Below are 72,089 nucleotides of genomic sequence, written 5' to 3' on the forward strand. Positions count from 1 at the left end.
GTAAACTTCCATTACTGCTGACAGTGTCTATATCCCTGGACAAACAATTACATTATTATTGTTTATTATGTTGTATTCACTTGAAAATTTCTGCTGATGTTTGCAGGTTTTTGATGGCTGATTACGTAATTGGTTCCAGCACGAAGGGGCCCCACCGCACTTTGCCGTTAATGTCAGAGAATATGTAGACCATGTTCCCCAAAATGTGTGATTGGGATGGTTGGGGCAGAACGTGGTAACCACATTCTCCCGACGGCACTCCTATGGATTTCTTTCTGTGGCGGGAGATGAATTGTTTGGTGTCCCGGAAACGATGGACGTTCCAGAAGAGCTGGTGCCCATTTGGTTGAAGAAGCAGACATTATTAGTGAAACGACTGGTTGCTTCGAGCGAGTTAGAGAATCATTAGCTGCAGATACCAGCTGTGCATTAATGTCAACTGACGGCAGTTTCAACATCTATAAACCAATACTGATCACATGGCAGTTGGAACACTGTCTCTGACATCACTAACGTCAAAAACTTAACGGACCCTAGCCCAGAAACGGTGCAACTATGACGCTTTTGTCACATAAAAAATGTTGCTGGAAATTAAATTGTATTGACTGTCATCGGCGAGTTCGGTGGAACCTGCCATCAAGGTGTAGTGGGGCTTACATGTTAAGAGGGTAGCGCCTGAGATCTGTCGGAGCTTCCTGTTGCCCGCAATGTGTGTTTACTTCGGATGGTGGGACAGCTCTGTTACGGTAACTGGAGATCAGAAACGGAGCGAGTACGAGGCTTTTGTTGCGGGCTGCGTACTTCAAAAGTCAAGGCGCCACTGCTATGTCAGTGCTAAAGCCGTCGGCACACGGACCGTGCATCCGAACGTTGAGCGTCGAGCGTGCCGAGTTTCTGACGTCACAGCATGGAATAGCACGCTCGGGAGTCTTTCCGAACGTGCAGAGCAATATCTGGCATGTCAGATATTCTGAGCGTGCGTCTGAGCGTTGACCAATGAGAGGGTACAACGCCACCTACGTCACAAGCACGCCCTCTGCCTTCAGTACAGAGCTGTGAGGCGCCATATTGGCATTCATTTCAAGCCTATAAGTATATATGCCGTTCCGAGCAGCAGCAAAATGAGAATCATTGCAAAACCGGTTGTTAACTGTGTGATTCGTTCCAATAAAATAATGAGAAACATCATATTCGTGGCAAAAGAATTATTGTTGTTGTTGTTGTTGTGGTCTTCAGTCCTGAGACTGGTTTGATGCAGCTCTCCATGCTAATCTACCCTGTGCAAGCTCTTTCATCTCCCAGTACTTACTGCAACCTACATTCTTCTGAATATGCTTAGTGTATTCATCTCTTGGTCTCCCTCTACGATTTTTACCCTCCACACTGCCCTCCAATGCTAAATTTGTGATCCCTTGATGCCTCAGGACATGTTCTACCAACCGATCCCTTCTTCTAGTCAAGTTGTGCCACAAACTTCTCTTCTCCCCAATCCTATTCAATACCTCCTCATTAGTTACGTGATCTACCCACCTATTCTTCAACATTCTTCTGAAGCAACACATTTCAAAAGCTTCTATTCTCTTCTTGTCCAAACTATTTATTGTCCATGTTTCACATCCATACATGGCTACACTCCACACAAATACTTTCAGAAACGGCTTCCTAACACTTAAATCTATACTCGATGTTAACAAATTTCTCTTCTTCAGAAACGCTTTCCTTGCCATTGCCAGTCTACATTTTATATCCTCTCTACTTCTACCATCATCAGTTATTTTGCTCCCCAAACAGCAAAACTCCTTTACTACTTTAAGTGTCTCATTTCCTAATCTAATTCCCTCAGCATCATCCGACTTAACTGGACTACATTCCATTATCCTCGTTTTGCTTTTGTTGATGTTCATCTTGTATCCTCCTTTCAAGACACTGTCCATTCCGTTTAACTGCTCTTCCAAGTCCTTTGCTGTCTCTGATAGAATTACAATGCCATCGCCGAACCTCAAAGTTTTTATTTCTTCTCCCTGGATTTTAATACCTACTCCGAATTTTTCTCTTGTTTCCTTTACTGCTTGCTCGATATACAGATTGAATAACATCGGGGAGAGGCTACAACCCTGTCTCACTCCCTTCCCAACGACTGCTTCCCTTTCATGCCCCTCGACTCTTATAACTGCCTTTCGCTCCCTGTACTTTACCCCTGCCACCATTAGAATTTGAAAGAAAGTATTCCAGTCAACATTGTCAAAAGCTTTCTCTAAGTCTACAAATGCTAGAAACGCAGGTTTGCCTTTCCTTAATCTTCCTTCTAAGGTAAGTCCTAAGGTAAGTATTGCCTCACGTGTTCCAACAATTCTACGAAATCCAAACTGATCTTCCCCGAGGTCGGCTTCTACCAGTTTTTCCATTCGTCTGTAAATAATTGGCGTTAGTATTTTGCAGCTGTGACTTATTAAACTGATAGTTCGGTAATTTTCACATCTGTCAACACCTGCTTTCTTCGGGATTGGAATTATTATATTCTTCTTGAAGTCTGAGGGTATTTCTCCTGTCTAGTACATCTTGCTCAACAGATGGTAGAGTTTTGTCAGGACTGGCTCTCCCAAGGCCATCAGTAGTTCTAATGGAATGTTGCCTACTCCTGGGGCCTTGTTTCGACTCAGGTCTTTCAGTGCTCTGTCAAACTCTTCACGCAGTATCGTATCTCCCATTTCATCTTCATCTACATCCTCTTCCATTTCCATCATATTGTCCTCAAGAACATCGCCCTTGTATAGACCCTCTATATACTCCTTCCACCTTTCTGCTTTCCCCTCTTTGCTTAGAACTGGGTTTCCATCTGAGCTCTTGATATTCATACAAGTGGCTCTCTTTTCTCCAAAGGTCTCTTTAATTTTCCTGTAGGCTGTATCTATCTTACCCCTAGTGAGATAAGCCTCTACATCCTTACATTTGTCCTCTAGCCAACCCCGCTTAGCCATTTTGCACTTCCTGTCGATCTCATTTTTGAGACGTTTGTACTCCTTTTTGCCTGCTTCATTTACTGCATTTTTATATTTTCTCCTTTCAACAATTATATTCAATATTTTTTCTGTTACCCAAGGATTTCTACTAGCCCGCATCTTTATACCTATTTGATCCTCTGCTGCCTTCACTACTTCATCCCTCAGAGCTACCCATTCGTCTTCTACTGAATTTCTTTCCCCCATTCCTGTCAATTGCTCCCTTACGCTCTCCTTGAAACTCTGTACAACCTCTGGTTCTTTCAGTTTATCCAGGTCCCATCTCCTTAAATTCCCACCTTTATGCAGTTTCTTCAGTTTTAATCTACAGTTCATAACCAATAGATTGTGGTCAGAGTCCACATCCGCCCCTGGAAATGTCCTACAATTTAATACCTGGTTCCTAAATCTCTGTCTTACCATTATATAATCTATCTGATACCTTTTAGTGTCCGGAACCGTGCGACTGCTACGGTCGCAGGTTCGAATCCTACCTCCGGCATGGATGTGTGTGATGTCCTTAGGTTAGTTAGGTTTAAGTAGTTCTACGTTCTAGGGGACTGATGACCACAGCAGTTGAGTCCCATAGTGCTCAGAGCCATTTGAACCATTTTGAACCTTTTAGTATCTCCAGGATTCTTCCATGTATACAACCTTCTTTTGTGATTCTTGAACCAAGTGTTAGCTATGATTAAGTTATGCTCTGCGCAAAATTCTACCAGACGGCTTCCTCTTTCATTTCTTAGCCCCAATTCATATTCGCCTACTATGTTCCCTTCTCTCCCTTTTCCTACTGTCGAATTCCAGTCACCCATGACTATTAAATTTTCGTCTGCGTTCACTACCTGAATATTTTCTTCTATCTCGTCATACATTTCTTCAATTTCTTCGTCATCTGCAGAGCCAGTTGGCATATAAACTTGTACTATTGTAGTACGCGTGGGCTTCGTGTCTATCTTGGCCACAATAATGCGTTCACTATGCTGTTTGTAGTAGCTTACCCGCACTCTTATTTTTTTATTCATTATTAAACCTACTCCTGCATTACCCCTATTGGATTTTATATTTATAACCCTGTATTCACCTGACCAAAAGTCTTGTTCTTCCTGCCACCGAACTTCACTAATTCCCACTATATCTAACTTTAACCTATCCATTTCCCTTTTTAAATTTTCTAATCTACTTGCCCGATTAAGGGATCTGACATTCCACGCTCCGATCAGTAGAATGCCAGTTTTCTTTCTCCTGATAACGACGTCCTCCTGAGTAGTCCCCGCCCGGAGATCCTAATGGGGGACTGTTTTACCTCCGGAATATTTTACCTAAGAGAACGCCATCATCATTTAACCATACAGTAAAGCTGCATGCCCTCGGGAAAAATTACGGCTGTAGTTTCCCCTTGCTCTCAGCCGTTCGCAGTACCAACACAGCAAGGCCGTTTTGGTTATTGTTACAGGGCCAGATCAGTCAATCATCCAGACTATTGCCCTTGCAACTACTGAAAAGGCTGCTGCGCCTCTTCAGGAACCACACGTTTGTCTGGCCTCTCAACAGATACCCCTCCGTTGTGGTTGCACCTACGGTACGGCTATCTGTATCGTTGAGGCACGCAAGCCTCCCCACCAACGGCATGGTCCATGGTTCATTGGGGGGGGGGGGGGGGAAGAATTATTGTAACTTGCGTATAATGAGAGTAGGCTATTTGAAGGCAGCTACACACTGAAGATCCACCCAAAACGCGTTGTTCTTGGTACAATTTCTTATAATTAAATTTCAGTTAGCAACATATCTACGTTTAAGGTTTTTAGCAAGGGGTAACATACTATGATTAGATACGGAAGGTGTCATGTTAGTTTAGCGTAATGAAAATCATCCCTGTCCTTTATCGAGTTTTTTTGTTGGGGCGGTGGTTCGCGTCCTGACACAACCAATTTTTTTCCCCTAACATTCGCGTTTTTATTAGGTTCTGATACTTTATTATTAGTTTAATATAAGTATAGACTATAATATTTGATGTTATGTAAACACAATTTCACCTTTTTGTGAGGAGTGACTTTGTTCGATTGGCTTAATCTAGAGGACAGCTTGCGCTGCTTGTATAAAGATATTTTGCTCCTTCTTCTCTTACGCTTGGTAATTCACATGTTGCAAAGATTCTGCTACTGGGTAGGAACAGTGATCAAGTAAGACTGACCTTGCGGTTTTACTAAAATGTGGGAATGATGAAATAATGTTTATCTTATGCGGAGAAGTATTCCAAATTTGTAACGCACTGTTTGTAATGGAACTTTTATAAGCCTGTGTCCTTATCGATTGGACATGGTACTTTCCTTTTCGTGGACGATGGAAGAAATGTGCCTTTTAATAGAGCTAACGTGGGAATTTTACGCGCGCCCGTTCAGTAAACAGTGTGATTTACGAACTAGAAACATCCCTCAACTGTCGCTGGAGTGCGTTGCGATTGCGTATACCACGTCGGGGCCCACGTACCGTATGCACAAGTCGCATCGTTCCTGAGAGTTCAACAGCACGTAGAACTTGGCACGCTCAACGTTAACGTTCGACAGCACGGTCCGTGTGTCGACGGCTTAACGGGCTTCCTTCGTTAACGCTGTAGTTCCGCGAGTATGACAAGTCTGGCAGCTGTGGCGCTGCGGTTGCTTCGTACTCACAGACCCGTTTTCTTTTACTGAAGCATGCAGGAATGTAAGGCTACTCGTGGCTTCTTGTTACTACGGAAGGTCAGTACACGATTTTGCTGCTGTAAAATAGCACTGACACGGTGCAATGACCGATTTTCGGGATCGGGTCGCCTTTAATGAAGCTGCGTTTTGTGGGACTGGCAAGGGTGTAAGACAAAAATTAGCTGATGCAGAGTACACAATTTCAAATGTGTTCCATTGGAAGAAAAGAGATATTTGCAATACGTTTCACGTTATAGTCCATGCTTCAGACAGAAAACATATAAAATTCGCCCAATGGAAAAAAATGGCTGTTATCCTGTTTATTCCACTATCTTCATAGGAAAACATTTGTGCTGCGTCAAAAGAAGACTGGGCACTGTTACATATCTGCGGCAAAAAAGCGCACTATTTCTGTTGATTTGGTCATGGCAACTTGTGTTTATAGGCTAACAGCGAGCTGTGTAGCTTACCATTGATTACTGTAATTTATTTCAATTATTAATCACCATTTAGAGATCGCAGTTCATTCTCATGCCATTTTTCTAGTAGCTTCGTTACAGATTCGGTAATGCCTCAGAAGTGTGTCTCTGTGAATGTAATTGACATTCTCTGAGTAGACATCAAATATTAAAATAGATCTATAGCAGTCTTCGAAAAAGCTGTATCTGTTTATTTGTATGTATAAAGAGAACAGCAGTCCTTGAAAAAGTTTCATTTATATATATGTATGTATAAACAGAACAATATTCACTGCTAACTGTCATTTAGGCAGATCGAGCGCTTTGTGATATTTCAACTTGCACTTGAGAATCGTTATAAAGCCGAAATTATGAAATAAATGAGCAGTGATTTGCAGTTTAATGGCAGAAATTTCTCTCAAGATAACTGCATATGTAGCGGAAATGCTGCGAGTCCGCGGTTCTACTTAGGAACTCGTGTGCTAGCTCTCCTTTCTGAGCGAGTCGATGGCGGTGGTGATTTTGTTTTGTGGGGCGCTCAACGGCATGATTATCAGCGCCCGTACAAGTTCCCAATCTTTTCGCTTTCCTGTTTCGCCGTTTTCCTGAATGATGATGTAATGATGAGGATAACACAAACACCCAGTCCCCAGGCGCGGAGAACATCCCCGACCCTGCAGGGAATCGAACCCGGGATCCTTTGATCCAGGGGCAGCAACGCTAAGCACCTTTTTTTTATCTCATTTTGCTTGTCGCATTTGTTCGTAGCGGACGTCCCATGACACCCGTTCAAGTTTATCGTTGATCCATTCACTAGTTTTTTTTATTATTATTACAGAGGGCAGCTAACCCTCTGACCGAACACGCAGAGTTACCGTGGCGGCCACCACTAGACCAGGCATATAAATACCTGCAAATGAACGAGCTATCCTGGGTAAGAATGCATATGGAGGGTGTGGTGTCACCGCCAGACATCACACTTGCTAGGTGGTAGCTTTAAATCGGCCGCGGTCCATTAGTACATCTCGGACCCGCGTGTCGCCACTGTCAGGGATCGCAGACCGAGCGCCACCTCAAGGCAGGTCTCGAGAGACTGACGAGCACTTGCCCCAGTTGTACGGACGACTTTGCTAGCGACTACATGGACGAAGCATTGCTCACTAGCCGAGCCAATAGTTAGAATAGCCTTCAGCTAAGTCAATGGCTACGACCTAGCAAGGCGCCATTAGCCTTACATAGCTTGTATCTAAAGAGTCTCATTTGTATCGTCAAGAGCGATGTATACAACAAGGATGGATTAAAGTTAAGTAATCCAGAAGCTACGTACTTTTCTTTATAGCATTCATTACGTATCCTGTTACAGACCTATCTCTTGCCTGCGTGAACTATACGCGTGCCTTTCGGCTACTTCCGTGGCGTGGCTGTCTTGCTACGTCACAACAGAGGGAATCAGTAACATCTTATTTTACAACAGTCCATCTCCACCACCTTCTTCCGAGAAAAGAGTGGTTGGAACGAAATAACAATGATGCATTTGGAATCAAGCACTAGGGAAGGGCGATTTTTAACTGAACGAACACCACCATGGATTCACCAATCAATGAAAGATCACAATTACGTGTCTTCACGGAGTAAGGTTTCAGTGCCGAGATACTCTATGGGTGTGAACTTAAAAATGTTTGACTGCCTTCGTCATCATGGACAAAGAATGTCTACTTGTATGGAGCTGCCTCCGTCGTTGGGGTATTTGAGAGTGAGGTCGTGGTGCGACTGGAGTAGACCGAATATTGTTCAATCCTCGAAGGCCAAGAGTAAGCGAAGAATGACGCCGAGAGAGTGTTACAGTGAGAGTGTCGTCATCTCCTGGCCCTTCAGGACCTACAGATCACAGTGAATGAGGAACGGAGCCACCGTTGCCGAAAAAACGTTTGCTCTGCATTTTGGAAAAATGTCAAAAGAAATGAAGATCGTATAACTCATTCCGCTCATGATATAGTCTTTACCAGTGGGGTCTTGTAATTGTACGATATTGTTCAGAGTATTTTTTTCCTCGTTCGCGAACATGGCGAGATCTCTGTGTCGAATCACATAAATAAATTCATTATATCTTCTGCCTTTCCTTTTGACGTCACAACACTCGAATTAACAGAAACTACAACATCATATACGACCTCTGCTTCTCTTCTGTGTTTGTAAAATTGTAAAGACGAATGCAAGGTTCAAATTACAACTAAATTTGTTGCTGCTGGGTCTTCAACCGATATAAAATTTTGAAAAGAAGTCATTATTGCACATTGGCTGACAGAGAAATGTTTTTACTTATTCTTAATTGTGTCTTATGGTTTTGGCATTTACGTTATTTTCAGACACGTGTGCAATACCAGAGTTGATGCAAAAACGAGAACAAATGCCATGTCATCATTACCTCTTCTCTGCACTGTAGCACATACCAAAATTCACGAAACAAGCCTAATGCGACATTCTTCTGTCTTCTGTACAGATGATGTATTCCTGACCATCTGTAAAAAAGACAGAATAATTCGTCTTGTTACGTTAATTTCACGTCCAGAACGATTCCGTGACGATGTTACAAACTTTCAATGATGATGGAATGTGTTAATTTGAGATAAGGGCCGGAAACGACCGAGTCGAAAGCTATAAGCGAAAATTGTGCTGATACTTCTGTCAGGGAAATACATGTACCAGTGCTGTTGCTGTTGTTTCCCGAGCACGGGGTCCCGGGTTCGATTCCCGGCGGGGTCAGGGATTTTCACCTGCCTCGAGATGACTGGGTGTTTGTGTTTGTCCTCATCATTCATCATCATTCATGAAAGTGACGAGAGTGGACTGGGCAAAGGTTGGGACTTTGTACTGATAACCGCGTAGTTGAGCGCCCCACAAACCAAACATCATCATCATCATCATCGGTGCTGTTGTTGCGAGGATTGTATGGTAGACAACTTTCAGTGATCGTAGTACGGACCAAAACAGGAAAATAGTGTCTAATATACGTGGGCTCTAAAATGCAGGCCTTAAAAGTTACAAGCACTTGTTCGTCTTCGATACTGTGAAACAGATCTTTTCTACTGCAAGCTCCTCGCTCTCCATGTTCTGGGACAAGGTAGCATGGACCAAAGCATGACAAAGACGTTCAGTAAACAAGGGCTCTAAAGTGCATACCTTAACAGCTAGGTGGCAACGGCCTTGCCGCAGTGGATACACCGGTTCCCGTCAGATCACCGAAGTTAAGCGCTGTCGGGATTGGTCAGCACTTGGATGGGTGACCATCCAGGCCGCCATGCGCTGTTGCCATTTTTCGGGGTCCACTCAGCCTCGTGATGCCAATTGAGGAGCTACTCGACCGAAATACGCCGGCACGGTAGCTCAGCGTGTTCGGTCAGAGGGTTTAGCTACCCTCTCCAATAAAAAACCTGAGTGAACGATCAACGAACAGCCTGAACGAGTGTCTTCGGACGTCCCCCACGAACAAAGTCAACGAACCATATAGAACAAAATGAGATTAAAAAAAAACTAGTAGCGGCTCCGGTCAACGAAAACCCTGGTAACGACCGGGAGAGCGGTGTGCTGACCACACGCCCCTCCTATCCACATCCTCAGTTGAGGATGACACGGCGGTTTGATGGTCCCGATGGGCCACTTGTGGCCTGAAGACGGAGTGCTTTTTTAAGAGCTAGGAGGACTTGCCCAGTAGAAGAAGCCATTAAGTGATGCACTTTACAGCTCATGTTCACTGGACTTTTTTTCTTGTTTTGGCTCAGGCCACCATTTCTCAAAATGGAGAAATGAAAGGGCTTTCAGTAGAAGAGATATACAGGGTGTCCGAAAAGTCTTTCCCTGATTACATAAATTAATAACTCAGGCTAGAGGTAAGATACAAATATGAAACTGGTGTCTAATTGTTTACAAACTATCAAAGTGTTTTTCACACATCAGTAAACTTCCACATGAGCACCCTTGGTAGCACGTAGCACATCTAGGCGATATTCAATTTCCGTCCACACATTAGCCAACATCACTGGAGGGATCGATTCAACGACTGTGATTATCCGTTGCCGCAGGGTTTCAAGATCTGGTACACGTGTTCGGTAGACCTCGTCCTTGACATGACCGCATAAAAAGAAGTCTAATGGGGTTATGTCAGGAGAGCGTGGAGGCCAAACCGTTGGCCCATCACGACCAATCCATCGCCCAGGAAAGGTCATATCGAGATAGGCACGGACGTCCAAACCCCAATGAGGCGGTGCACCGTCTTGCTGAAACAAGACATCGGGGTGATACTGAAGCAGCTGAGGAACAGCATACAGTTGTAACATGTGCAGATACACTGCAGATGTGATGGTAGCCTCAGCGAAGAAGAATGGCCCGATAATTCGATCGTGCAATAGCGCGCACCAAAAATTCACCTTTGGACTGCCTCTGGTGCACTCCATGACCTCGACAGGGGGTTGTGAACCCCAAATGCGCACATTATGGCGATTCAATACTCCACCGACAAAAAAGGTCGCTTCGTCGGAAAAGGCAATTCGTCTGAGATAACCATCATCGTCCTCAATACGTGATAGCATTGCAACCGCAAAGTCATATCGACGTGTACTGTCATTGGGCAACAATGGAAGTGGAAGTTTACTGATGTGTGAAAAAAACTTTGATAGTTTGTAAACAATTAGACACCAGTTTCATATTTGTATCTTACTTCTAGCCTGAGTTATCAATTTATGTAATCAGGGAAAGACTTTTCGGACACACTGTATCTCACAGTAGCAAAGACGAACAACTGCACCTAGCTGTATGTTAGTCATTTTTATGTTGTTTTGGTCCATAATGCCAAAGGCCACCGGTTCCCGTCAGATCACCGAAGTTAAGCGCTGTCGGGCTTGGCTAGCACTTGGATGGGTCACCGTCCGGTCTGACGAACGCTGTTGGCAAGTGGGGTGCACGCAGCCCTTGTGAGTCAAACTGAGGAGCTACTTGATTGAGAAGTAGCGGCTCCGGTCACGAAAACTAACAACGTCCGGGAGAGTGGTGTGCTCACCACAGAACCCTCCACATCCGCATCTGGTGACGCCTACAAACTGAGAATGACAAGACCATCAGTCAGTATCTCAGAGTCTTCCGAGACCTGTTCTGAGGCGTGTTTTAGTTTGTTGGTCCATACTGCCACCTCTGAAAGTTTGTCGATGTAATTTTGATTCACCCTACGTATATGAAAACTGAAATGGATGAAGTATTTTGCTTCGCTGAAAAGGCTGTAAGATTACAGTGGTCCTGTACCCCTCGTGTTCTTGAACAGTGTACAGATGTGAAAAGAAATTAGAGGCGAAGAGCCTAACATGGGATGAAGATACTTGAACTGACGCTCTACGTAAAGGTGTAGTCTCTTCGAGACAAAAAGTGATTACTACGCGTTCGTTTCGTCTAAATGCAATTCGACACAAACCCACGTTTGCAGTTCCGCTTGTTAGCTGAAAGAGGCCCAGTGCGGGCTCGGAAAGGAAACCTTCAATTAACGGTTTCCATTTTAATTAGGCCAGCGCAAAACGAACTACGCCGTGCGGAAAAAAAAGCCGCGAAAGAATATCTGATACGCGCCAGCTAAATGAGAGGGGGCAGAAGCGAGAGAGAGAGAAGGAGAGGCGTAAAATTGCTAGGCAGGAAAATAAAGTGAGAAGCTTTTCCGAACGAGAAGGCGCGCCGCGTGAGAAGAGCATAACTTGGCCGTAAGAGTGTTGTGTGGGGAGTAAAAAGGAAGAGGGAGAGGAGAGGCCTGCCATCCTTGGCCGCCTCCGCCGCCCACGCGCGCGGAATAACGAACGCGGCCGGCAAATTACTGCGCGCGCTGTATCGGGCCTTCATTACGCGACGCGCCAGGTGCCGCGGCCGGGATTACCCATTAAAAACATCACAGCGCGCGCGACACCGCCGGCCTTTTCACCTAATGACCGCCGTCACTCGCCGGTAAATATCTACTAATTTGAGGACGCCGAGACGGCGGAGAAAGGCGGCATTCTCATCGGCCGGCGCGCTTTAAGTCCGCTAACCGAACCCCCTCCGCTCCACAAACAGCCCACACCTTCTCCTGCAAACAGTCTCTGAGACCGCTGCGAGGCAAAACACTTGGAGCGTACTCATTATTTTCGTGAAATAACGCTTTGAAATAATAAAGGGTACTAAACCTTTTGACGTGGCCATTCTTTTTAGCCTCGCCTCTCAGACCCCGGCGGCGGTGCAGCCTAAGGTTCTTTCCATTAGCGTTTATTCCGACGTTGTAGTCACCACGGTCAGAGGGCGAGGGATTTGAGGCCCTCGCGCAGAATAATAGAATTAAGGGAGAAAGGGTAGGTCCGGTCGGCTGACCCCCTGCGCTAGCAGCGGCCCGCCGCCGTCTGGGTCCGCGGCTGGGCAGGTGTCTGCAGACGCCTCCCCGGCAGCCATTGCGGCGCGCGCATTGGCCGCCGCTGCGCCTGCGTGTACCGCTGTCCGCAGCGCTGCCCCGGCCGCTGCTCCCGACCTGCTGCTGCCGCGCACCTAGCGGCCATCCTCGCAACTAGTTGCAGCTCGCGACATCGTAGCGGTTTCCCCCACCGGTCACAGATGACGCTTCCGACAGCCACTTACGGCAACTGTTCAGTATCTTCCCGTTTCGTGAGTTCCGAAAGTGTTGGTCACATTGAAAGGGCGTAGAAGCACGTGAGGATGCAGCTTTCGATCCCCGGGAAGAGGGGTAGTAACCTTTACTGTTTCTCCTCACTTCCGCCACCCCACAAATATAATATTAATGTAATAATAATTTATTTCTGTCAGTGTTACGTACGCCGATTCAGCGTAATGTAAAAGATGTTGTAATCCTGTTAAATATAGTGTATGAAAGGCAAACTTCCGAAAATTTGATAATTATAGCTTGAGTCACGAATTTGCTTTAAGAACTATAATAGTAACAAAATCTCATAACACTAACAATATCATAATCTACACGATATAAAACTGAAATGCGCATTGACAATTGTCTCTGTTACACTTAGCACTACGACTGTGCATAAATGCCTGGAGACTATTGTTGGCTACACGACAGACAAGAATTAAATGGTGAAATTGTAAACGACGTTTTTCAGAAAATCATTAAGTGGTTCTCTGCAAATGGGCTCTCATTAAACTTTGACAAAACACAGTATACAGTTCCACACAGTAAATGGAATGACCCTATTAATAAATATAGACTTGATTCAGAAATCGGTAGCCGAGGTAGAATATTCAAAATTTCTAGGTGTATGCATTGATGAGGGGTAGAACTGGAAAAAACACACTGAGGATCTGATGAAACGTTTGAGTTCAGCTACTTATGCTATTAGGGTCATTGCAAATTTTGGCGATATACATCTGAGTAAATTAGCTTACCACGCCTATTTTCATTCTCTGCTTTCGTATGGCATCATATTCTGGGGTAACTCATCATTGAGTAAAAGAGTGTTCATTGCACAAAAGTGTGTAATCAGAATAATTGCTGGAGCTCATCCAAGATCATCCTGCAGACGCTTATTTAAAGAGCTAGAGATCTTCACTGTAGCTTCACAATATATATACTCACTTATGAAATTTGTCATTAACAATCCGAACGAATTCAAAAGTAATAGCAGTGTACATGGCTACAACACTAGGAGAAAGGATGACCTTCATTACACAAGGTTAAATCTAACTTTGGCTCAGAAGGGGGTAAATTATGCTGCCACTAAAGTCTTTGGTCACTTACCTAATAGCATCAAAATTCTGACAGATAGCCATATAGCATTTCAAAGGAAATTAAAAGAATTTCTTAATGGCAACTCCTTCTACTCATTAGATGAATTTTTGGATATATAGTAAGTGGGTAATTTCCCAACCTCCACAAAAAAAAAAAAAAAAAAAAAAAAAAAAAAAAAAAAAAATTATTGAGTGTCATTTTGTCTAATGTAATATCTTGTATAGACACCTTTTATTAACCTGACATGTTCCACATCATTACCAAGTGTCGTATTCATGATCTATGGAACAAGTACTAATCTAATCTAATCTTATCTGTAAATGACTGGAATGGCTACTTTTCGGAATTCAGTCTTTCTGTTTTGTTTTGTTTTGTTTTTATTTAATTTCCCCCCTTATTGGAGAGCCTATCCTTTGTGTCTTCCCTTACTCAGTGTCACGTACTTTGCCTGATCTACATGTGGACTTAGCAATCGTGTCGAATTTGTTATTGACAGCAGGTGTGTTCGGACCATCAGTGTGCGCATTTGTCTGGTTGCAATGTGACCGGTTAAGTGGAAAACTCGTCTACGTGGCCAAGCCTTCAATGAAACAATTGGAAATAATCCTATGGTAAAAGTAGCTTGTAATTCTAGAATTCGTTGGCATTTTAGTTTCCACGCTATATTATTCTCCAAAAGTTAGTTGTTAAATTCGGAAACTGATGTTCACAAGCCGGCCGACGTGGCCGAACGGTTCTAGGCGCTACAGTCTGGAACCGCGCGACCGTTACAGTCACAGGCTCGAATCCTGCCTCGGGCATGGATGTGTGTGATGTCCTTAGGTTAGCTAGGTTTAAGTAGTTCTAAGTTCTAGGGGACTGATGACCTCAGCAGTTAAGTCCCATAGTGCTCAGAGCCATTTGAACCATCTGATGTTCACAAAAATATAAAGGCATATACTAAAATTTTTGGGAGAAGTATTTATGATCTCCATGACTCCCTCCATTCCTCTTTGGATCTGCGCATGCATAGAATTATACTATACACGGATATTTGGTCGGTGACATCTCGAGAAGCCTGTAAAAACATAGCTATATGTTATAATCCGAAAACGTCCGTAAAATACTCAAAACTGCACCGTATTTAACCTTACCAATATTCTACTGTGCTCCGCTGTCACCTCTTTCACACTGAACACGTTCATATTTCCTACCCGTCAGCTTAACGCAACCACTACACCGCTTCATCCACGATTATTTAACTTCATACCCTGCCTTTATTGTACCAACACATCCCCCAACATTACCCCTACGCACATTCCACGTCCTACTGCAACGATACCTTAACCGACTCTCTCTCACCTGGCCTTGAAATCCCCCTATAGATGTACTCGTCGTTCTCGCTTCAACAGAATATTTCTCTGCCTTTCCATATCAGGGTTCCTCTTCGTTCCCTACCCCACTTTCCTCCCTGCATTTTCAACGCTTGGCTCATGATCCTTCTTCCCAACTCTCCCATCTCACATTCTATCAAACCAACCCTCCTAATCTACTGCTCACTTATCGGAACCCATTACAGTGAAGTGTTCCGTTTTTTAAAACACTACTCTCAACGATCAAATTTTTAGAAAGACAACAATATTTTACTTTATATCTTCAATACCCAACATCCTTTTTTAAGAAATGTACATATCCATATTTTATATTTTCAAATTTTGGTTAGAAACTATGCAAATTTTATCAGTTCTGTTGGCTGAAGTGTGGCAATGCTAAAATTAAATTAATCTACAATCCCCACCCTTATAAAACACCTGCAACCTGTTCCACCCAACCTGTTCCATCTAACCCGTTCCTATTAATGTGACTCTAAGCCTCCACACATCAATCCAATACCGTAATTCACACCTGTGTTATTGATAAATCACAGCAGCCAATTAATTTCCTTCGACCGCCGAAGAGATAATACGTTTCGTAACCAAAGTTCTGCAAAACATCCATATGCTTGAGCGACGTCATATCTACTGACCCATTACGCTGGTAGCCCTTTCTGCATTTTATCTTAATGTTACAGCCACAAACCCCTACAGGCACTCATGTATCACCATCTTTCTTGTAGATTACGTTGTCTAATCCTAATCTCATCTCACCCCACGTAGCATATCTACACTGTGGGAGTTACTGCTCACCATACACAGAGCCAGATATTGTCCACGACCCCAATCGCCGCAGTGCGTACTTGAAAACCCCCTTGAACCCGTACTGTCACTCCAGTTCCCTACTCACACCCCATCATTTCCCATCTCATAATTCCATTCCGTCCCCGTTTTTCACTCAAAGCTAGTACTCGAACTACTGAAGACCACTTCCTGTCGCAGTAGGTCCAACATAGCAACGCCAACTCCATCACCACAGCGGACATCCTTCGCCACATCAAGACCATTCGATTTAAATGATGAACTTCTCATTTTTTACTATCCTTTCTATTTGTTTATTTAACTTCTCTGTACTGATTATGCGTATGGTTGAAAGCAGGTATTTGCAGCCGACCTGTTCTCGCTCAGTGTAATAACGGAAAAGAAAAACAGCTACCACCATCGCAGTATTGTCAGCAGTAACTGTAAACCGTATCACCTGTGATGGCAGCGACGTGGTACACTACACATGTCGAGCGCACCATCGACTTCATCTTGTTATACACACGAACAAATCCTCTCACACTTTCATTGGGCATCCATACTTTTGTCTGCAATATATTTTTCAGAAATTAAATTAAAAATATTCCGCACCAAACACAGATTCCGAGCAAGGCTTTTAGGAGGTTTCCTTTGTAAGGCACATGCAAAAACAGTAAATACGCCGCAAATATTTCCAACTAAAACTTCCTCTGCCTCACTACCAGCTACCCTCGCATTTAACTCAAAAGACTCAGATTCTACAACAGATCAGAACTTGAACAACCCGCAACCACCTTCTCCTCTCAGGCCATGCAATCCTATTCAGATCTACACATCCTACTCTTACATCTCAAAAGAAAGCCCAATCCACCTTTTCCCATCATAATTACAATCCTATCCATCCACTAGCACCTATACACTGTCACTTGATTCCTAATATGCATCCCACATCATTTCTCCCCAATCTCATCTACACCCAAATCATTCACCCTGGAAATCTTACTATGAGCCCACAGCACCATCATTCTTGTGGTATCAATATCACACGCATCGCTGTCTCATCAAGCTTAAGTATTTTTAATTATTGTAATCGGAGGCTAAAGAGCAGGAACAAAAACAAAAAATCAAAACAAAAATTATGTGGCCCGGAAATCGTGGACGCATACACAAACGAATATGTGCTAAATAACTGTGGGGCTTATGGAAGCCAGCATTTTCCTAATGTTAATGAAATATTCCCTTCTGAGAATATCTTGTGCGTACGAAGAAATCAAACTCCACTGTAGCACGGTAAACTGTGGTTGCCCACTAAGTTGCTGAGTGAACAGATACTCAAATACACGGTCGGCAAAAGCACTACACCTCCAATACAACGAAGCCTAGTAAATCACCGTCGAGAAGAAACGAACTTACAGACTGACGAAAGCTTTATTTAAATAAGCAGATAGCGACAATTCACGCTAAATTCATGTCAAATCGGATGACGAATTCCGGAATATTTACTTCATCTTCTTTCGTGAAAGAATTACGTAAAATTGTATTTAGTAACTCCGCTTTAGTGACACCATCATCGGTAACATTTCCATCGCTATCGCGCATTACACGGTATTGACTGTTTTTGCCACTGGTGTACTTTACATACGATCAGAATCTCTTTGGGTTTTCTACCATATTTTGAGACAATGTTTCTTTGTGGAAACTATTAAAAGCATCTCGCATTGACGTCCGCACTAAATTTCGAGCTTCCGTGAAACTTGGCCAGTCTTGGGGATTTTGCGTTCTTCTGAAATTGGCATGCTTTTTTCGTTGCTTCTGCAACAGTGTTCTGACGTGTTTTGTTTACCATGGTGGATCAGTCCCGTCTGTTATTAACTTACGCGGTATGAATCTGTCTATTGCTGTCGATACTGTATCTTTGAATTTGAGCCATATCTGGTCTACACTTACATAATTAGCTTGGAAGGAATGGAGACTCTCTCTTAGGAAGGCATCAAGCGAATTTTTATCTGCTGTTTTAAATAGGTATATTTTTCGTTTATTTTTAGTGGTTTTGGTTGATATGGTTTGCAGCCTCGCTAAAATGACCTTATGTTCACTAATCCCTGTATCCGTCATGACGCTCTCTATTAGATCAGGATTATTTGTGGCTAAGACGTCAGGGATATTTCAGCCCTTCATAAATTGCCCAAATGCACTGCAGGCGACATGATGGCGAAGGTAAAACAAAGACGCGGCGGACCTGATGTACTGATGGACAGGTACCGTCGAGGATTGTGGGCGGTTGTAAAAATTCGTATTCAGTCAGCGGAACGAGTAACTTGTGAGTTACAAATTGCTACCAGAAGTCCAGGTAATACATTGACATGAAAGGGGTACCGTGCTCAAGCCACATCTTTCTGTAGTCAGTGATAAGCGACGCCTGAGGTGGTGTAAAGAGCAACGGCAGTGGACAGTGGATGACTACAAAAGAGTGTTTTGGAGTGATGGATTACACTATAGCCTGTGGCAATCCCACGGAAGTATGAACCAGAATCCCACGGAAGATTTGGCGAATGCCTGGAGAACGTTACCTGCCATCATCTGCAGTGCCAACACTGAATTACGCAGGAGGTGGGGTTGCCGTATGGGCTTCTTTTTCGTGGTCAGGGTATGGTCCCACTACTGCGCTTAAGAAAACGGTAAATGCGGAAGGCTATGAACACATTTCATAACAATGTGCACCGTGTACAGTAGAGGAACAGTTTGGAGATGATGACTGTGTCAGCATGACAATGCACTCTATCAAAAAGCACCACTTGTGAGGCAGTACTTTGTTGACAAGAAGACGGCTGACATGGACTGGTCTGCCAAGATCCCGACCTGAACCCATTGCAAAATCTTTGGGATGAGTCAGAACGCCAACTTCGCTCCAGACTCGATGTCCAACATTATTACTACCTTCTGTAGTTTTGGCTCTCGAGGATGAATGGATTGCCATTCCTACACGGACAGAGACGTTCAGACGGGTCGGTTATAATCAATTTCATGTAATTTCAATTATCATGTTTTTCTGTTTCATTTGTAAGGTCTCGCAGACGAAGTTTTCTTGTCATCTGGTTGAGCTGTGGTAAGCCTTTGAGAAGAGGAAGCATCGATGCATCCTTTTTCTTTTCTACATCTACATCTACATCTACATTTATACCCCGCAAGCCACCCAACGGTGTGTGGCGGAGGGCACTTCACGTGCCACTGTCATTACCTCCCTTTCCTGTTCCAGTCGCGTATGGTTCGCGGGAAGAACGACTGTCTGAAAGCCTCCGTGCGCGCTCTAATCTCTAATTTTACATTCGTGATCTCCTCGGGAGGTATAAGTAGGGGGAAGCAATATATTCGATACCTCATCCAGAAACGCACCCTCTCGAAACCTGGCGAGCAAGCTACACCGCGATGCAGAGCGCCTCTCTTGCAGAGTCTGCCATTTGAGTTTGTTAAACATCTCCGTAACGCTATCACGGTTACCAAATAACCCTGTGACGAAACGCGCCGCTCTTCTTTCGATCTTCTCTATCTCCTCCGTCAACCCGATCTGGTACGGATCCCACACTGATGAGCAATACTCAAGTATAGGTCGAACGAGTGTTTTGTAAGCCACCTCCTTTGTTGATGGACTACATTTTCTAAGGACTCTCCCAATGAATCTCAACCTGGTACCCGCCTTACCAACAATTAATTTTATATGATAATTCCACTTCAAATCGTTCCGCACGCATACTCCCAGATATTTTACAGAAGTAACTGCTACCAGTGTTTGTTCCGCTATCATATAATCATACAAAAAAAGGATCCTTCTTTCTATGTATTCGCAATACATTACATTTGTCTATGTTAAGCGTCAGTTGCCACTCCCTGCACCAAGCGCCTATCCGCTGCAGATCTTCCTGCATTTCGCTACAATTTTCTAATGCTGCAACTTCTCTGTACACTACAGCATCATCCGCGAAAAGCCGCATGGAACTTCCGACACTATCTACTAGGTCATTTATATATATATTGTGAAAAGCAATGGTCCCATAACACTCCCCTGTGGCACGCCAGCGGTTACTTTAACGTCTGTAGACGTCTCTCCATTGATAACAACATGCTGTGTTCTGTTTGCTAAAAACTCTTCAATCCAGCCACACAGCTGGTCTGATATTCCGTAGGCTCTTTCTTTGTTTATCAGGCGACAGTGCGGAACTGTATCGAACGCCTTCCGGAAGTCAAGAAAAATAGCATCTACCTGGGAGCCTGTATCTAATATTTTCTGGGTCTCATGAACAAATAAAGCGAGTTGGGTCTCACACGATCGCTGTTTCCGGAATCCATGTTGATTCCTACATAGTAGATTCTGGGTTTCCAAAAACGACATGATACTCGAGCAAAAAACATGTTCTAAAATTCCACAACAGATCGACGTTCATATTAAGTCAGTATCCTCCAACCTTTCTCTCTCGTCTTCTGAGTAACTGCACAAAGTGTCAGTGGGCAGATGAACGACTTTGAATGTACTGGTAGAGGTCAGGAAGACTCATTCCACACTAGGAATTGTACCAACCTTCTTTGGGTCCCCACTGGAAATATTTAGAAGTATTCCCGCTATTTTTGTGCGTACAATTGGCTAGGTTCTGGAAACGTAAGCATCCGCCACCATTCAAAAACATTGTTGCACTCCGCAGCGACCCGATATTGGCTGTCAGTTTGCGAACTCGATCTTCCGCCGTTGAACTGTAAGTACCCACTGTTCTTCGGATGATAATTTGAAGTAACTGCGGATGTCCTTGTGAAGCATAGTTGCTAAATTTGGTTAGGGCACACGTTCATTCTGCATGTTACGCGGTAGGAAATATTTTCGGTTATATTTTCGAATATTTTGGTTAATATCCAGCCAGGATGTGTGTGTTTGTAATTGCAGTTTCTTTCTAGCCAAAATCTGACCACATGTCTTTAGCAAGTCCTTTAATTTGCTTTTGACTATTTCCCCTGAGCATGACAGGTAATGTACCTCCTCACGTAAAGTGTAAAACCCACAAAATAAATAATTTTCTGCAGTTTTCGAATCCCACCAAGATTCACGATCCACGACTGACAGACTGTAATACGATGCTCAAACCATGTAAAGATGTGAAAGAATCATAGTATTGAGTAAATCAATCACCCTCAGCGAATTTCTTGCAACGCGTGCGAGGGTCTTATACTGAATTCACCATGGTTTTAGTGTGATTTCCATTGTGTTCTGAACTTGTCCCTTTGCGCGAGCATGCCCACCACGTGAGTTTGCTAACAGAGATTAGCCTCATTTAAAAGTACAGAGGATTACAAAAAGAATCAACCCCAGTAAGTACGGTGAATTTTGACCCGTTAGTTATTACTGATTTTAATCCATTTTTGTGGTATGACCATCCATATATGCCAGCATGCTTGAAAGAATGGTGTGGTAATGTGGAATAGCTGCAATTCATAACACACAGAATTTTGAGTAAAATGAATTTCTACATGTATGGAGATACTTCCATGAATCAGGATTTGATTTGAATGTAATTTTTCTGGTAGAGCTTGAAACTGACAGTCGCTCTGTGGCCCCATTTGTTCTCTGATGTGGTATCTTTTAGTGGTGCAGTTAAGTGGAGATTCCGGTACCTTCTCTTGTGTGAGTGTTCAAATGAGCTATAATGCAAAATTATCACGTTCTTGGAGACTGTTTAAGCCTGCCTCCCAGTCATCTAGTGAGATGACAATGCTGACATTCCTATCAGAGAACGTTGTTTTATATTCCTCCCTTCTCCATCTTTTTTATTCGGCCAATCTTAGTTAATGGATTTGTGAAACGTTTGAATCGTTCTGTGGTGTTTCAGTTAGTTGATGATGGTAACAAATAGCTGTTTTTTTTCATGCAGAATCTCCTGTTTTCTACCAGCTTACACACATGCCGCTTTACCTTATATTCCTCATTAGGCCACTTCTAGAATATTTAAATTTTAGAACTGTTTCTCACATAGATAAGTAAATACGTGTAAGTATGATTACAGCCACCTTGATCGTCACTACATGGTAGTAGTGAACCAAAAGCGTTATCCATCGAGTAATTTAAAAGGAGGTACTAATTTTATTGAGCTTAATAAGGGGAGTTGGGCAACGGCCTTGCTGCAGTGGATACACCGGTTTCCGTGAGATCACCGAAGTTAAGCGCTGTCGGGCGTGGTCGGCACTTGGATGGGGGACCATTCTGGCCGCCATGCGCTGTTGCTATTTTTCGGGGTTGCACTCAGCCTAGTGATGCCAATTGCGGAGCTACTCGACCGAATAGTAGCGGCTTCAGTCAAGAATACCATCCTGAGGATGACATGGCGGTCGGATGGTCCCGGCAGGCCACTCGTGGCCTCAAGATGGAGTGCTTTAATAAGGGAAGTGAATGAAGACTTTGCTCCGCGTTGTACCTATAGTGGCTGACAATAAATTGAAATGACGTGTGCACTCCCCCCCTCCCCTCCCCCATTCCATGAAATAATAAGAATCCGAAGTTAAGTTAACTAGCATCTTTCATTTAGCGACGACAGTCAGGATTCCCATTTGCTACAGCAATACACATCTATTAACCTGCTGGAAGCGTTCCCAGCAGAATTCAGGCCTTCATAAAGGCGAAGGGTGGGCATAAACCACATTAATGTCCACTAGTAGGCGTCCGGATACTTTTGATAAGATAGTGTACGTTCGTTTCAACGGATAACTTGTTGAAGTTGCATTACCGGTACACTAGAGAACCGCAAAAACTACCTTCTTAGGGAAGACAGACGTACAAAACTTTCACTACCGCTGAGCTGCATATCGTTAGTGTTGGCCTTGTGGATTCAATCTATCGTGGGAAGTCTGGTTATTGCAAAACATGTTTGTTATGGGTTCTACGACTTCTGACTCTATTCCATAAGAACATTCGTGTTTTCGAACAAACAACGGCTTTTCAGCAAAAGTAATGACTTCCTGGACTTTGATATTACCTGTAATGAAACGTGGATTCACTTGAACACGAATCCAAAAGACAAGTTCTTAAGTGGTGAATACGACCATCCATTAAGAAACAAATTAAAATATTAGGTGACTGCCTGTAAAGTGATGATAACAGCCTTCCGAGATACTTAAGATCAACTATTTTGTGAGTATGTATTCGGACGACGTACTTGGAGCAATAAGTACTACTGTGACATCTACATCTACATTGATACTCTGCAAACCACATTCAAGTGCCTGGAAGAGGGTTCATCGAAACACCTTCACAATTCTGTATTATTCCAATCTCGAATAGGGCGCGGAAAGAATCAACACCTATATCTTTCCGTACGAGCTCTGATTTCTCTATTTTATCGTCGTGATTGTTTCTCCCTATGGAGGTCGGTGTCAACAAAGTATTTTCGCATTCGGAGGAGAAAGTTGGTGATTGGAATTTCGTGAGATTCCGTCGCAACAAAAAACGCCTTTCTTCTAATGATGTCCATCCCAAATCCTGTATCATTTCTGTGACACTCTCTCCCATATTTCGCGATAATAGAAGACGTGCTGCCCTTCTTCGAACTTTTACGATGTACTCCGTCAGTCCTACCTGATAAGGAACCCACACCGCGCAGCGGTATTCTAAAAGAGGACGGACAAGCGTAGTGTAGGCAGTCTCCTTATAGTTGATCTGTTACATTTTCTAAGTGTGCTGCCAATAAAATGCAGTCTTTGGTTAGCCTTCCCCATAATATTTTCTATGTGTTCTTTGCAATTTAAGTTGTTCGTAACTGTTACAGTTACCTAGCTATTTAGTTGAATTTACGGCTTTTAGATTAGTCTGATTTATCGTGTAACCGAAGTTTAACGAATTCCTTTTAGCACCTATGTGGATGACCTCACACTTTTAGATATTTAGGGTCAACTGCCAATTTTCGCACCATTCAGATATCTTCAACATAACGTGTAACTTGTGATAATGAAAGAACGCCAGGGCGCTCTTCCAAATGGTATGGTTCAGCTGCACTAACGCCGAAACGAAACTGCATAGACAACGTGAGAGATGATCGATAAATCCGGTAAAATTGCAAATGTCGTGTGACTACGGCCTTCCGTCGGGTAGACCGTTCGCCGGGTGCAAGTCTTTCGATTTGACGCCACTTCGACGACTTGAGCGTCGATGGGGATGAAATGATGATGATTAGGACAACACAACTTCCAGTCCCTGAGCGAAGAAATTCTTCGACCCAGGCGGGAATCGAACCCAGGCCCTTAGGATTGACATTCTGACCACTCAGATAAAGGGGGCGGAAGACACAGCCGGTTTGGGAGAGTGGCAACATCGTCGTTACAGACCCGACCTTAAACAACCTGATTTTCAGCTGTTTCCCCGCTCAAATACACTCCTGGAAATGTAAAAAAGAACACATTGACACCGGTGTGTCAGACCCACCATACTTGCTCCGGACACTGCGAGAGGGCTGTACAAGCAATGATCACACGCACGGCACAGCGGACACACCAGGAACCGCGGTGTTGGCCGTCGAATGGCGCTAGCTGCGCAGCATTTGTGCACCGCCGCCGTCAGTGTCAGCCAGTTTGCCGTGGCATACGGAGCTCCATCGCAGTCTTTAACACTGGTAGCATGCCGCGACTGCGTGGACGTGAACTTTGAGCAAGGGCGTATAGTGGGCATGCGGGAGGCCGGGTGGACGTACCGCCGAATTGCTCAACACGTGGGGCGTGAGGTCTCCACAGTACATCGATGTTGTCGGCACTGGTCGGCGGAAGGTGCACGTGCCCGTCGACCTGGGACCGGACCGCAGCGACACACGGATGCACGCCAAGACCGTAGGATCCTACGCAATGCCGTAGGGGACCGCACCGCCACTTCCCAGCAAATTAGGGACACTGTTGCTCCTGGGGTATCGGCGAGGACCATTCGCAACCGTCTCCATGAAGCTGGGCTACGGTCCCGCACACCGTTTGGCCGTCTTCCGCTCACGCCCCAACATCGTGCAGCCCGCCTCCAGTGGTGTCGCGACAGGCGTGAATGGAGGGACGAATGGAGACGTGTAGTCTTCAGCGATGAGAGTCGCTTCTGCCTTGGTGCCAATGATGGTCGTATGCGTGTTTGGCGCCGTGCAGGTGAGCGCCACAATCAGGACTGCATACGACCGAGGTACACAGGGCCAACACCCGGCATCATGGTGTGGGGAGCGATCTCCTACTCTGGCCGTACACCACTGGTGATCGTCGAGGGGACACTGAATAGTGCACGGTACATCCAAACCGTCATCGAACCCATCGTTCTACCATTCCTAGACCGGCAAGGGAACTTGCTGTTCCAACAGGACAATGCACGTCCGCATGTATCCCGTGCCACCCAACGTGCTCTAGAAGGTGTAAGTCAACTACCCTGGCCAGCAAGATCTCCGGATCTGTCCCCCATTGAGCATGTTTGGGACTGGATGAAGCGTCGTCTCACGCGGTCTGCACGTCCAGCACGAACGCTGGTCCAACTGAGGCGCCAGGTGGAAATGGCATGGCAAGCCGTTCCACAGGACTACATCCAGCATCTCTACGATCGTCTCCATGGGAGAATAGCAGCCTGCATTGCTGCGAAAGGTGGATATACACTGTACTAGTGCCGACATTGTGCATGCTCTGTTGCCTGTGTCTATGTGCCTGTGGTTCTGTCAGTGTGATCATGTGATGTATCTGACCCCAGGAATGTGTCAATAAAGTTTCCCCTTCCTGGGACAATAAATTCACGGTGTTCTTATTTCAATTTCCAGGAGTGTAGTTTTTACCCAACACTACACTGGGGGTGACAAATGTCATGGGATACCTCCTAATATCGTGTCGGACCTTTTGCCCGGCGTAGTGCAGCAACTCGACGTGGCATAGACTAAACAAGTCGTCGGAAGTCCCCTGCAGAAATATTGAGCCATGCTGCCTCTAGAGCGTCCGTAACTGTGAAAGTGTTGCCGATGCATGAATTTGTATTCTAACTGACCTTTCGACCATATCCCATAAATGTTCGATGGGAAGGCCAAATCATTCGCTTGAGTTGTCCAGAAAGTTCCGACATGGCGTATTGTCATAAATAAAATTCTATTGTTGTGTGATATATGAAATCCCTGAATGGCTGCAGATGGCCTCCACGTAGCCGAACATATTCATTTCCGATCAATAATCGGTTCATTTGGACCAGGGGACCCAGTACATTCCACGTAAACAAAGCCCTCACCATTATGGAACGACCACTAGCTTGCCTCGGGGATGGATGTTTGTGATGTCCTTAGGTTAGTTAGGTTTAACTAGTTCTAAGTTCTAGGGGACTAATGACCTTAGCAGTTGAGTCCCATAGTGCTCAGAGCCCACCACTAGCTTGTACGTTGCCTTGCTGATAACTTGGGTCCATGGTTTCGTGGTGTCCGCGCCACACTGGAACCCTACCATCAGTTCTTACCAACTGAAATCGGGGCCGGCCGCGGTGGTCCCGCGGTTCTAGGCGCGCAGTCCGGACCCGTGCGACTGCTACGGTCGCAGGTTCGAATCCTGCCTCGGGCATGGATGTGTGTGATGTCCTTAGGTTAGTTAGGTTTAAGTAGTTCTAAGTTCTAGGGGACTGATGACCACAGCAGTTGAGTCCCATAGTGCTCAGAGCCATTTTTTTGAACTGAAATCGGGACTCGTCTGACCACGCCACGGTTTTCGAGTCGTCTAGGGTCCAACTGGTGCTGTCACGAACCCAGGAGAGGTGCTGCAGGCGATGTCGGGCTGCCAGCAAAGGCACTCGCTTCGGTCGTCTGCTGACGTATCCCGTGATTGCCAAATTTCGCAGCACCGTCGTAACGGATACGTTCGTCGTAGTTCCCACATTGATTTCTGCTGTTGCTTGTCTATTAGCACTGACAACTCTAGGCAAACGCCGCCACTCCTTGTCATTAAGTAAAGGCCGTTAGTCACTGCGTTATTCGCGGCGAGAAGTAATACCTGATACTTGGGATTCTCGGCACACTCTCACAGCGTGGATCTCAGAATACTGAATTCCCTAATGATTTCCCAAACTGAATGTCCCATGTTTCTGGCGACAATTACTACTCCGCGTTCATGTCTGTTGATTCCCTTCGTGCGGCCACAAACACGTCGGAAACCTTTTCACATGAATCACCTCGAATGCACTACCCTTTCATATCATGTGTACGCGACACCACACGTGTGAAAAAGAATTTTTAGATAATTTTTTGTAGGAGAAGAGACTTTAAATTTTATAATTGTTACCAGTTAAATAATTACAAAATAGAAAAAAGCGGAAAGATCCGTCGTTTTCTGTAGCTTATACATGGCAAACACAATCCGATACTGAACTTCGGAACGATCAGTTGCGGGGCTAGATATTTTGGTAATCGTCGCATAAAACTTATTTCAATCAGTCCAATAGTTTTCAAAATATAACAAGCTAAGTTTGCTTCTCTTTCCAGGACCGGAAATTTCCACCTGTTAAAACAATTCCTGATAAAATAAAAAACAGATTTAAGTCGTGTTTGGAGACACTATAGAGATGTAAAATGTGCGTGAATTCCGGATTTTTTTGTAGTTGTCTTTTGAGATGTGACTATCAGCCATCTCAACAGTGTACTGTCAATTATGATGATAGGAATGGAAGGACAACACAATACCCAGTCCCCGACCGAAGAAAATCTCCGGCCCTGCCACGAGTCGCACCCGGGCTCACTTGCTTACAAGGGAACCTCCCCATCGCACCCCCCTCAGATTTAGTTTTAAGTTGGCACAGTGGATAGACCTTGAAAAACTGAACACAGATCAATTCAGAAAACAGGAAGAAGTTGTGTGTAACTGTGAAAAAATAAGCAAAATATACAAACTGAGTAGTCCATGTGCAAGACGGGCAACATCTAGGAGAGTACGAGTTCAGGAGCGCCGTGGTCCAGTAGTTAGCGTGAGCAACGGCGGAACGAGAGGTTCTTGGTTCAAATCTTCCCTGGAGTGAAAAGTTTACTTTCTTTATTTTTGCAGTTATGATCTGTCCATTCGTTCATTGACGTCTCTGTTCAGTGTAACAAGTTTTTGTTTTGCGACCGCACCGCAAGACCGTGCGATTAGTAGCCGAAAGGACGTGCCTCTCCAATGGGAACCGAAAACATTTGATTGCAAGGTCATAGGTCAACCGATTCGTCCACAGGAAAACACGTCTGATATATTCTATACGACACTGGTGACGGCATGTGCGTCACATGACAGGAATATGTTGTCGACCCACCTAACTTGTACACTTAGTGAATGGATAAAAAGATTCTTCTACCTTGCCCAATTTAGGTTTTCTTGTGGATGTGATAATCACTCCCAAAAAAGTGATGAAAACATAAGAGGTTGTCACATAAACTGCAACAAATGCATGCAACAGTTTCACAGTCGCACAGTTTTGTCTGTGCTCTGTCAAAACATATGTTTTTAACGTTTTCAAATTTTTCCGTGTGTAGACCGTCAAATCCTGCATATGTCCAAGCAAATCTGAACATGTCCTGGAATTTTGGAGAGCGAAGTTGATTATATGAGAGTGCCTGAACTTTGATAATTGTCTGAAAATAAAAAATTAAAATTTTCTCCCGAGGGACGACTTGAACGAAGGACCTAGCATTCCTCAGCTGCACACGCTAACCACGGGACCACGGCACTCTTGCGTTTGCACTGACCTGGATGTTGCTTATCTTATGTGGACTACTCAGTTTGTATATTTTGCTTATTTTTTCATAGTTCCACACAAATTCTTCTTGTTTTCTAGATTGATCTGTGTTCAGTTTTTCAAGGCCTATCCACTGTACCAACTTATAACTAATTCTGAGGCGGGTGCGATGGGGAGGTTCCCTTGTTAGTAATCCGCTGCGCCATCCGCGCAGCTACCGGATCGGACTTTCGAATTTGTTACGTGATATCTGTAGGAGACAGAAAGACTAAAGCGCTATTCCATCACTACGGAAAGCGGAACGTTATGTTGGCTGTCTGGAGACAATACTCACCACGACAACGCCGCAACTTCGGGCCGTAAACGTCAGATGACAGTTTCAGTTACGAGTGGGGTTCGATAAGTAACGCAACACTTCTTTTTTCACGGCCAATTTCGGTTTCAAAAATTTAGAATTTGTTGAGGGACATCTTGGAATATTCTTGCTTCATTCATAGTTTCATGAACTTCCGGTAGGCGGCGGCTCTCTATTAGCCTTCAAAATGGCGTCTGTACCGGAGGTGCGTGCCAAGCAGAGCTGTCATTGAGTTTTTTTTGGGGGGGGCGGGGGGGGGGGGACCAGAGCATCGTAGACATTCATAGGTTCTTGGAGTCGAAGAATGTCTAAGGAGGCCTGACCGAGAGCAAAAGCACGTTGAGTCGTTGAGCGAGGTGTCTATCATCATCACAACAAGGTACCACAAAATTGTCTGATCACCCGCGTGGCAGTCGGTCGCACACAGTGTGGCTCCTGCGATGTTGGGAAGTGCGGACACTCTCATTCCAGGTGATCGACAGATCACAATCAAACACCTCGCTGAAAACTGGATGTCTGTGTCGGTAGTGCTGACACACTCATCCACCAGTTGGCATACTCACAGGTATGTGCCCGCTGGGTTCCGACTTCCATTTGTTTGGCCCAAAGAAGGACGCACTCCATGATTCAGTAAGACGTTGGCTCCTATGTCGACCAGTACAATGGTGCCATGCAGACATAGAGGCTCTCCCAGTAAGGAGGCGTAATGCCGTCGCATTGAACGAAAATTACGTTCAAAAATACAATTTTGTAACCAAAAGAGTGAGCCGTCATATAGTGTATTGGTATCCTGAATAAGACAAACCTACCTTCGGAAAAAAATGTATTGCATTGCTTATTGAACGCCCCTCACAAAGTTCGAAGAGAGACACAGTCAAACAAGTAGCACACGAGTGTCTTAATCATAAAAACCAATAAGTCGTGTCTATTAAAATTAAAAATCTCTGAGGGCAAAGGGGCAATACCTACATTTTGGTGAAAACCGCACTGGAAATTAGCGTAAGTTTCGTTCTCATTCAATAAATCGATTTTCTTCGTAACCACTTGTGTTGATAATTATACAGATCAAAAAAAGTTGTGCATCAGCCCGATTTCCAGAACTCTTGAAGATAGACATTGACTGTGAATATTGTATCACATACACAATGCCTTTGACTGTTCAGAGGTGTCACTAAACCCACGCAAAGATGTAAACAACCATGCATGAGCAGCGCCTATTAGACCGAGGGGGTCCGGCAGCCGATCAGTTCCAGTCATTCCACCAGGAAAGAGGTACATGGCTGGTGTTGTTTGTAGTTCAGTGCGGCCGGATTGTTACTTTGTGCCAGGAAGGGCTCTCAATAAGGGAAATGTCCAGGCCTCTCGGAGTGAACCAAAGCGATGTTGTTCGGACATGGAGGAGTTACAAGAGAGACAGGAACGTGACAGGAACATGACCCACCAACCACTCTGAGGGATCTACGCCAAATCGCCGTTGATAAGTGGTACAACTAGACCAACAGTGCCTTGATGAACTTGTGGATAGTATACGAATTCAGGCACGCATCAATGCCAGAGGACGAGCTACCGGGTATTAGAGGTAGTGGTGTGTGCAAAGGCACGCGAAATCTGGACCACCACCTCTGAAGGTCTCGCTGCATGGTGGTACAACATGCAATGTGTGGTTTTCATGAGCAGTAAAAAAGGCGGAAATGATGTTTATGTTGATGAATATTCCCATCTTCTGTACAGGTTCAGGGAATCTCGGAGCCGAAGTGATGCAAAACTTTTTTTGTTGTGTGTATTAAACGTCCGTCTCGTTCATTCCTGATGTTCGTAGACGCGTTTACGAGCTCCGGTTACGACGTACAGGATGTATCCTTCACCATGACCAGTGCCGAATATCCCAGTGTTATTTTCATCCTCCTAAGTGGCGTCCATACGTATACTACTGGCCATTAAAATTGCTAAACCACGAAAATTACGTGCTACAAAAGCGAAATTTAACCGATAGGAAGAAGATGCTGTGATATGCAAACGATTAGCTTTTCAAAGCATTCACACAAGGGTGGCGCCGGTGGCGACACCTACAACGTGCTGACATGAGGGAAGTTTCCAACCGATTTCTCTTATGCAAACAGCAGTTGACCGGCGTTGCCTGGTGAAACGTTGTTGTAATACCTCGTGTAAGGAGGAGAAATGCGTACCATCACGTTTCCGACTTTGATAAAGGTCGGATTGTAGCCTAACGCGATTGCGGTTTATCGTAGCGCGACATTACTGTTCGCGTTGGTCGAGATACAATGACTGATGGCAGAATATGGAATCGGTGGGTTCAGGAGGGTAATACCGAACGCCGTGCTCCATCCCAACGGTCTTGTATCACTAGCAGTCGAGATGACGGGCATCTTATCCGCATGGCTGTAACGCATCGTGCAGCCAGGTCTCGATCCCTGTGTCAACAGATGGGGACGTTTGCAAGACAACAACCATCTGCACGAACTGTTCAACGACGGTTGCAGCAGCATGGACTATCAGCTCGGAGACCATGGCTGCCGTTACCCTTGACGCCGCATCACAGACAGGAGCGCCTGCGATGATGTACTCAACGACGAACCTGGCTGCACGAATGGCAAAACGTCATTTTTTCTGATGAATCTAGGTTCTGTTTACAGCATCATAATGTTCGCATCCGTGTTTGGCGACATCGCGGTGAACACACATTGGAAGCCTGTATTCGTCATCGCCATACTGGCGTATCACCCAGCGTGATGGTATGGGGTGCCATTGGTTACACGTCTCGGTCACCTCTTGTTCGCATTGACGGCATTTTGAACAGTGTACGTTACATTTCAGATGTGTTACGACCCGTGGCTCTAACCTTCATTCGATACCTGCGAAACCCTACATTTCAGCAGAATAATGGACGACCGCATGTTGCAGGTCCTGTACGGACCTTTCTGGATACAGAAAATATTCGCCTGCTGCCCTGGCCAGCATATTCTCCAGGTCTCTCACCAATTGAAAACGTCTGGTCAATGGTGGCCGAGCAACTGGCTCGTCACAATACGCCAGTCACAACTCTTGAGAAACTGTGATATCGTGTTGAAGCTGCATGGGCAGCTGTACCTGTACACGCCATCCAAGCTGTGTTTGACTCAATGCCCAGGCGTATCAAGGCCGTTATTACGGCCAGAGGTGGTTGCTCTGGGCACTGATTTCTCAGGATCTATGCACCCAAATTGCGTGAAAATGTAATCACATGTCAGTTCTAGTATAATATATTTGTCAAATGAATACCCGTTTATCATCTGTATTTCTTCTTGATGTAGCAATTTTAATGGCCAGTAGTGTATAAGAAAACGAGAGGAATGTTAAAATTCTGAGCTCAAGGCGCAAGCACAATTGCTGTGATGTCGGCACACTCGGCCTTAAATGTCACTGACTGGAGTAGAACTGACTTCAGTGGTGAGTCGAAAATCGATCCCCAATGACCAGCGAAGACATGTCTGGAACGGTCCGGATAGCGATGTGATAGCAAACCGCCTGTCGCTCGCCATGCGGCCAGACTACCAGGAGTGATGGTCTGGGGTTTCATTTCCCTTTATTGTGGGAACCCTTTGGTTGTCATCCACTGCATCCTTATAGCGCAGCGCAACTCAACGATATTCGACGCCCCGTTTTCTTGCCCTCCATGGTAAGTCATCTTGGGCTTACATTTTACCAAAATAATGCCTCCTCGCATACACAGAATGCTTTTCTGCTTGTCTTAGTACTACCTTGGCCAGCAATGTCGCCGGATCTCTCCAAAGCTGAGGAAGTTTGGAGCGTCACGGGCAAGGGCCACCGACCAGCTCAGGATTTTGACGCTCGAAAGCGTCAATTGGACAGAGTTCCGCATGATATCTCTCAGGAGGACATACAGCAACTCTGTCAATCAATTCGAAGATGATAACTGCCTGCAAATAGTGGACGAACGCGTTACTGATTTGCCCATTTGTGAAGCTCTTTCTCTTGAACAAACCATCCATATTTTTTCTGTACATGTACGTCACATTTGCCGATTTCCGAAGCATTCGTGGTGCGTCTTTTCTTTGTTTTTCTTTTTCTCTTTTTTTTTTGTTTAATGTGAATCAGAGTGCCAAGGATGGGCGTCTTTTCTTTGGTTTTTTGAATCAGAGTGCAAGGATGGGGAAGTTAAGTCGTCCCTGACACTGCGAAAGGTACACTCCCGGCATTTATCTCAAGTGATAAACGTAAAGCACGTGACATATAAATCACGACAGCAGGGCGGCAAATCGCTCCAACGCTCCAAATCGCTCCATCGCTCCAAACCGAATCAAGTGTGTTAACAATAGCATCGTATTTTTCTCTCATGGTAGCTTGTGTTACTGCCCATGGTTTAACGATGTTCATCTGTTAAACAGAATTGGTAATCCAGTCTTTCCCTTTTCTGTCACTCTAGATAATGGAGCGAGACTGTCCGCATGCTTCAGTTCGAGCCCTGATTTATGTTATCTTGCCTACAGGGTCTTCATGCATGCTGTACGTTAGTGGCAATGCAATCGTTCTGCAGTCAAAAATGCGGGTTCCCTAAATTTTCTCAACAGTACTTCGCGAAAATAGTTTTCTTTCCTCCGAGGATTCTTATTTGAGATCACGGAGCGTTTCCTTACTATTCACGTGTTGATCGAACCTACCGGTGACAAATCTAACAGCAGCCCTCTGAATTGCCTCCATGTGTTCCGTTGATACGATCTGCTGTATATCCCAAACACTCGAGCAGTGCTCAAGAATGGGTCGCACAAGTGTTCTGTACACAGTCTTCTTTATAAATGAAGTAGACTTTTTTAGAATTCCCACAATAAACCGAAGTCGACCGTTTCCATCCCTACAACGGACCTTACATGCCCATTCCATTTCATCTCGCTTTGCAACGTTACGCCGAGACTTTTAAACGACATGATTGTGTCAAGCAGCACACCACTAGTACTTTATTCCGTTTGGTACCCCAATAACCTTTTTTTTCTGAACTGATTACTTTTCGAGCTTTTCCTATCTATACGAATACGTGTATGTCATTTTCAAGCAGTGACAGCAACCACGTCACAGTACTCTGTGTTTAGTGATGTACGTTTTGGTGATCGTGTGTTAAAAACATTTTCGGTGGTTCTTCACAAAGAACTGCATTTCGTTCGACTTCTCACCCCATTTATCTTTTTATTGCTTTGCATTGAAAATACGCAGAAGAGCCAAAGAAATTGATACACGAGCCTAATAGCGTGTAGGGCCCCCGCGAACACGCACAAGTGCCGCAACACGACGTAGCATGCACTCAACTAAGGTCTAAAATAGTACTGCACGGAACTGACACCATGAATCATGGAGGGCTGTCCATAAATCTGTAAGAGTACGAAGGGGTGGAGATCTCTTCTGAACTGCATGTTGCAAGGCTTCCCAGATACGCTCAATAATGTTCAAGTCTGGGGAGTTTGGTGGCCAGCGGAAGTGTTTAAACTCAGAACAGTTTTCCTGGAGTCACTCTGTAGCAATTCTGCACGTGTAGAGTGTCGCATTGTGTTGCTGGAATTGTCCAAGTCCGTCGGAATTCACAATGGACATGAATGGATGCAGGTGATCAGACAGGATGCTTACGTACGTGTCACCTGTCAGAGTCGAGTCTAGACGTATCATATTACTCCAACTGCATTCCACACCATTACAGAGCCTCCACCAGCTTGAACAGTCCCTTGCTGACATGCAGGGTACATGGATTCATGAGGTTGTCTCCATACCCGTACACGTCCATCCGCTCGATACAATTTTAAACGAGACTCGCCCTACCAGGTAACAAGTTTCCAGTCTTCAACAGTCCAATGTCGGTGTTGACAGGCCCAGGCGAGGCGTAAGGCTTTGTGTCGTGCAGTTATCGAGGGTACACGAGTGGACCTTCGGCTCCCAAAGCCCATATCGATGATGTTTAGTTGAATGGTTCGCACGCTGACACTTATTGATGGCCCGACATTGAAATCTGCAGCAATTTGCAGAAAGATTCCACTTCCGTCACGCTGAACGACTCACTTCAGTCGTCATGGGTCCCATTCTTGCAGTATATTTTTCCAGCCGCATACATGTTGGAGATTTGATGTTTTACCGGATTCTTCTATTCACGGTACACTCGTGAAATGGTCGTACGAGAAAATCCCCACTTCATCGCTACCTCGGAGACCCTGTGTCCCATCGCTCGTACACCGACTATAATACCATGTTCAGACTCACTTAAATCTTGATAACCTGCCATTGTAGCAGCAGTAACCGATCTAAGAACTGCGCCAGATGCTTGTTTTCTTATATAGGCATTCCCGACCGCAGCGCTGTATTGTGCCTGTTCATATATCTCTGTCTTTGAACACGCATCCCTATACCAGTTTCTTTGGGATTTCAGTGCATCCACACAATAGTACAAATGTCGACAGCATAAGCTGTCTGTTCTGTTCGAAAACAAATTTGTTCCATTCACTCACGTTACTTGTTGTGACACAAGTAATGCCCACTGCACCGTTCGCCCTTGGGCCTGCGTTAAGCATTGCTCGTTACTATCTCGGTTAATTTTTATTGACGGAACAGGGGTCTTGTTAGTTTCGGATGTATCACAGTGTTATACATTGACTGATACGCAGCACGATGTGTGTGTCGGCTTACGGATGAAGAGTTGATCGATATGCCTTTCGCCTGTGTGTTCACTGGATACATTGGGATAGTTGCACAACGATGTTGTATTGAAATTGAACAGATAATGCCAGCACCATGCAGTTGGCCTTCGTTTCGTCGACGTGGAAACACTCCCATTTTCACGAAATAATGTCGATTAACTGGCTTCCGCTTAGGAATCGAAGCATTTTTTACTCAGTTTTGATTAGTTTTCGATCCTTGCCTATCCTTATAAATACGTTTGTTGGTCATTTTCAAGGACTCGCGTTTTACTTCGGATGAAAAGCGAACGAAATGATAAGTTAAGTAGACGCGAGGCAAGCCCGTGCTTTCAGACTGTTTACATAAGAGAATCATGTTATGAAGAGAAATATTGTTGAGAACAGTATTTTAGTTACACTAATGCTCTCTGTGATACATCCGAAACTAACAAGACCCCTATTCCGTCAATAACTGTTATAGTGTTAACATAAGTTGCATTCGAGCGCTCGGATGCGCCAGCCCGCAGTCAGTCAGTTCCAGTTTTTACATATTTTAGCATTTATGGCACACTTTACACATATGAATCTTAGAAATAGACTCTACAGGGTGTTACAGAAAGGTACGGCCAAAATTTCAGGAAACATTCCTCACACACAAATAAAGAAAAGATGTTATGTGGACATGTGTCCGTAAACGCTTAATTTCCATGTTAGAGCTCATTTTAGTTTCGTCAGTAACGTGATCAAATTGTAAATTTTCACAATCAACATGTGTGGGTTGATGAGAATCCGCACGCAATTGTGCAATCACGTCATCAACACATATTTTCTGTGAATGTTTGGGCAGGCATTGTTGGTGATGTCTTGATTGGGCCCCATATTCTTCAACCTACGCTCAATGGAGCTGTGCTGTGTGGAGCTGTGCTGCTAGAACATGTGCCTTTACAAGTACGACACAACATGTGGTTCATGCACGATGGAGCTCCTGCACATTTCAGTCGAAGTTTTCGTACGCTTCTCAACAACAGATTCGGTGACCGATGGATTGGTAGAGGCGGACCAATCCCATGGCCTCCACGCTCTCCTGACCTCAACCCTCTTGACTTTCATTTATGGGGGCATTTGAAAGCTCTTGTCTACGCAACCCCGGTACCAAATGTAGAGACTCTTCGTGCTCGTATTGTGGACGGCTGTGATACAATACGCCATTCTCCAGGGCTGCATTTGCGCATCAGGGATTCCATGCGACGGAGGGTGGATGCATGTATCCTCGCTAACGGAGGACATTTTGAACATTTCCTGTAACAAAGTGTTTGAAGTCACGCTGGTACGTTCTGTTGCTGTGTGTTTCCATTTCATCATTAATGTGATTTGAAGAGAAGTAATAAAATGAGATCTAACATGGAAAGTAAGCGTTTCCGGACACATGTCCACATAACATATTTTCTTTCTTTGTGTGTGAGGAATGTTTCCTGAAAGTTTGGCCGTACCTTTTTGTAACACCCTGTATAAGGAATATTTAACCCAACAAAAAACGAGGCTCAAAAAAATTTCTACTCTGGTCTATCCTCTTAAGCGACTGAGGACAATCACCGGAACGTAGATCTGAAAGGCCAAGCAGGGATTTGAAACCGCGTCCTCCCGAATACGGGTCCTGTGCTTAACATATTTCCGCCACACTCGGCCCATACGAGTCACGCTCTCACTGGATTACCCACATGGTTTTGCCCAGGATACTGAATCACAGTTTCGTGATTAGGACCAGAATGATACCATCTTCGCTTCCCTACCTGACACAGACTTGCGACGGAAGTTTCTTGAACGAGAAGGACTCGGACAGAATGCCTCCATAGCACTAGCGCGCGTTTGAGAAAGTGGCTACAGTGGTAGGTTATGTCGATATATGTCAGCTATAAACTGAATAAGCTTTCGTAACTTCTGTCCTGTTGTCTCTTTAAACCATTTCTTTTCTTACAGTGGAGCAAAAATACTACAAACGCTTTTCTAATGATCAAATTGCATATAACATAACGTGCTATACTGGGAAGTGAAGCAGAGTCAGGTCGGGTCGGGCGTGTTAACGACGATTGCTTTCGTACACTGGTGAACATGAGTGTCTGTTTTAGACGGTTTTCTACCACTGTTTACGAAAATGCTGAGCTGTGCAGTAGTTTTTCTAGCAGCTTTCGTCAGTTAAGATCGTACATTCCGTCACGTCGCTATATACGGCGTCGGTCCGATTGGCCTACTGGAGAGAAGAATAGCGGGTACGTGGGAGTGTTGCATATCTCTCGGGCGCTACCTTATTGCGATCGCTTTGTTTGCATATGCGATCAGTATCTTACCAGATTCCCCTAGAAACCGGAAGCGATGAATCATCCAAAAACTGAGTGTGGATTTATGAAGGGCTGCGTAACCTACGATACATTTTTGTATCTGTAACTTGAAGCAGAGGGATGTTGTACTAAAAATTAGAAAAGAAACAAAAACAATAAAGATTTATCATATAGTGCTAGAAAAGGCACTTTCCTTAAAAAAATGAAAAATTAAAAAGTACTCAAAACAAAAAAATATCATACACGGCATCCATTCTTATCGAGCTTATATAAAACAAGTCCTGTTATTGTTAAACAACTTTCGCGCTTATCTGCTATAACAGGAAACTCTTCTGTTGAGTAAAAAATAACAACAATAATTACATAGATACTTTGTGTTAGTGCATGTAGACCGTATCTGCATCCAAAGAAATTGTTTTGGTTACGTAAAAGTGCAGGAGTTAGGCAAGCAGCTAATTTTTTTGCTTAAAAAAGACAATTTATAACGGATTAACACCGAAAAATGTGCGGACTAATTATGTGCAAAACAAACAAACAAAAACCAAGAGAACTCGTCGGCCTCCAGTTCGTATCTCACACATTCATTTATGTTTCTTTGCCTACCAATGATATCAATACTGCCGGTAATACTACCATTTACTACGTCATTTATGTACTGTACCAAAATTACAGAACCGTAGTTTTGGCAGAGCGCAACTCTACGTACACGACTTCCATCTTTCGGTTTAACTGACGACTGTAGCGAGACGAAGTCGCAAACTTAGCATAAAAAAATAGTCTTGAAAAACTGAGGATCTCATACGACGAGAGGAGCCGTATGAAACGTGATCGGCATATTACGCAGCTATAAGGAACTGCATCTTAACAAGCGTTGATTATGCTATTTTACGTGAAAATCTCACAAAATAAGGAGCCACTATGGTCATAGATTTGTCTCCAAGAAAAAGTTCTACAGAATGTAAAGACCGTTCCATAAGATGAGGCTAAATTGCCGAAAAGTGGTTAGAAAATATCAACTCTCCGCGTTTTGCAACTGGCGGAGAAGTAACCAATGAAAAATGAGCTATTTATGAGTAACAACAAGAACGAAATCTATGATCTTTACCGAAACTCCGTTACGTCGAGTTTGATATTCTCGTTTAAAGGCATCTGTCTCGAAAACATTTATTAAGAGCGATAAATATAATGCATTCGAGCTTTCTAAAACATGAGTCATCCTCACCACAGTTGATGCTACCCAGCGAACACCATAACTAGTGTGCTCTCTCCATTGCAGAGAAACTTCGTCTCATTACTAACTGAGGACCCGCCGTTGCTCGCATATGTATTGATTCCAATCTTCTATTAGTCCATCCCCTCCTTCCCCCTCTCTCCATTCATCTCCACCATCCCTCTCTCTCATCACCTCTTCCACTCCCAGTCTCTTTCCACCTCCTCCTGCATCTCTGTCCATCTCTTCCTCTTCCCCCCCCCCTTGTTAAGCTGCTAATCTCCCTCCGTCTGCCTGCTCCTTCCCCCTCTGTCCATCTTCTCCTTCTCCCTCAAATTCCATATCGTCCTTTCTCTCTCTTTGTCAATCTCCTCCTCCCCTCTCTCTTTCCAGCTCCTCCCCCTCCCTATCTTTATCCCTCTCCCCCTCTGCCAGTTCATCTCCTCCCCTTTCCTTTCTGCGTACCTCTTCTCCTCTCCCACTCTCATATCATCTCCTCCTCTTCCCTTTCTCTGTCCATTTCCTCCTCCCCATCCGTTCATCTCCTCCTCCCCCATATTTCTGCCTGTCTGTTCATCCCCCTCTCTTTGCCCATCTACTCTTCTTTCCTTTCTCTGTCTATCTCCTCCTCTTCCCTATCTCTATCCATTTCTCCCTCTGCTACCTCTGTTCATCTCCTCCTTCCCCATATTTCTGCCTGTCTGTTATTCCGCCTCTCTTTGTCCATCTACTCCTTTTTTTTCTCTGTCTATCTCCTCCTCTCCCTTATCTCTATCCATTTCCCCCTCTGCTACCTCTGTCCATCTCCTCCTCCTCCTATATGTGCCTATCTCATCATTCCTCCTTGCTATGTATCCTTCTTCTCGTTTTCCCTTCTCTCTCCACGTTATCACACTTACCCCTGTAGTACGCTGGTAGTTCTAACCCCTACATTATTACTTTGGAATATTCTAACTAATGTGTGTACCAAATTCGATTGAAACCGTTCCAGAGGTTTAAGATTAGCTTTTTAACAGCAGCTTTGCCCGCATAAGCACATCTGAAATATATTTCACTCATATTTCACTCGTATTTCTACACATATTTCACCTGAATGTCTAGCGAATTTCGCTTTGCAGGTTCATTTTCATGCAGCTTAATGTTAATGACGTCGTATCTCCTGAACCATGCGCTGTATAGTGATATAATTTTGCAGGTACATCCAGAGGCATACGTGCCTACTGTTCGCCAAATGTGTTGTAAACAGAGTTTCGCAAAGGATTGAAATTATGTGTAAAGGTTGTTGCAAGTCTGTACTTGCTCTCATTCGTAAATACTGGATGATTGAAGTATAGCTTTCCGTGTGCCACACTGCTTATTCGCCCCCACCCCCATCCCTTTGATACGTGAGTGGCTCTTACCCCCATAATGATTCTTTCTAGACAATAAATGATATGTATACCTAATTTAGTTGAAAGTATTCCAGTGGTTTAGGAGGAGATGTGGGACTTACATACTTATATACATACGTACATCCATTTTCATAATATGTATGGCTTACATTTTAACACAGATCGTAATAACAGGCCTTCAGCGCAAAAGGTGACGTTTTATTCAAGAACGCGAGCAAAACAGTTTATTCCCACGTGAGAGGGCGCACACAACTGACTCCGTTCATTACTCCATAGCTTGAGTAGAATTACGTTGGGAACCTTCCATGAAACTTCGGGCGAACTGCCGCATGCCTCTATCTTCCTGCAGCGACATTTCGTCGTAAAGTCTTCTGACAATCTTTACATAAATGTAGTGGTGAAAACTGTCTGAGCTCCACTTCAGAACCCTCCGGCGCATGTGGTGTTCCCAGTTGTCACTGCGCATGCGTTGCTTCAGCGCATGCGCTTCTGCTGCAAGTCTGTGCGCTACTGCCAGTGCCCTCCGTAGAGAAAGTTCTCCTCATCCATATCAAATCGATCCTATTTACAAGGTAAAATCGCAGAACAACACCAATCACAAAGAAGACGAACTTCTTCCATGACATGATTCCCTGCAGCATCTAACTGAAAGCCGCTGTCGTGATTTATAAAAGCATCACACAGTTGTATTTCCACTCATTCATTGATAATTTAGTTCCGAAAGGTTGAAGTATAGGCCACAATTTTTATTCCGTCGAGTATCATCTGATGCAGTAGAAATACAAAGTTCTATGAAAGCAGATTCGGTGGTTTGGAGGAGGGAAGTTACCGACATCTGGCAATTAGCCCAAAATTTCATGCAGTAATCTGTGCGCCGGGAAAGTTTTAAATTTCACAACTTTGTGACTGACAAATTGCAGTTTTGGAGCGCGGTGATACTGGCTTGCAGCCGGTCTAGTTTGGCGAAGCTCTGTATGTGCCTGCAAAACAGGAAACATGGTAGTGAGCACGTGACACTCGAGAATATAGGGATGGCGGTTATTGCAGAATCAACAGCTTTTCGGTTAAACCTTTTTTTTTCACGTCAGTGCTAAAGCGCTCAAAATAACCGGTTTCTGAAACAACCGGTTTTCGGTTTTTTATTCCTATTATTTCCTGTAATAAACGCAGAAGTCGATCCAAGACTGAAAAATTTTGACTGCCTCAGTTTCAAAATACATAAAATCGATTTGCAAAATTAAATAGACGAACAAAAGAAAACTTAGTCCACTCCTTTTCAGGAAAAGTGATAAGTGGTGGAACATTACAAAAATCACCAGTTTCTCCTATTGATTATATATTTTTTTTAAATCAGCCCAGATGTCATGTTGTAGCACAGGATCATTGTACCATTTGGGGATTATCAATGGTGAGTGCTTAAGGCTGAAAACTGAGACTGAAGAACTGTATTTTTCGTGATAATTTGTCCGTTTTCAAGGGCTATAAACAGGTAAAGACATAATACGTAGACACAGACAATGGTTCAGCTACTTTCAATTTTTGTTGTAAACTATGAAAGAATTCTTAAGTTATAAGTTTTCTCCTTATATGGTGCCGTAAGTTTGTTCTGGTTCTTCCCGTTCTAAGTCTTTTAAAGGAAATGCAGCATCGTACTTCACTGGTACCGCACTTCGCAAAATACTTCCAAACCAGGTATCGTGCCATTTTGTAATACAACTAATGTCCGACGACGATAGCGTGGAACTGGCATACAGACCTTATGGGCAAGTCTCGCACACTGCATATACGCGTGTACCATCCAACAGACCACAACGCATGGTAACAAGTTTCTTATCGATTCAGCAATGCTGTACGAATTCTTATGCCACGTTTTTATTCCTGGCTTCTGTCGCTATTGTTATTAAAATAGCACTGATCGCTTTTCAAACTTTCTGTAATAATGGCATATCTCAAATTTTGCGAATAAAAACTATTCGATTTAAAAAAAAAGTTAATTTGAAAATCAAAAAGTTTAGTACTGCTGCTATGGCTAATGATATGTTGGTAATTACCTAGTAATTAGTAAAAAAATTAAAAAACACCTGTTATAATCCAGACGAAACAAAAGCAGAAAAATACCAATTATTCAAAACTGAACCATTGGTACCGGTTTTAACCGGTCCGTTTTTGCCACCCCTAGTTAGCGGTTAGTCTTTACCACCCGACTCGCTGAAAAGACTCGAATTATTGTAATCAGAGTATAACTGTAAATTAACAGCAGTGACGTGAGGTGGCCCATGAAACGTGGGAACGAATGTTGGCTACACTGAACACGGCGAAAGAAAGCTGGTAGCGTTGCTGCCAGCTTTCACATGCGAGGTGCAAAAGCCATCTGTCAGCTACCTCTAAAATGATAGTCACCTAGAACTGCGGCGACACTGGCGTTTTAGCACAGAATCGTATCCGAAATCGCGTAAGGCGGTTGGTTGTGGCAGACGTACAAAATAGCCACGCTATGCCCGCATTAACAATCTGGGTTCTTCTCTCACAGGACGGACTACAATGCTGCTAGAGCTACCGAGAGAAAATCCCGCTAATATCGGCGCAAAACTACTAGTTTACAATCGTTAACTAAAGACAACAAAAATCAATACGGGAAGAGATCCATAGCTGTTCGATTACACTATTAACAATAAACCACTGGAAACAGTATCAACGGTGAGATACCTAGATACGATAAAATGGCTCTAAGCACTATGGGACTTAACATCTGAGGTTATCAGTACACCCCCCTCCCCATCTAGGAATAATAGTGTGGAGCAACCTGAAGTGCTATGGAAAAAGTAATTCATCCAAATGGGTTATAAAACACTTGTTCAACCGATTCTTGAGCATTGCTCATCGGTTAGGGACCCTTATCAAGCTAGATTAATAAAAGAAGTAGAGAAGATCCAATGAAGAGCGGAGCGTTTCGTGACGGATTGTCTAGTAAGGGCGAAACATTTACAGAGTTCTTACAAGACAAGCGTATCACGGAGAGATTTACTGTTGTAATTCCAAGAGCGAGCGTTCTAAGAAGACAAGGGCAAAATATTACTTCCTCCCACAAAAGTGTCACGAAATGAAGATGGCGAGTAGATTAAAAAAATTAGAGCTAATAGGGAGGTTGACCAAAAGTAGTTCCTCCCACACACCATTAGTGAACAGAAATTAAAGGTAGTAAGAAATGGTGATCCCATAAGTACCCTCTGCTACCTATTGTGGCTTGGGTACTGGAATATAGATGTACAATGCCTGGAAAAAAAAAAGTGAGTACCCAGAAGACATGGTCGGAATTTGATGTACACTATGTGATCAAAAGTATCCGGATAACCCCATAAAACATACGTTTTTAATATTAGGTGCATTGGGCTGCCAACCACTGCCAGGTACTCCATATCAGCGACCTCAGTAGTCATTCGACATCGTGAGAGAGCAGATTGAGGCACTCTGGGGAACTCACGGACTTCGACGTGGTCAGGTGCTTGCGTTCACTTGTGTCATACTTCTGTACGCGAGATTTCCACACTCCTGAACATCCCTAGGTCCACTGTTTCCGATGTGATAGTGAAGTGGAAGCGTGAAGGGACACGTACAGCACAAAAGCGTACAGGCCGCCGTCTGTTGACTGACAGAGACCGCCGACAGTTGAAGAGGGACGTAATGTGTAATAGGCAGACGTCTATTCAGACCATCACACAGGAATTCCAAACTGCATCAGGATCGACTGCAAGTACTCTGACAGTTAGACGGGAGGTGAAAAAACTTGGATTTCATGGTCGAGCGGCTGCTCATAAGCTGCACATCACGCCGGTAAATGCTACACGACCCCTCGTTTGGTGTAAGGAGCGTAAACATTGGACGATTGAACAGTGGAGAAACGTGTGGAGTGACGAATCATGGTACACAATGTGGCGATCCGATAGTGCGGAGTGGGTATGGCGAATGCCCGGTGAGCGTCATCTGTCAGTGTGTGTAGTGCCAACAGTAAACTCGGAAGCGATGGTGCTATGTTGTGGTCCTGTTTTTCATGGAGGGGGCTTGTACCTCTTGTTGTTCTGCGTGGCACTATCACAGCACAGACCTTCATTGATGTGTTAAGAAACTTCTTGTTTCCCACTGTTGAAGAGCAATTCGGGGATGGTGATTGCATCTTTCATCACGATCGAGCACCTGTTCATAATGCACGGCCTGTGACGGACTGGTTACACGACAATGGACTGGTCTTCACAGAAACCTGACCTGAATACTATAGAACACCTTTGGGGTGTTTTGGAACGCTGACTTCGATACCTCTCCTCAGTGCAGCACTCCGTGAAGAATGGGCTGCCATTCCCCAAGAAACCTTCCAGCACCTGATTGAACGTATGCCTGCAAGAGTGGAAGCTGTCATCAAGGCTAAGGGAGGGCCACTATCATATTGAATTCCAGCACTACCGATGGAAGCGCCACTAACTTTAAGTCATTTTTAGACATGGGTCCGGATACTTTTCATCACATAGTGTAACTTCGTACAAGCACACACCATCGGGGGGTATGTAAATGATTATGGTCGCAATTCTCTGTGGTAGATAGAACGGCCACCAGAGTGCATTAGTGTTGTTCGTGTTGAGTGTTGCGGCCATGAATAGCCCCAGATGTTGAGCGATCACTGTGTAGGACATGTATGAGACAGCGTTATAACCACTTGACAAGAGTTTGAAAGGCGCCTAATTGTGTGTCTCCATTTGGCCGATTGGTCGAATTGTGCAGTATCCAGATTTTTTGATTATTCGTATGCGATCGTGGTCCGATGTTGGACTGCATGGGAACATGTTGGCAGGTTCCGATAGACCACGTCTGATCACCACTAGGAAGAATCGCTGTATTGTTCACCTGTATTCCTAGTAAAATCCATCTACTTGTATATTATCATGCCTAGCCAGAATCCACGAACCAATGGAGCCGAAACAGACCAACTAGTGGCGGGAAACAATTCGGTAGCGACTGACTAAGAATGTTCCAGACACTTCTTTTGTATCTAAAACTCTAACTCCCGCGCAACTACTTCATCCGGTGTAGACTGTTCGGGGTGATGAGTGCAGGGATACTGTTATTCCGGAAACAGGTTTTAGTAAGGATAGACCTTGCAACTAGATAATAAGTAAACACGACATAAAATTAGTCACTCCGAGGAAACATGACACCGTCTCTAACACCGATAATATCCTCTATCTTCGGCAAGTAAGAGAGTCAACACGTTTCCTTAGGTACGCCATATTCAACCGAAGGTACTCACTGGTGATTAGGTACGGTAGCGCCAGCAGATTTCAGGTATGTTGATTGCTATATTTTACTCGCTGTTCCAAATAGTCTCATACATTTTCCATGTGAGTAAGATTTGATGACACGATGAGGTGTGGGAGTGTTTGTCTAACCAAGCACATACGCATGCAGCCCTGTGAACACAGCTGTTGTCGTATTGGAAGACGGAATTACCCACAGCATACTCATCATCCAGATGTAGAAGAAGGTGCACATTTGATCAGTAGTTCTATAACTGTATGACGTGATACACAGCTACACCATTTCTTCTTTGTAACAATGGATGTCAATCTGTAAACAGATTATCTTCATGTATTTTGTATGAAAGGAAAGGGTTTTACGTGAACTCTATGCGACAGTGCCTCAAAGAAACAAAGACATATTGACAAAGGCAGTCATTAAATGTCTATCGTATGACTGCAACCCTTTATCGTAAGTCGGAAAAGCTTCACTGGAGGAAAATCAGCAGAAAAGCTAATAATTTCACTCAGTTTTCGCTACTCACTCCCCAATGAAGTGCTGGTTAAACATATCGTTATGCCGTCGGTGCACTTGGCACCTCGCATCATTTGAAGAGTGGCCACAACACGCCATTTCGGACAACACTAGGTGTGACTAGATGTATCCAGTCAGCTATTTTCCAGTATGTATGAGGACTGGGTCACTGAACACGTGCAGCAGTAAGTGCTACTGTGAGCAACAGACTTTCCTGAGGTACCCAACTCCAAGTGTCCGCCGGCCGTAGTGGCTGAGCGGTTCTAGGCGCCACAGTCTGGAACCGCTTGACCGCTACGGTCGCAGGTTTGAATCCTGCCTCGGGCATGGATGTGTGTGATGTCCTTAGGTTAATTAGGTTTACGTAGTTCTAAGTTCTAGGGGACTGATGACCTCAGAAGTTAAGTCCTATAGTGCTCAGAGCCATCCCATCCAAATGTCCGCTGAATATAGTTGTCTTTCCAATGTTCGCTCATTGACTGGTTGAGATGGACCTACATTCCTGTCGGTTTTGGAACCGATTGTCATTGACAAAGGGGACACTCATGTCCGATCCCTGTCGGTTAGGTTCTTTTTACGACTAACGTCTTATGCCGTATTGCACGGCTGCGATTGTCTACCGTTCCTTGTAAACACGCTGCACAATCCGTGTTGATGCGCCAACACTTCACGGAGGGATGACGTGCACATCCGAAGACGATAGGGTCGTTCATGCTCTTCCCTCAGGTCTCCATTTAGACTCACCTCAGTGCGCCAGTTCCGTGCAACCTACCGACACACACTCCACTGCAGTGCCATGACTAGTGTCAGCGGTGGAGGATCACGTGACCACCTGGTAGCAGGTCTGTACATATCTACAGCACTCCAGAGCGACCAGTGTGCTCTTTTAAGGGGTTGGGGGGGGGGGGGAGGTGAATAATAAAAATGGTATGGAAAGTAGGAGGGAGGTGACAGTATCTTGGTTGAGAAATTGAGAATGAATAACTTCATTGTCTTAATGTGGGCTAGAAGGGTAGCCAAAACTTCCAGAGTTTATTCACTGATGTGACAAGGGGCCATGACACTGTTTAGCATGGTGTGTGACCATGCACCTGTATTTCGAACTTGAACAGTGTCCATACATGAAGACATGTTTCCTCAAATCGGTCGGTTTCTTTCCAGTGAACTGTCAATTTATCATAGACATGTTCTTGTTCTCCGTTGGAAAGCAAAAGCGGAACACGATATGCACGAACGTTGTGGACTTGTGTATGAAATAAACACAGATAGTTGACACGATTTACGTATGTTGCCGAAGAGTTACAAGGATGCAATCCTAGACTATCCACAGCATTCCAAGGTGGCCATTGAAATCTTTCAAGGGCCTAATTAATATTTGTCCTGTGATCTTAGAAAGTGCTAGATAATTTCAATACCAGAAAACCACTGATTCCTTAAAGAACAGAAATCATGTGTATAACACAGCTTTAAATCTCGGTTAATTTACAAATGAGATGATGTGTTAAATATTTGACTCCAAGCACGTAAGCGAGAAAAAGGTAAGGAAATATTTGAGGTTGGATTGCTGGAAGCCGGGTAATTTGCGCTCCATTTTAAGCAAAAGCTAGTTTTTCACGTATATAAATGTTTATGACGTCATTTCTCCTGACTATGTGTCGTTCAGTGGTATAATTTTGCAGACATATTCAGTGTTATATTTTAATTCTGTCAGTGAACTGTGTTGCAAATAAAATAATAGTAAAGAAATAATAAATTAAAACATCGTGGGCCTTGCTGAAGTTTGACTCCATGAACGGTCAAAATGCAGTAAGCTATAAACGTTTCTGCTTTCAGTATTGTATGGGGGGTCTCAACAAACAAAAGAAAGTTTTGCAAAGATTTGAAATTACACATTAAACTGTAAATGTCGTGTGACTAGGGCCTCCCGTCTTGTAGACCATTCGCCGAGTGCAAGTCTTTCGATTTGGCGTCACTTCGGCGACTTGCGCGTCGATGGGGATGAAATGATGGTGATTAGAACAACACAACACCCAGTCCATGTGCCGAGAAAACGTCCGACCAAGCTGGGAATCGAACCCGGGACCTTAGGATTAAACATTCTGTCACGCTGACCACTTTTTTCCTTTATTTTATTCGGTGTTGTTCGTTGCATTTGGTTATTTGGTTTGGGCGGACGTCACATGACATCCGTTCAAGATGATCGTTGATTCCTTTGCTCAGTTTTTTTTCTTTTTTAATCACAGAGGGCCACCGCCTCTCTGACCGAACATGCTGAGCTACTGCGTCGGCACCACTCAGCTACTGGCGACGGACATTACACGTTAAGTTTGTTGGAACTCATTAAGTGCACTCATTCTCAAACACTGGATGAATAAAGCCCATGTATTTGTACACTGTCAATTAAACTGTGTCAAGACAAGCGCACAGTTTCTAACTTTAATACATACTTAATCTGTCAGACTCTTACAATAAATTTATAGCTCCTAAAGAGTAGATTATGATGGCATTTTAAATTTTTGAATTTGGTCAAAAATTACAAGAAATATTTAAAATCAATTTTTTTACCCCCTGGAAGATGTTAGATAGGCAATCTGTAACTGTATTCCATCTTCCGTAATAATTGCTTGGCAATATGTAGGATCATCCGGCTGCCCCTACCTATGTATTTTATGCAACCCACAACACATGCAAGTACCACGCAGGAGGTTTCATATTGTTTCACTTGCTATGAGCAAACTTCTAGTCCTACAGAGAAAATAAAAGGGACATTTTTGTAGGAAATTTAATTTAGTTAAATTTCTTGATGGGCTAAGTTTTCAAATTAATTTAACAAGTAAAACCGCTCAAAAGAGGAAAGGCCGCTGGACCTGATGGGATACCAGTTCGATTTTACACAGAGTACGCCAAGGAACATGCCCCCCTTCTTGCAGCGGTGTACCGTAGGTCTCTAGAAGAGCGTAGCGTTCCAAAGGATTGGAAAAGTGCACAGGTCATCCCCGTTTCCAAGAACGGACGTCGACAGATGTGCAGAACTATAGACCTATCTCTCCAATGTCTATCAGCTGTAGAATTTTGGAACACGTATAATGTTAGAGTATAATGACTTTATTGGAGACTAGAAATCTACTCTGTAGGAATCAGCATGGGTTTCGAAAAAGACGATCGTGTGAATCCCAGCTCGCGCTATTCGTCCACGAGACTCAGAGGGCCATAGACAAGGGTTCCCAGGTAGATGCCGTGTTTCTTGACTTCTGCATGGAGTTCGACACAGTACCCCACAGTCGTTCAATGAACAAAGTAAGAGCATATGGACTATCAGACCAATTTTGTGATTGGATTGAAGAGTTCCTAGATAACAGAACGCAACATGTCATTCTCAATGGAGAGAAGTCTTCCGAAGTAAGAGTGATTTCAGGTGTGCCGCAGGAGAGTGTCATAGGGCCGTTGCTACTCACAATATACATAAATGACCTTGTGGATGACATCGGAAGTTCACTGAGGCTTTTTGCGGATGATGCTGTGGTATATCGAGAGGTTGTAACAATGGAAAATTGTAGTGAAATGCAGGAGGATCTGCAGCGAATTGACGCATGGTTCAGGGAATGGCAATTGAATCTCAATGTAGACAAGTGTAATGTGCTGCGAATACATAGAAAGCAAGATCCTTTATCATTTAGCTACAATACAGCAGGTCAGCAACTGGAAGCAGTTAATTACATAAATTATCTGGGAGAAGGCATTAGGAGTGATTTAAAATGCAATGATCATGTGAAGTTGATGGTCGGTAAAGCAGATGCCACGTTGAGATTCATTGGAAGAATCCTAAGGAAATGCAATCCGGAAACAAAGGAAGTAGGTTACAGTACACTTGTTCGCCCACTGCTTGAATATTGCTCAGCAGTGTGGGACCCGTACCAGATAGGGTTGATAGAAGAGATAGAGAAGATCCAACGGAGAGCAGCGTGTTTCGTTACAGGATCATTTAGCAATCGCGAAAGCGTTACGGAGATGATAGATAAACTCCAGTGGAAGACTCTGCAAGAGAGACGCTCAATAGATCGGTACGGGCTTTTGTTGAAGTTTCGAGAACATACATCACCGAGGAGTCAAGGAGTATATTGCTCCCTCCTACGTATATCTCGCGAAGAGACCATGAGGATAAAATCAGAGAGATTAGAGCCCACGCAGAGGCATACCGACAATCCTTTTTTCCACGAACAATAAGAGACTGTAATAGAAGGGAGAACCGATAGAGGTACTCACGGTACCCTCCGCCACACACCGTCAGGTGGCTTGCGGAGTATGGATGTAGATGCAGAAGTTAGATGTAGAAAATGTAAGATAGTGACCTTCAAACACGTTTTTCTTCAATAACTCGAAAACCATGGTCTCGAGTGAAAACATGTCACAGTATAAAATTTAACTACAGTAAATTTCTTACAAAAATATCCATTCCATCTTTTCTCTAAGGCTAATAGTTTGCACGTAGTCAGGGAGAGAATATAAAAAACCTCGCGTGTGGTTTTTGACGGCGTTGCTGCTTGCATAAAACCTGTGTGTAGGAGCTGCTGGATCTCCCGGTAGAGGTGCAGAACGAGAGCAAAGCGGCTGGGTAGTGAGCGGGCTGGGGCTGGCCCGGACACCGAGACGCGGGTGGCACGTGGAAGCGGCTGGCCAGGGGACAGGCGGCCCGCCCGTTTAGCCGGCAGCGGCGGCGCTCAATGCGCGGCCTAATTAACGCCGGCCAGGGGCGCTCTTCCTTTTTCCGGCGCCTCTGAGCTCGGCCGTATTTATCGAATGCCTGGCTGGCCGGCCGTGTTGTATTGTTTGCACATAATTAGCGGACTGGGACGGCGCTGGAGGCGGCGGCGGCGGCGGCGGCGGCGGCGGCGGCGGCAGGGGCTGGGTGGGCGGCGCGGGCGCGTCTTGGCCGCTAACGATCGCCCAACAGCGCCGCGCGCGCCGCGCCGCGCCATACCGCGCATGCGCAGCCCGCCGGCGCCGTCCACGGCCGCGTCGTCGCCGCCGAGCGGCGCCACAGGGCACCAGCACGCTTCCCCGTCCCGCGTCAGTGTCGCTGTTCCCACGTTTGTAACGACAACAACAGTAACAGTAATCGTACATCTTGTACAACACGCAGCGATATGGCGCCATATTAGCCACCTGCGTCCTGTACCGCAGACCTTCTGCCCACTCGTGTTTCCAGAAACGTACTTACAGTTTGACAAGACTAATGTTTTGCCCTTTCTGCAGATTTTCTTACTCTAAGGAAACAGTTCTATATCTATACACTGCGAGTCACCTCACTTCGTACGCGACTGTCACTTCTCCCCGCTCCAGTCCCATTCGCGAATGGTCAGAACTGTTGCTAAGCCTCCAAATATCTCCCATTACGACCTCATAGACATATCCAAGAAGTTGACTCTTCTTAAAACAACTTTTCTCGAAATTTCGACAGTAAATCACACCTTGATGCACCACACTTCGCTTGCAGCTTTTACCCTTACAGCTGGCTGAGCATCTCCGTGGCACTTTCGTGTTTCCTAAAATTACGTTTCCCTGACTGAGCAAAATGCATGCATGCGAGACCGGACTTCCCACTAGCACAATGCTAACTTACCAGACCATTTTGCTAGGGTGCGAACAACGCAGTGCCGCTGCGTGCTCTACCTGCGGAAAACACTTGCGTCCTTCTGCAGGAGTCTATTACGCACGACGCAGTGGTTCACATAGTAGGAGGACGACCTGAGTGCTCTCCTTCCCTCGTCTATGGAACCGCCCCCCCTCCCCCCTGCCACACACATATGCACAAAACTCATGAGTGACTGTTTATCACAGGGAGTCGTTAAAGAAATAAAGAAAGATGTGAGGAGCGACAGAGTTTTTCGAAATTTATTGACAAGTTAGTGGAGCAAGAAATTGAGGAGGAAAGTAATTTTTTCTTCAAGTACATGGCAGCTACCACAAGAAAAAATTTAGACCAAAGCCTAGAACAAATCTGAACAGTGAGATGGACCTTAGAACCGTAAACCACATCTTCATCTTGCCTTTCTTCTTTTATCTCAAGTGTTCACACTCAACAAAGTCTGCATACTGCGACAGTAATGTCACTACAGCAGACTTCGCTTTCTGTATTACATCGTATAGTACTATTTCCTTTCTTTCTGAAGAAATATGTTTCAATTAACCTATAGAATCAATATGTTTGTCCCATTCCCTGTATTCGGAAAAGACAAAACTAGATGTTTATACATTTTAATTAATGTAGAAGAAAATCTCCAGTAAGGTCAAAAAATGGTTCAAATGGCTCTGAGCACTATGCGACTCAACTGCTGAGGTCATCAGTCGCCTAGAACTTAGAACTAATTAAACCTAACTAACCTAAGGACAGCACACAACACCCAGCCATCACGAGGCAGAGAAAATCCCTGACCCCGCCGGGAATCGAACCCGGGAACCTGGGCGTGGGAAGCGAAAACGCTACCGCACGACCACGAGATGCGGGCCCAGTAAGGTCAACACCTTCTTTATGTATAACAGACGTTCGGCAAATCAGCATTTATTCTACTGGAACAATAACCTATCAGTGCATATAAGAATCGACTCTAAGCCATGTCTCCTGACAAGGCGTACCTTCATGTACCTAACGGCGAGTTTTTTTGCTGGTGAAGTTGGTTTCCCTTCTCGGCTACAGGAATTACTTTTCAGTTTGTCTTCAACTGACGAAAGAAGATAATGAAACTGGTTTTACTGTGAATCTGAAAAATGCCGTAAACTCGTCCACATCGTCCAGCAAATGTTTTATTACTTGTTAATGGTTCTTCTTCACGATTAAGAATAGTCGTTCGGCTCCTTTGCGCTTCCTGCGCACTCTTCTCAAAAATATACAGCCGTCCCCCTCTGCCATAACGTCCATGTACTTTCGGACTGCCAAAATTAACAGTTTTTTAGATCGAGCACTGCTCTGCATGTTTGGCCTTCGCTGTATCTACTACTACAGTTGCACCTCACCGCCCAGCGCCTAGCAAAATGTTCCTCGCAACACGCTGGAACTCACGACATGCCAACGGACCAAACCGTATTGCTCTCGTCTAGAAGAAACTGTAGCACCCATCGACTTCCAACAAACTGTAAAAATAAATTCAACTCTTTCTCAAACTTTTTCTACCTTCCACCCCCACAAAAGACGTAAAGGGAAAAAGTTCGTCGTTTGCCACATTTCGGAAGTTAGTTTGCTAAAAAATTCTGCGACAGACTTGAGAATTTAAGTTATTAGTTCATTATTACTCGTTCTTTAGGCCAGAAAGTTTACAGTCGTTACCATCATATACCACTGAAGGCAACTATAAAATTATGTTGTTGTAGAACGGATAGTTTGGGAGACATGGCGTGAATTGAGTAGCATGAAAAATCAACTTTTCTTAAAAGCTTATGTATTATAATATTTCAATAGTATAAAATTTGCATTGTATTAAAAAGGGTGACAGAAAGTAGTTTTCGTATCACTCTATCATGTACAGCACAAAATATAAGATACAGAACTTTACCTTCCGAGGTGCACCGTCCTCCACCTAGGGGAACGTTTCACGCAGCACCCTGAGGCCCGCATCGGAAAGACGAAGAGACAAGCGTATTCCGCAGCTTACTGCGATAAATCTCCGCGCCTAAGAAAATGTAGCGTTAGTTAACGTGTAGCGAAATGAACGGCTCATCTTCGGAGCTTCTCTATTTTCTCTGTCACTCCTATGTTTTAGACTCAAAAACAATATTCAGGCATTGATAAGATGAGGGCTCATGAAATTACTTCCTTTGTGAATGGATTACACTTCCTCTTTTTTAATGAATCTCTGTGTGGCGTCTATCTCTCACACCATAATTTTAAATTATTGCGTATGCACACTCCCAGATCTCTAATGCATGCTAGCAACAACCTTGAACTCTCAATGGGGGGGAGGGGAGGGGAGGGGAGGGGAGGGGGCAGGAGGTCGTTCACGTGAAAGGCAAAATAGTCATGACACTTCATGACAAATGGCACTGGGTACCCTATCTACTGCTCAATATCCTTAAGAGCTCCGTTTTTCTTCGAATTGAGACATTTGTCCGTGTGGTGGTTCCATTTGTGAAGATTTTTTTCCCACTTTTTTCTGGGTGCAGCCTTGGATCTGATTGCGTTCATTATTATTCGACAGTCGTTTAATAAGCAATAACGGCTCCTTCTACTGACTTGTGTACAGTATTTTCCATTTATGTATGTTGAATGTCAACTGATAATAGTAATACTTACTTCCAGCAACGAATCGTCATTATACTTCGCAGAATTTCAGAACCTGCAACTGCACTCATAACGAAATGCCTCAACAACTGTAGCAAAGTGGAAACTTTCTTAACGCTAACACCTACTGTGAAATTACAAAATACGAAGCGAAAATTGCTAATATTAGACAGTACCACATGGAAGGCATTATTACTAGAGGCTAAGGCTACAAACATTTCCAAATGTGATATGCAGTACTCACACCCTAGGCTTAATGCATGACGAAGCTTACTTCATTTATTAAGAGATAAAGAAATTTCCATGAGGCTGAATGGATGTTCTATTGGCCAATTAATGCTCCCATATCATCGAAGAGTAGCTTCACTTGAATTCCTAAAGGCAACGTTAAATTATTTAAGTTTCCTATACTACGGAGTTACTTATAATACTTTTAATATTAGCACTTTTTATTGCGACATGTAATTACTTTAGGTCATTTAAATTTACAGAACACGGTGAATTACGCATGTCTTGACCTCTCACACGAATATATTTAATATGATCAGTGTAACGCAATTTCAGTTGGATTCCATGTACAGAAACAGGAAGAGCGTGTAAGTCAGGCAACAGATTTAGCGACCGTAGAGTGACGAAAATGATTTCCTTTTCTAAACTTAGAACTTACTGCGACTACACAGTATCCTTTTATGTAAACATACCCCGCTACCTTAGAAGCGCCGAAGATCCCCCAATCAAAATTTCGCGTATATTGTTACTTCATAAGGGTTTTAATAATGCAGAAACTGATGCCAAAGCATTTAAGGCTTTTGATAAAATACAGGATTTGTTTGTTTATTTGGTTTGCTTCCATCTTTAAGAAGCATGGGCGACTTGCTCAGTAAATTTTCCTTCTTCCCAATACATCTCCATTCTCTCACTCGGCGTGGCTCTCTGTGCTTCTGAGATATTAAATTTGATCCTGGAATCAGTTCAGTTATGTTCTCCCACCATTTACCTGAAGCTGGACCGATCCTGCCCGATTGTGTCTGGATTTTTTCTCTTGTTGCATATACTTTCCAAACTTCCCTCACGTCTGTCATCCGCCTATTCCCGGTTAAGCATACTGCGTACAATATTTCTCGGTCAATATGTCATGGTCAATATTATCATCATTACGTGCCCGTCAAATCACAATGCTTCAAACTGGTTCTAAACTTTCATATAACTCATGTCTTTATTTATACTGCCCTAACTGTACTTTGTTTTCCGTATCCCGGTCGTCTTTAAAAATGTTACGTACCCCTTTCTCCTGCTGGATACAATCTCTACTGACCAATGTGGTAATCTCCGTCGCATACAACGCGGTATTTTTGATTGTTGACATATACCCGTGATGTCGAGCTTTGTCGTTCCTCGATAGGTTCTTGTTTCTATAGGATACTTCTGCAATGTAACCAAGTTTCTACAGTGTTTATCATCTTTCAATTATTTTCATTTAAATTGTAGATCAACATTCGCGTTCTGTCCCGGAAGTTAGGTACATTCTCCACTACTTGACCTTCAACCATGCTGGGGGTTTCTCAGTTCCATACTTTAGTCTTACTGAACGATGTCTCGCAACCAGCTTTCACTGCAAGTTCATCAAGATTTTTTGCTATCATTTTTCACCTTCTTCATTCCCAGATTTTGCTAATAGATAATAGTAAAAATCCCGATGGCTATAGTTCATACTTTCACACAGAATGCCAACTCTCGCACAACCGTCAATATATACAGTAGATACTTAGCTCTCATGGGCCTTGGTATTTCACACTAGAACGCCGCATGAAGAGATGCTCGATCGGAAAAGACGTTTACGGATAATCCTTATGGCTCTGTGATATTTCAGATGCAGCATCTTTTTATGAAAGGTGCTGCATTAAATATTTTGCAATTAGGGCCATATGCTGAAGGTATTAAAACTCTTGTAATATCTCCACAGTAAAACCCCTCGTATGTCCCTGTGTCAAAGCAAATAAACTGCGCCAATTCTTGTACAGTGCGTGACAAAGATCACCACGCTCTGGTTCACACAACTGCTATCACTGACTTAAAACAACCTCCGAATCGAGACAGTAAAGAAATGTTGCAACTGTGTCTGACCAATATAGACGACGCCTTTAGCCGACTAATCACAATAGAAAGCTCTGGGTGTATCATTGTGATCCCGTGACGAAGGAGCAAACCAAGCAGTGGGAAAATGTGGATCCACTACCTCCGATATAGGCGGAGTCCCAACCATCATCGAGCAATAAGATGTTGAGTGATTTTGGGACGTAAGGGAAAAACTGCCGTTGGAGCATACTAATGATGTCTCCTGACACGACTGTCAAGACGCAGCGCTGTGGAAAACTAGCCAAGGGCATGTTCTTGCTTCATGGCAGAGTCACAGCTCATTCTGCAGTGCACACATGCCGCTTCTTCGGGGTATCAAGTTCTGCCTCACCATCGTACTCTCCTGACACGATACCTGGTGATCTCTTCCTGTCTCTTTGTCGTGCACTCATTTCCGGAATTACAAGAACTTGATATTTGAAACAGAACGTTCCCTGAACAGCCAAAATGCGGACTTCTGCAACGAAGGTCTTCGAGAAGCCATCCATCGCCGGGAAAAATGATTTGCTGTGAAGGGTGAGTATGTATCGAAAGACTAATACCATCACGGCCGCAGCTTGATATTTTTCAAAGTGGCGTTCTGAGTTGCCCTTGTAAGTCCACTTTCCGTCATTACTAAGAAGGGTGTGCAACAAGTAGTGCAACACACTCTTTCTTTGAAGTAGGTTGGTTCTATTCAGTATTTCAATACACCATACTATTCCCCAGTCTTTTGGCTACAAAATCCTATTTTTCCAACATATTCGACAGATTTACGCCACATTAATGGGAGGGCTAGAATGCCCGCATAGTACCACTCAACTGGTCGGCGTCGGAACCAAAGTCTTACTTTATTAACAACACCGACCCCCATCGTTCATGTTCTGCATCCTGCGGAATACATGCTTCACTGGGCTAAACAGGTGGAAGTCGGAAGGTGTGAGAAGAGGGCTGTAGCGTGGATGAGGAACAACAGTCCAGCGAATTGTTGTGAGCCCCTATCTGGTGCTCAGACTCGTATGAGTCCGTGCATTGTAATGGAGAAGGAGAATTTCGTTTGCATTTTTGTGGCGACGAACATGTTGAAGTCACCTCGAGTGAGAGTGTCCGCTCGTTGCAATATTGCTGGAGCCACAGCTGCGTGCGGCAAGCAGCACACGGGAGATAGAACAGGTTTGCGCTACTTTGTTGCGCTGATAACAGGCGCCTCGCCCAACGATTCACCGTGCTTTTGTTCATCGCCGGTTCTTCACAGGCAGTCGCCTACTAATATCTGCGATGCTTTAGTTTTTCGCCAAAACAAATTCAGCGTCAGCTTTATGCTTGAAACGGAGCTCCGTTGCAGACACCAGTGAAGGCGTCGTATAGCTTCGCCACCTATTGGAAAGTCATGAAACTGTAAAAGCTCAAGGGGGAATTTTCTACGATGTAGCACAGCAAACTCCGCAATTTTCAATCGAAACTGGTAGAGAAAAACTTTGTTGTGCTAGTTATTGAAGGCCTCTCGTAAGACTACTATTACATACATCCTATACGTACAGCATCGCAACATTGCAGGGCCGAAAGGTTTATCACTAATGCCGTGAAGGGCTGTGTGCGCGTTGTGCCGTTAGTGATGTCGTTTACAGTGGCATACATCCGCCACTTGTGCGCTGTAATAGCAGCCGTCCTGAGGAGAGCCGCGAGGTGAGGGTGGAGCGGGGGTGGAGGCGGTGGGACGCGCGGCGGAGAGCAGAGTCTCTCGTTGCCGGAGGCGGGCTGCTGCCCCCTTAAAGGAGACGTGCCTAGAATCCCGCTGCCGGCGCCTCACTGTCTCACCTCCTCATAAAGCTCCTTGCTTTACTCTACGCCAGGCCAACCATTTGCTATCGTAAATTCCTCGCTTCTACACTAAAACGAATAATGTTTTCACAACACAGCCAGTATCCGAGTGATCCTCCTTTACAACCCGTTCATAAGCACCTCCTCAAAGAGAAAGAGCGTGGTGGCGTAAGCGGGTAACGAAATTGGGGCCACAGTGGTTAACATTTTCGGCCCACCTTTCAGATTTGTACACTACTAGCCATTAAAACTGTAGCTCCAGAAAGGATCGGAAATAACAAAATCATATTATTTTATGTATACAGTATAGAAGGAAGAATATATGATTAAATCTGAAGTTGTTTTGGGGGTACACAGGGTGATTTTACCACCTGATTGGGAGTCAACTGCAGGAAACGAACTCTGAGATGATAACGAACAAGAAAGGTTCAAAAATGGTTCAAATGGTTCTGAGCACTATGGGACTTAACATCTGTGGTCATCAGTCCCCTAGAACTTAGAACTAATTAAACCTAACTAACCTAAGGACATCACACACATCCATGCCCGAGGCAGGATTCGAACCTGCGACCGTAGCAGTCGCGCGGTTCCGGACTGAGCGCCTAGAACCGCTAGACTACCGCGGCCGGCAACAAGAAAGGTCATGTGGACATATAGCAAGAAATACTTTCTGAGGACGGTACATCCACTTGGAGGTGGGGATAAAATATCATTGAGATGTGGTGAAAACAACAATCTTGGTTACAGATTTTATTATATTGCTTTATTTATTCATGACGCGCGTTTCAAGGTATCTTCAGATTGACCAGTGTAGTGTTGGTAATGAGGGTTTGAGTGCCACGATTACGGCATCGGCAATAAGAGATTTCCCTCGTCATATATAGTAAAATGGTTCAAATGGCTCTGAGCACTATGGGACTTAACATCTTAGGTCATCAGTCCCCTAGAACTAAGAACTACTTAAACCTAACTAACCTAAGGACATCAAACACATCCATGCCCGAGGCAGGATTCGAACCTGCGCCCGTAGCGGTCGCGCGGTTCCAGACTGTAGCGCCTAGAACCGCTCGGCCACCCCGGCCGGCTATATAGTAAAATAAATCGAAGCAAGTGCGTGCTCATGTCACATGTTTAAAGCGTAATACCCGCTAAGCTTGCACGCATATGTAGCATAGCCCAGTGGATACAAGGCAGGATCAGCCTGTACATAGTCCGACACATAGTAAATATGCTGGAGGCACCGTTATTCGTTCTCCAGTCAGATACACTGGTTGGGTCGTCGCCTTTTCCGGAGAGAGTCAATTCACATATTCCCACTGCTTGCTATGCTCCTTCGCGTATCAGACGAGAGGATGAAGTACGGCGTTTCCAGCGTATTTACTATGTGATGGTCTATGGACAGCCCAGGTCCTGCCTTGTATCCAGTGGTCTATGCTACACAGACGTGCAAGCTTATCGGGTGTTACGCTTTAAACCTATCACATGAACACACAATTACTTCGACTTGTTTTACTATATATGACGAGGACAGTCTATTTTTGCCGATGCTGTAATCGTGGTTCCCAAAAACCCACTTACCAACACTGTAATGGTCAATATGAAGATGCTTTCTATTAGACGAAAAGCGCAATAAAGCAACAAAATCAGTTATCCGATCAAGGCTGTTTTCACCACATTCTGCATACTGGTTGCTGTACCAACATCCCAGAACGTGGAAATCCTGCTAAATCTATAAAAATTTAGATTTAAATGACTAAAAGCACTCATGAGAACGCACTAGGGCGAGTGAGAGCGTTCTGTCTATACTAGTGTCTTAGCTCCACGTTCAAGAGGGACCCTTCGTAATACTTAATCCATGTCTTGCAGTAGGAGGACAGAATCCCCTACAGGAAGTGCAGATATGCTTCGCCCATGAGGCTTTGTGGAAAGATGACTGGTCCCACGAGGCAGTTGCCAACAATTCCTGCCCACACATTGAGTGTGAACCAATGCTGGTAGATATCGTGAAGGCTGACCATCCACCCCATGTAAACGTAGCGTCATCTGTGAATAACGTGGATGACAGAAATCCCAGCACCGCGGTGGCTTTGGGACGAAACAGGGACAAAATCATCCCTGAGGATGTAAGTAGATAGGTAATAGCAGTTGTCATGGAGAATGTTCCAACTGGTCGTCTGGCTAACCACATGCTAAAGATCCACCTGCCTGGTGCTGATACCTGGGTAACTATCACAGCTCTTTTATCTCCACCTCCAAGTGAATGTACCTTCCTTGGAATGAATTTCTAGTCATAACCATCAGATATTTTTTGCTCAGTATTCTCTGAGATATCGTTTCCTGCAGTTTCCCTCTGATAAATTTCGTTCACGTAACTGCCATCTCTGGCACGAATAGCTTCTCCAAACCAGATGAGAATAAAACTGAACTAAGCTCGGATGGCAAATAATGGTGCGTCATTCCAAGCTACTTCGACTCTGTGCAAGGGTTCATAGACTGTAGTGGCCAGCAAGCGATGGTGTGCCAGTCCCTCAACAATCCCTGACCAGATGTTTTCAGTGCCTGAGGGATCTGCAGAACGTGCCGGTCAGTGCAACAGTCCAACACCTTCTGTATGGAGGTTGCTCTTGCACCACCGACAACATTTAGTCTTGCTTTGGCGTGCTGGAAAATGCCACAGGGACCTCGAAAGTGGAGCATAGACACCGAAATGTAACGACCGATGTCCAAATTTCCGTATGTGCGATCCAGAGATGACTGTTTTGTGCACTCGATGGCCTATGGGACTTAACATCTGAGGTCATCAGTCCCCTAGACTTAGAAACTACTTAAACCTAACTAACCTAAAGACATCGCACTCATCCATGCCCGAGGCAGGATTCGAACCTGCGACCGTAGCAGGCGCACGGTTCCGGATTGAAGCGCCTAGAACCGCTCGGCCACAACGGCCGGCTGAGAAGGAAAAGTTCGTTTGCATTTTTGTGGTGACAAATACGCTGAAGTCGTTTCTACAGTTTCTTGAATGTAGCACAGTACACTTCAGAGTGATCAGTGTCCCAGAAGACCGTCGTCCTGCGGCTTTGAACTCTTTCATCGCAGGGGAGGTAGTGTGGCGTCACTCTATGGATTTCTGTTTTGTTCAAAAATGTTCAAATGTGTGTGAAATCTTATGGGACTTAACTGCTAAGGTCATCAGTCCCTAAGCTTACACACTACTTAACCTAAATTATCCTAAGGACAAACACACACCCATGCCTGAGGGAGGAATCGAACCTCCGCCGGGACCTGCTGTTTTGTTCCCGAATCTAACTGATAAATCCATGTTTAATAGCCATTGACAATGTTGGACAAAAAACTGTCATGATCAACCTCGCAAGCCGTTCCACAAAGATGGTCCTTCGATGTTCTTTATGGCCTTGTGTACGCACCTCTGAGTACCACAGCTGGTGACCGAGTGTGTCAGCAGTAGCAACCGAGACGTCCAGTTATGCAACGAGACGTTTGATCGTGATCAGTCGATCACCTTCAAATATTGCGGGAGTCACAGCTGCTTGCGGCCGGCCGGTACGCGGGAAATAGGAGATGTGTCGCGGACCTTCTTGCAGTGATGACCGAGCGGTCTAAGGCGCTGCAGTCATGGACTGTGTGGCTGGTCCCGGCGGAGGTTCGAATCCTCCCTCCGGCATGTGTGTGTGTGTGTGTGTGTGTGTGTGTAAGCTTAGGGACTGATGACCTTAGCAGTTAAGTCCCATAAGATTTCACACACATCTGAACATTTTTTGCAGTGATGACAGACGCCTCGCCCAACGACTCACCGTGCTTTTGTTCACTGTCGAGTCTCCTGAGACATTCAGCAAACGCCTCGTTTTCCGCCAAAAGAAACTCAATGACAGCCCTCTGTTTGGAACGCACTTCCGTTACAGACTTCACTTTGAAGGCCACCTATCGGAACTTCATGAAACTATAGGGGCTGAAGAGGGAATATTCCACGATGTCCCACAAGAAGTTCCGAATTTTTTAAGCGAAATTGGGTGAGAAAAAAAAGTGTTGCATCACTTATTGAACCAGTTATTGACTTTAGCGTGAACAAGAAAACTGTGTGAAGTACAACGTACAGTATGTAATGGGATCCCTACTGACGACAGCGGGACAAGAAGCAGCGAGAGCTTGCGACGCCGCGGAGGGTGACAGGGGCTCGTATTGAGTTGTAAGGGGCGGCGGCGGCAGGGAAATGAAGGGAGCGCAGATAAGGAGCAAGTCGCCAGGGGGAGGGAAGGCCGGGCCGCCGTCTGCTCCTGCGCTTTCTCTCGCCATTAGCACAGCCGCCGTTTACTACCTCCGCTAGCTAGCCACATACGCAGCATTACTTTATTTTTATACCTCGGCCATCACAGCAACCCCGTCAGAGCCAATAAAAGCGATTCGTGGGACGGCGCTTTCTTTTTTTCTCGTTTCTGATAACTCTTTTTATAGCAATGGCTTCCGTTGTCTCTTTTACCATCAGATGCAGCGTACTAGGACTACTTGGGTCAAGTTCCATCGGCGGCGGACATTAGTTAGGCGTTGTATTGCTGCCAGTGTGAAGTTTTGGTGCATGGGCTAGTGCGTTTTCGTACCCAAAAGTTAAGGTTAATCCCAGGAACTACCGTAGGTATTTTAATACGGTTCTCATCTATTTGCTGATTCACGAGGAAGGTTTGTGTATACAATTTAGAATTGTAGTAATACACGTACAGATATCTGTTCCACACTGAACTGGGGTTTGAACTGGTATCTCGGGGCCATGATGGAAGCTACGGGCTCGTCAGCTTTAACAGTCGCAGGAGCTCCAGAGACCAGCGAAGCTAGACCAGAATCTATACTATCTTCTATAGATACGGTATCAAAGACGATCTTCCCTGACCTTGCACGGATCTGTCGATACATACAAAGTCCCCGTCCGTGTTTTTCTGTCTGTATGTGAACGCTAATCTCATGAACTGCACTAGGAATACTGATACGGTTTTCACTAAAACATATACAGATTCACAAGGAAGGTTTCTGTGTATAATTTATTACCGATTCGCCAGAAAAATTGACCGGCCATAGATAAAAGGATATTATAAATAACTGAAGCGATTTCAAAAATTCACCGTAGCTACATTAACTAACACATTGTCAGAAAACTCGACACTCATGTAGAAACACTCAAAAGTTTTGTATTCGTTGCAGTCCCACTTCATATTTTTGCCAGTGAGCAATTAGCCAAGATGGCGACAGGCGCCGAGGAAGCGTATGTTGTGCTTGAAATGCACATCAGTCTGCCTTAACAGTGCAATGACATTTCATAACGAAGTTCAACAAAGATCTACCACCTGCCAACTCAATTCGGCGATGGTATGCGCAATTTAAAGTTGCAGGATGCGACAGCAAGGGGAAATCAACTGGTTGGGGTGCAGTGAGTGAAGAAACAGTTTATCCGGAACGGGTGAGTTTCGCATGCTCTCCCGACCTAATCCAATTCAATTTTTTTTGTGTGTGGGATTATGTGAAAGATTCAATGTTTGTGTGTGCTCTATAAAGAAACCCACCAGAACTACGAGCTCGCATCAACAGCGTTTTTGAAAAGACTGATAGACACATGCCGCGCCGAACGTGGGAAGAACTTCATTGTGAACTTGATATCTGCGGATCTATTAGCGGGACACATATGCAGCACTTGTAATACGTCAAGAAATGCTTTTTGAGTTTTTGTAAAAGCCCTGTCAAATAGTATAGCTACAACAAAACTGTGAAATCGCTTCACTCGTTTATTATAGCCTTATATTTAGTGCTACCCATGCAAAGCCACGGCGGCTCACTAGATAATGAATATAAAATATGGAATTAATGTCAACGATAGCAAGCAATTTATCGACCGAAAGATAAATAATTATTGTTTAGGATGTAAAGTTTGTGATAAATAATTACTAAACAAACTGTGTTCTGATTAAAAGTGGTTGTTTCAAATGTTTAAAGTTAACAATCACGTGTGAGAGGTGAGAAACAATGATTATCCTACACGATGATTCCTCTAAATTCTCGTGTACTTTAATGGCGAATTTCCAGAATCGTACTAACAAAAGCAAAAATAGTGTGCTAAAGCTAGTGACAAGTGCAAACTGAAGGTGTTAAAGTTGAAATGCTTGTCAAATAAACAGTAAGCAAAAGAGGCAGTCAAACGAAAGAGAGACAGATGGAAAAAAAGCGGGTGAAATTTTTATTGTTTCAAGAGTAATGGTAATAGCTGTTAATACATTTATCCCACTGTGAAACAAGGCGGTCAGTGCCTTCATGGAAAAATGTCTGCGGTTGCCTACGGAACCATGATTGTACTCAGGCACGCATCTCTTGCTGTCTTGTCTCGTGGTAAGTTGAATATATTAACAGTTACGGCGATTACTTTTGAAATAATAAATAGTTTACTTACTTTTTCCCATCCACCTCCTTTTCATTTGACTCCCCCTTATGTATTCACGTACTTTTTAAATCTGTGGACCTGGTAATAAATCAGACACTTTCCGAACATGGAAGAAGCGGAGACTTTGTATGAAGATAATGAAGAACTATTACAACTGACTAAACAAAAAAGATAATGTAGCAGTAATGCATGATTTTAGTGCAGTAATGGGATACTGTACAGTCAATAAGACAGTACTAAATTTTGGTTTGGGGAAAACAGATTAAAGAGGTGGAAGTCTGGTAGATTTCTGCAATTAGAATTATATGGTTATTAGAAACAAATTATATGAAGTTACTCTTAGAAGACGGTGCACATGGAAGGTTGCAGACAAAAGACTATTTCAATTAGATTATATACTGATGAAGCAAAGATACAGGAATCAAATAAAATGATGCCACAGCTGCACACGTGAATAGTGACCATACAGGTATGATAACCAAGTGCAACATTTCATTTAAAAGAAACAAGAGATCTGTCAAAGGAAATGGAGGGTAGAAGGACTGAAAGAACAAGCAACAAACATGACTTTTGAAGAAAGAACAAATACAATAGCTAATGGAAGTGCAGTGGAACAATAGCCAGTTGGAGATAATTGAAGCAACAATTGAGGTTTTAGGAAAAAGAAAAACGGATCCCAGAAAACCATGGATGACTAAAGAAATACTAAACGTAGCCCAGAAAAATAATAAGTTTAGAAAGAAAAACAGTGTAGATGACTGCAAAAGAATTAAAAATTGCATCACGACCAAATACAGGGAAGAAAAACAGAATAGGGGCGAAAGCATTGGTGAAGAGATAGAAGAACATCAGAAAACAGGAAATTATAGCCCTTCAATACAAACATACACTACTGGCCATTAAAATTGCCACTCCACGAAGATGACGTGCTACAGACGCGAAATTTAACCGACAGGAAGAAGATGCTGTGATGTGCAAATGATTAGCTTTTCAGAGCATTCACACAAGGTTGGCGCCGGTGGCGACACCTACAACGCGCTGACATGAGGAAAGTTTCCAACCGATATCTCATACACAAACAGCAGTTGACCGGCGTTATCTGGTGAAACGTTGTTGTGATGCTTCGTGTAAGGAGGAGAAATGCGTATCATCACGTTTCCGACTTTGATAAAGGTCGGATTGTAGCCTATCGCGATTGCGGTTTATCGTATCGCGACATTCCTGCTCGCGTTGGTCGAGATCCAATGACTGTTAGAAGAATATGGAATCGGTGGGTTCAGGAGGGTAATACGGAACGCCGTGCTCGATCCCAACGGCCTCGTATCACTAGCAATCGAGATGACAGGCATCTTATCTGCATGACTGTAACGGATCGTGCAGCCACGTCTCGACCCCTGAGTCAACAGATGGGGACGTTTGAAAGACAACAACCATCTGCACGAGCAGTTCGACGGCGTTTGCAGCAGCATGGACTATCAGCATCATGATGGTCGCATCCGTGTTTAGCGTCATCGCGGTGAACGCATATTGGAAGCCTGTATTCGTCATCGCCATACTGGCGCATCACCCGGCGTGATGGTATGGGGTGCCATTGGTTACACGTCCCGGTCACCTCTTGTTCGCATTGACGGCACTTTGAACAGTGGACGTTACGTTTCAGATGTGTTACGACCCGTGGCTCTACCCTCCATTCGATCCCTGCGAAACCCTACATTTCAGCAGGATAATGCACGACCGCATGTTGCAGGTCCTGTACGGGCCTTTCTGGATACAGAAAATGTTCGACTGCTGCCCTTGCCAGCACATTCTCTAGATCTCTCACCATTTGAAAACATCTGGTCAATGGTGGCCGAGCAACTTGCTCATCACAATAAGCCAGTCACTACTCTTGATGAACTGTGGTATCGTGTTGAAGCTGCATGTGCAGCTGTACCTGTACACGCCATCCAAGCTCTGTTTGACTCACAGTACCTCGTCTCCGCAATATTCTTTCTTTCAGGAGTGCTAGTTCTGCCACATTCGCAGGAGAGCTTCTGTTAAGTTTGGAAGGTAGGAGACGAGGTACTAGCAGGAGTAAAGCTATGAGGACAGGGCGTGAGTCGTACTTGGTTAGCTCAGTTGGTAGAGCACTTGCCCGCGAAAGGCAAAGGTCCAGAGATCGAGTCTCGGTCCGGCACACAGTTTTAATCTATCAGGAAGTTTCATATCAGCGCACACTCCGCTGCAGAGTGAAAACCTCATTCAAGATATAACTTATTTCTTTCATACTTATCCAAGTGTCTTCAATCTTCCTCAGTGTAATTAGCGGTGTAGTCAAAGAGGTTCTGGACATTTCTTCAAATGTATTCCATTTATATACTTAATCTTTCGTAAATTGTTCAGTTACATTGTATTACACAATATGTTTACCATCGAAAACAAGGACATTTTCAGATGACCATCAAAATGGGAAATGTAGAAGCAAGAACTTTCTGGTATAGAGCCCAGTGAAAAGATTAATGTATGACTCATCAGACTACTGTACTAACATAATTTCATAACCAAAATTTGTACAATAGGTCTGAAATATTTTCGTATACTTTTCCAGCCACATCCCAAGAGCGAAGTGGCCAACAACATTGTTCTGTAATGTGGGGTTGCATAAAACGACATCGGTAGGAGCAGCTGAATCGCCCTATAGTCTGAAAGTAGTTCTATGAATCCTGTGTCAAAAACTTAAGTGTGAATTGCAGTGTAGTCATCCAGATGTAGATGTACCTGAACGAGACAAAAATCCTCGTAGAAAGGTATTTGAAATCACGAGTTAATTCAGTGCGGCGATATGAGTCAGATGAGGCGTCGAGGAGCGTCCAGGAGTATTTTTCAATCAGTGTCGGGGGCGTCGCGTGCCGAGGCCGCGTTAGGCGGCCCGCCCCCGCACATTGTGCGCGAGATTGCCCCTGAATTACGGCTGGCGGCTGATATCAGTCCCTCGATTAATTCGCAGGCGCGCGTTCCCAGCGGCGCCGTCAAATTGCGGCCGGATCGCGCCAGGTGTGCGGCCGCGATTAACGCCGCAGCGCGCTGCGATTCGCCACGGCCGTCACTGTCCGCTCCGAAAAATGACTCCCACGCCGACACCGTGGGGCGCGCACCACTTGTCCCCTCACAGGCCGTTCCTCCTTACACCCACACACCAGGGGTAGTCATACACAGAAGACTCTCGCTGATTCGAACCTCGATTAATCGAATTTCTCAATAAGTCGAAATATTTGTTTGGTGCCTTGAAAAGAACCGCCATAAATCGAAGCAGTGTTCATGAATGACCATTCGCAAACATTCTACAGCTCAGGATCTGCAGGTATCTAACGCTCGATAAATCGAATTGTTTCCTAATGTTCCATCACTCACGTCTCCACGAAAAATCCCTTGTTTACCCACTGCATAAGGTGAATGTATCTAATGAAAAATATTTAATGATAAGAAATTTCGTGCAAATGTTTACTGACAGTGGCTATACATTACGTGTCGAGAGTGTGTTCACGTCTATTTATTTCACTGCAGGCAACAAGGAAATCTCCTTCCAAACGAGTTCTGTAAATATGCCCTTATTATGTCTTTCCTGCAACGGATGCACGTTCCTCTTCTATATCGCTGTAGCTGCCAATGAGAAAGCTACTGTGAAATAGTAAGCTGAAAGATGGTTCAAATGGCTCTGAGCACTATGGGACTCAATTGCTGAGGTCATTTGTCCCCTAGAACTTAGAACTAGTGAAACCTAACTAACCTAAGGACATCACACACATCCATGCCCGAGGCAGGATTCGAACCTGCGATCGTAGCGGTCTCGCGGTTCCAGACTGCAGCGCCAGAACCGCGCGGCCACTTCGGCCGGCAAGCTGAAAGAGAAAAGCGCTCCGCTAGCCAAGAAACACAACACCCTATCCATTCGTCGTTCTGTTCATTTGTTAACAATGCTCTTAGTGCTCATGACATTCAAAATGTATTCAAAATTTATGTCACTTAATATAAAGTAGAGGATGATTATAAATGTAAAACCAAATGAAATCAGAACTTATTTAATTGTCTCAAAATTGTAAATCTAACGTTTAAACTCCTTTTAAAATTACGTATTCTTTATACCCTGCTACAGACACCAAGTATTACTGAAGTTACTACCAACTCCACTTTTAAATCAATAAATCAAAATCTCCTTTTAACTAACAGAAATAGATGGAACTTGTTTTTACCTTCGACATATGACTTATAATTAGTCTCCTGTACCTATCACTCGAAATCACTGAACAATGAAAATTAGCGAACTGCAATAATAGCTAAATGCACGTAAAGCAATGCGACAAATACCTTTCGGTCGAAGAGCCGTTCCTGTGTCAAAATCAAATTTCAAAAATCTTTCCTCCAATAACATTCAGTTCTTAGCTATTCTCCACTATTCAAAATTTCTCTCCTCCCATAGCTCCTCAAGTAAGCCAATCAATCACGGTCACATCTCGTCCAAGACTCGACTACAGTTCGCTCTTCCCACTACAGCTGTTCTGCCTACCACGCGCTATTTTACTCGACAATGTTTTTCTTAATTTTCAAAGACAATGTGTCCTTTCATGTGTCCAAGCTTTACAAATATATCTATGGAAGTTAAAGTCTTTGTAGTCGATCTACTACACAAATGACAAATTAGCGCTGTGGAAAAGTATGTCTCAATAAATCAATATATTACAAATACAGTCGACAAACTACACTTATAAATAAAATTTCTACATAATGTAAGTAGCAGACAATGAGTTTCTCTAAGATTCTTCCATAATACAACTCAAATTGGTCTATAAAATGTTCGTATATCATACCAAGCAGTTGGCTTTCTGCTTACAAAGCAGGTGGCTTTCTCCTTACAAACTATTTCAAAGAAGAAAAAGTATTTGACTGTCGCGGGAAAAAAGTAGGTTATTTACGCCGCGGAATGTGGGGTGAATGAAAAGTACTTAGTGAAATCTTTCCGGATTTGAAGTCCACTGTGTCACTAATCCTGAAGCAGGAAGGACTGTTTCTAGGGAAGGTATCATACAGAGCGAGTTTCCACCTCTTACAGAATGCTTATTGGATTGGCTCAATCAACATAGCTATTGAAAATTATATGCTTAAAGGAAGGGCTAAGTCATTCGTTGTTAGTCTGAGGATTGAAGGGTTTGCCGCTTTTTAGGGCTAGCTCGCTAACTTTAAAATAAGATACAACATCTTTTGATAGTACATCTGTGTCGAAAGTGTGAGAGTTGATGACGGTTAGTTCGACATGCAAAAACGAGTTAAGAAGCCTGCTGGCAAACTGAGATCCGCATGACGTGTTCAGTACTGACGAAACGAGACACGTTTCCAAGTGGCTTACCGATCGAACGTTGACTTTTTAAAGTCCAACGATGGCGCGGGGAAATGCAGCAAAGAGAGCGTAACGATGTTGCTTCCAGCGACCACGGACAGGTTTCTCAAACTAAAATCTCTTCTAACAGCAGAGGCTGCCAACCCCAGATGTGTCAAGAGCATCAGAGTCATTCCATCTGTACCTTCAAATGAAGCCGGGCGCGGTGGACGAGCGGTTCTAGGCGCGTCAGTCCGGAACCGCGCAACTGCTGCGGTCGCAGGTTCGAATCCTGCCTCGGACATGGATGTGTGTGATGTCCTTAGGTTAGTTAGGTTTAAGTAGTTCTAAGTTCTAGGGGACTGATGACCTCAGATGTTAAGTCCTATAGTGATCAGAGCCCCCCCTCCCCCTTTCAAATGAGGAGAAGTCATCACTGGAAATATCACTTCGCACCTACTGGGTTGGTGCATAAATTCGTAGCGTTTTCTCATAAGTTTAATGAACACAACAGAGACAAATAACAGGGACTTTAGTCATCAATAGTACAGGGCTATTACAAATGATTGAAGCGATTTCATAAATTCACTGTAGCTCCATTCATTGACATATGGTCACGACACACTACAGATACGTAGAAAAACTCATAAAGTTTTGTTCGGCTGAAGCCGCACTTCAGGTTTCTGCCGCCAGAGCGCTCGAGAGCGCAGTGAGACAAAATGGCGACAGGAGCCGAGAAAGCGTATGCCGTACTTGAAATGCACTCACATCAGTCAGTCATAACAGTGGAACGACACTTCAGGACGAAGTTCAACAAAGATCCACCAACTGGTAACTCCATTCGGCGATGGTATGTGCAGTTTAAAGCTTTGGATGCCTCTGTAAGGGGAAATCAACGGGTCGGCCTGCAGTGAGCGAAGAAACGGTTGAACGCGTGCGGGCAAGTTTCACGCGTAGCCCGCGGAAGTCGACGAATAAAGCAAGCAGGGAGCTAAACGTACCACAGCCGACGGTTTGGAAAATCTTAGGGAAAAGGCTAAAGCAGAAGCATTTCTTAAACAGGAGATTGGAAAACCGATGGATCGGTCGTGGTGGAGATCATGATCAACAATTCATGTCATGGCCTCCACGCTCTCCCGACTTAACCCCATGCGATTTCTTTCTGTGGGGTTATGTGAAAGATTCAGTGTTTAAACCTCCTCTAACAAGAAACGTGCCAGAACTGCGAGCTCGCATCAACGATGCTTTCGAACTCATTGATGGGGACATGCTGCGCCGAGTGTGGGAGGAACTTGATTATCGGCTTGATGTCTGCCGAATCACTAAAGGGGCACATATCGATCATTTGTGAATGCCTAAAAAAACTTTATGAGTTTTTGTATGTGTGTGCAAAGCATTGTGAAAATATCTCAAATAATAAAGTTATTGTAGAGCTGTGAAATCGCTTCAATCATTTGTAATAACCCTGTATATTCTTCTTCGCTATTTACAATAGTCTGTCAACGCTGAGGAAACTTTTCAATTCCGCTACTGTAGAAAAAACGTGGTTTTGA

The 72,089-nt window shown here is 44.2% G+C and overlaps 1 pseudogene; it reads left to right on the forward strand.

The window, feature by feature from the left end:
- The first annotated feature begins 9,335 nt into the window (after window positions 1-9,335).
- On the forward strand, window positions 9,336-9,453 carry LOC124778669 (annotated as a pseudogene).
- Window positions 9,454-72,089: the final 62,636 nt, after the last annotated feature.

This window comes from Schistocerca piceifrons, chromosome 2, assembly GCF_021461385.2.
Source record: "Schistocerca piceifrons isolate TAMUIC-IGC-003096 chromosome 2, iqSchPice1.1, whole genome shotgun sequence".
NCBI classification, from domain to species: domain Eukaryota; kingdom Metazoa; phylum Arthropoda; class Insecta; order Orthoptera; family Acrididae; genus Schistocerca; species Schistocerca piceifrons.